General features: G+C 40.1%; 1 long non-coding RNA gene across 1 annotated transcript; it reads right to left on the bottom strand.

Moving 5' to 3' along the window:
* Positions 1-23,641: 23,641 nt before the first annotated feature.
* Positions 23,642-59,497, bottom strand: LOC135972469 (uncharacterized). Its single transcript, XR_010588927.1, has 3 exons — positions 59,325-59,497; positions 58,817-58,892; positions 23,642-23,993 (listed from the first exon to the last, which is right to left on the bottom strand). It is a non-coding gene; the product is annotated as an uncharacterized LOC135972469 (long non-coding RNA).
* Between the last annotated feature and the right edge of the window lie 12,592 nt (positions 59,498-72,089).

The following is a 72,089-nucleotide window of genomic DNA, read 5'->3' as shown; positions in this document are numbered from 1 at the left end:
AAGAAAAAGCTGTGTGGAGCATTCTTCTATGCTTGGTTGGTCGGGAGCTTGTGCATGGTTGAATGTATGTGTGTCCATGACTGGATCCCTCCTGTCACACAATTCCTCTGAGAATTAATAAAACCACCACTTGCATTAACTATATCTATAGCCACTATGCAACCTCAGCAGAACCCAGGACAGTTATGCCTCAGGAAATAATAGAGATCCACTGACCTTCCTCAACATTATTCTTCTCAAGATGATGCAAGAGCAGCATAAGTGACAAAACAACGTGACTGACATAGTAATTGATATATTTTTAATGCATACACTGATGCTTACACACACACACACACACACACACACAGGAAACAGAACTCTTTGTAAGCGAATGTCCATGTGGCTGTCCAGGAAAGGTTTGCAGTAGAAGCCATTGAGCAGAAACTTACTAATGAGCAAAACTTTGAACCTTTTCTACATGCATAAGAAACCAAGACTGAATAATGCAGTGTCTTCTCTGCAGGCCTGACACACTTCTTGGCTATACACAGATGTATTTTGTATTATCCTGTTTTTGTACCTTCTTTCTTTATTGTACATGTAATTTTGTGTAACTTCATAATTTAGAAAAGAGGTAAAATATCTTTCAACTACTTCATGAACGTCAAGAATCTCTAGAGATTTGATCCCCCAATCCTTACTCAGGCAAGGCTTCCATTTAAGTCAAAGGGAAATTTGCCTGACTAAGGAGGTAGGTTGCACTTTGTGAAGTTCACTGCAGACAGCATTTTGAGTTCTTTCACTTTTAATGACCATACTTCAATGTAGCTCTTCATTATTCATTACTTATTTCTATTATGACCATATTGTATTAGTATGTGTTACTTATGGTTTTATTTATTGTAGTTATGTGTGTGTGCGCCTAGCTATATTAATAAAAAAAATACCACAGAGCCATTGAGACTTTTATTGAACCAATTTTTGCCACATGGTTACCATGATTCAACTTCCCTTCCCCACAACTGTAGGGCTTTCAGGACCCAAGTCAGATTTGTAATTTTTTTTGTAAATAACAAAGGGACCAATCCTTGGCAAGTCTGAGCGGGACCACCTCTTCCATAGACAGCCAGAGGATTTGAGAGTGTTCCACACCTCACATGATTGAGTACATCACAATCACAACAGAGTGTAAGTATTAGAAAGGACAGATAATATTAGAAACTAAACTCCTGTTTGTCCATAAAACCTTAACTAGGAGTCTATTTGATTTTTAAAAACCTGGGACATTGGAATATAAAGTGAACAAAGTACTAGAAAATACTTGACTGGGGACAATCTTGCAGCGGCATGAACTAGGCCAGTGGTAACCATTAAAAACTTGCCACTTTTGCTTTAAAAAAAAATAAAAACAGCTCTCTCTGTATTTGCAGTATTCCCTATAAATTACTGTAAGGCAAACTGGCAAGCTTTTAATTGTAACCACTATAACAGAGATTTTTAGTCTCCTCTTCTAAGATTATATACTGCATGGCCTGTAATATTATATGTGAGAGTTCTTGAACAGAACTAAAACCAGTTTTGAATACCTGTGTTTGGAGGAAACATAGCTGTCCTTTTGGAAATGTGCCATCCATTGTAGAGTTTGATAATCATACTGTACATCACAGAAAACAAAGTGAACATTCAGCACTTTTAATAGTTTTCTTTCTTTACGTAATTTTATGTGTATGAAGAGTTATTGCAGAGGAAAACATCTTTGCTTTTATTGCAATTGAGGCATACCATCCATTAGCAAACAAGTTTTTCACTATACTATTGTATATTTCTATTTTACCACATCCTGCTTCCAAATTACACAATTACCATGCTAAACAGCTTAGCTTTATTTTTCAAAGAACATGATAATTTGTAAATGTGTCACACAGTAATCATCTTACATTTAACATGAGTCAAACAGCCATTCTCCTTCAGTTGAACTTTCTGATGACAACCTTTGAAATTGACAGATTAAAAGTGATTTGGGGCTGTCAAGATTCCGTATAGCTAGCTGCACAAGATATGCATAAAAACTTTACAGCTGGCGGACTGTTGGTTTATATGGCGGTTGTTTTACTATACCCACTACCAGTTAAATTAATGACATCACAATCTGTCTTCTATGTCAGGTGTAAATGACTTTAACACATCAATAACTACTTTACAATGATGTCCCTCCAATATTTAAGACTGCTATTGATTTCACAGTTTGTGCTGAATAGCACATATACAATCCTCATATTTTGTTGTAGGATGGGATTTCAAATAAGCTAAATATTACAGCCTTGGGAAGAAGCCATGATCAACCCATGTCTGTTTTTATTTGTGTCAAGGCCCACCTGTAGCCTTTACACAACAGGAAGTCCTCATGACAGAGTGTACAGGTAATGACTTTTTGCATCAGTCCATCTACAACAGCCATCAATGAAAAGTTAATGTTTACCAATAGTGAAAGAAACAAATAGAGATGGTTGGGAATTTTCCTCAAGATTTTTGGTAGAAATGCAGTTTCCACAAAATAAAAATTTTCCATGGATAAATTTAGATTTTGCCAATTTTTTTATTTTATGTTGAGAAAAATCAAAACAAAATGAGTCATTTCAACATTAATCTGTGTCTGCTTCAGCTGACACAGTGCCTCATGGGATATGTAGTTCAGGTGCCTGAGGGCCCCCCACCCCTTCTCCTCTACAGGCCAGCATCCCTGGTTGAACTACATTGAAGACAGACAGATTCAGACTGGAAATAAAGCAAAAATTCATAACAGTGAAAGCAATTAATCATTAGAACAGTTTACCAAAGGTCACGGTTGATTTTCCACCACTGACAATTTTCAGATCAAGATCGGTTGTTTTTCTAAGAGATATTCGCTAATTCAAACAGGAATTATTTTCAAGAAGTTCTATGGCTGTGTTATGCAGAAGGTCAGACCAGATGATCACAGTGGTCCCTTCTGGCCTTGGAATCTATGAATCCTGAATCTCCCTCATAGCTAAGTAATCTATGCCAGAGCTGGTACATATTCCTGCATATCTCCCACTCCCAGAGCAGGGAGGAAACTGGAAACCAGACTGTGACTCTGAGTTACAATCGGTTTCCTTGTCTACTCTTGGGGTCATACAAGAACACACTGCAGATTACAGGCATCCTTCAGTAAAGCCACAATTGATCCCATAGTAAGGAATCATGAAGTTCAGAAATACCTGTAAAGCTCCAGAACACTTTGGTCCACCTTTGTTAGTGTTTCTGTTCAGGATGTGTTATTAAAAAAAAAAAATTCATATCCCTGAATACAACTTTCAAAGTAGAAAATAATATAAATGTATATAGTTTTAGCTGTTTGAACAATCTATCCCCTAGCTTGAGCATTTCTTCAATATACATTGAGCAACCCTTTAATTTCTAGGAGGACATCATAAGCCAAACTGATAGCAAAGCCTTAGAAGAAAATAAATTTAGAAAAAAGTGGTTGTTTTTACTGAGTTAATTTCAAACAAAATTAATATGACTGTCACCATAAAACAAGCTAACTCAACAAAATGTCTATCTTAGGAACCCCACTGTTTTAGCTACTGTACATCAACAAGCTAGCAAATGCTTGTGATTAGAAAATCAAATTATTTTGTACCCTACTTTGAATTTTCATGTATTTTTTGAAATCATTTTGTATGTGTTCAATGTCTCATTGAAATCCCATTTCCCCAGCCCACTTCCCTCACTTACTAGTTTGTGGTGGTTGTCTGTACCTGTGTTGTGATTTATAGATTTATAGTAAGAACATTCTTAGCAGTCTTTCAATTGCTCTAAGATAGATAGCTTTAGCTGAAAAGAGATGATGCAAGATGTTTTACTATACTTAAGAAGCAACTGGATCTTAAGTTTCATATTATTTCTGTATGTATAATCTGTTGGGTACTGAAGGTGAAGCATCAATTATCATGCTAAAATATACTTCAAACAAAAGATAGTGTGGACTGTTTGAAAAGTTCCTATATTCCAGAGACAGCTATTCTGAATTTCTTAAAAGTTTACATAAAACTATTTTTTCAAAATCTACAATTTATTACACAGGTACAAAATTTCTGTTTGCTAGTACAGATTCTTTACTATATAAGTAGTTAGAACATAATAATGGCCATACTGGATCAGATCAAAGATCCATCTAGCCCAGTATCCTGTCTTCCGACAGTGGCCAATGCCAGCTGCTTCAGAGGGGATTAACAGAACAGGTGATCCAATCAAGTGATCCAATTGAGGGAGGAATCTGTGGTCAGTCCCATTCCACCTGGCTGTCCAATACTTACGATGTTCCCTTTTGACTCTGAGCATGTTGTTATAGTTAGCAGTTACATTCTGCCCTAAGACAAGCCACAAACATTCGTACTCTGGACTAGAGATGGTTGGAAAATTTTAGTTGAAACAAGTTTCCATCAAAAAATAGTTTTGACCAAAACAATTTTTCCACAAAAATGTATTGATTTCAAATTTCTTGTGAAATATTTTTTCCAAAATGAGAAATTTTTTGTTTCAGAAAATTTCATTTCAAAAGAATTTTTTTTTGCTTTGGAATTTTATTTTCCTTTTAATATGACTGACTTTTATTGTTTTTATATTATTTCGGACATGTCAGTTGTAGAGTTGTGGTTTTTTTAGTTTCCTGGCCAACCAAAAACAAAAAGTTGTGCATTAAAAAAAAAATAATTCAGAAAACTAAGAAAAAAGTCCATTTAGGTTGAACATGTTTTTCACCACTTTTTAAATAAAATTGTTTTGAATAAAACATCACATTTCCTTTTAAAAGTGTCAAAATAGAGCACGTTTTTTTTCAGAATGCTGTTGTGTTTTTAATTGAAACACTTTGGTTAATTGAATACAAATTTGCAAAATTTTGCAGTCAACCCAAATCTATATTTTTCATCTGAAGGAAAAAAAAAAGTTTTGCCCTGCTCTAGTCAGTAGTAGTATTGCATGTCCTGTCATTTTACATACTACCATCACTGATGTGTCATGTGATGTTAAAACTAGTATAAAAATTAAAAACCAAAATCAAAATTTAAAAACACAAAAATTCCAATACACAATTTTGGGGAATTTTTGCTTCATGGGAAATTTCAGAAATATTGTTTCATTAGGATTCAGAACAAAAACAAATCTTGAATTGTTGAACTTTCTCACAAAAAGTCAAAATTCCAAGTTCCGAACTGCTCTATCCCAAAACAACAATTTACAAACCAGCTTTTACAAATGTGTCAATTAAATTGAGCTAATTGGTAGCAAATTAATTTCAGCTTATACATCTCCCCTGTAGACAAGGTCTGAAAGTGGCAATGAAAATCAGGAAATGGGTTATTCTTAGGGCACTGGTATGTGACAGAGAAAGATGCTAATGTTTTGTCATTGATGTATAAACCCCTACGATGCAACTCTCTATAGGAAGCTTGTCTTCACTTCACTTTGCTAACAGGAGATAACGGATTGCCACTTAACCTGAGGTACTCAAAATATTTGTAAAAGTTTATGTGGCCACTCCCCACATTTGTTCCTGGCAAGCATTTGTTCTTTAACCTATTGGTCAGCCTAGGCCAGCATAGACCTTTCCAGAGGGTGCATCCTTACTAGAAAAAAAAGTATGTTCTCACCTCATGTTAGCGAACACCTGGTAAATAATACAAAAACCTCGGTGAAGTAGTTTCCATACATCTTAGTATGTCAATATAAACACTAAGAGAGCCTACGGTTTACCTGGACCTGCAAACACATGGAAACTACAAACTGTCTGGTCTTCACTAGAGTTTTGCCTCATGCTATTACCTGTTATTTGTTAACAGATTATAAAAATCACATCTTTTTGCGTAGTGAACACAAGGCCAGAAGAGAGTACAAGATGGCATTCAGTAACCCCAATAAGAGAGTCGTTAAGGCTATTGTGTGGGTTAAAGGAATTTTCTTTGTTCTGGCCCTTTCAACTTCCTGAACTCACTTTGTTCTGTAGAGCAGCTACACTAAAGGAAAGTTAAAATTCAGGCCACCGCTCCAGGCATCTAGTGTAAGGAGAACGATGGACTAAAATGTGAAGTACAAGTGCTGAGGGACAAAGAATAGAATGAGTTTAAAATCACTGGATTTGCCTTAGATTATGTGAATCCCGGAAAGAGAGAAAGGCACAAATCAGCTACTTCTTGGGATAGGGAAGGGATGCCTTACCTGAGGTTTCTGTAGAAGAGAGCAACCTATGCACCATTAATAACCATTAATATTCAAGGAAACGGGACTAGTGTACATTCTGTACGTAAACAGATAATAGTAAGAAAATCCCTGACTCGAACAGATTTCTCTTCCAAATAGGCAACTGACCTACAGGCACCTATATGTTCCACCAGTTTGCAGAGGGGCAACAATACATCTCATAAAGTGCACTCTGATGAAAACGTATCCATTTGCATGGTTTGCAAAGAAAGCAAATGCTGACATTTTCCTGAAGACCCTTTGACTACAGTTTGTTAAGAAGCACCAGAAAAAGAGAGAAAACTATTTCCTGTATTCAGAAGTTGGCAATTAAACATCACGGAAGACAACCTAACTCAAAGTATCTTTCTACATGACTGAACAGCTTCTGTGATGCTCTTGCCCATTTTTTGTGGGTGTGGTCACATTTGATTACACGTTCTTTGGATTCATCAGCTTTTTTGCATACATTTAAGATTTGTAAGTGGAGTGGGACCTTATTTAGTAATTTATTTATAATCCTGGATTTGTTTTTATGTAATTATCAAAAATAGCATTAGTTTGCCATCAGCAACTATACGTTATGCTTTTGTGATGCATTTCATTTACTGTGAAACAGGGAAAAGGAGGAGAAGAATGCTGGCAGTGTTCTGTAATTTAACATATGGATCTCAGTTCATCATATACTCTGTCTTGGGTAATTGGCAAAATAGTCCATACATTAAAGAACAGTGACTATATATACTTGTTAGAGCTGTTATGTTTGAACCAAGGTACTTGCCAATTAAGACACAGACAGAGCTAAGTAACCTGCTTGTTTATCAGCTTCTAAATTGCTTCTTACTTTGCCATACTCTACTGCTCTACTACTAGGAATTTTGATACATACAGATTTAGTGATTAGGCATGGAATATGCACAATCACATAATATACATTACAGTCCTTCCCCCTTATTGAGTTATCCTCCTACCCCAACATATCTAACCTAACATTATACTTTGCAACTATAGCTAAGGAGGTCAGAATAGATTTAGCACTAGACAGAATGAGATGATTATTCTGCCTCTGCACCATTCATTAGCCTTAACTATTTCAACTGCAGATTTAAGTCATTCAGGTGGTTTCCTTTGGTATTCTCAGGGTTTGGAGTAGACACTTGAACAGATGGCTCAGATGACAATTCATGTTCCGATTCCTCTGTGCCAGAAGTCAATAGAATTACAGTATCCTGAACTTCAGAATTTGGGTCAGCCAAACCAGGTAAGATGGTGTTGCAACAATTGGTTTTGGGGGCAAATCCCAAATCTGCTTGATATGGCAATGCCATATCACAGCAGGTGTCACTGCAACAAAAGATTAAGGTCCCTTCTGAGCTTGGATAGTGGCAAGAACCCACTTGTGGTCACCTCTAATCTCAAACAAGATCACGTTGTCCCATCCATAACTCTAACTGCAGAGCATCCATGGTCCTTTGCTGGTTTGGTCTGCTTGTCATTTTTTATTTCCCTTCACAGATCATGTATTAACAAATTCAGGCAAGACTGGAGGTTGCAGCCTAGGAACAAACTTGAGGGCAGATGGCTTGTTGTTGTATGTGCAGCGTTCTGATACAACGGCAAGAAAACTGCAAGTTTGGCCTGTAATTAACCTGGTTGTTCTATTGCAGCTCACAAAGCTTGTTTCATGGTTGGAATAAAGTATTCTGCTAAGCCATTTATTACAGGATGGGATGGTTCATGATGTAACCTGTTTGGTGTTATGAGCTTGTCAATGGTCCACAATTTGTTTCAGAAGATTTCCATTTACAACTTGTCTTTGAAGTCCCATGTGAGCAAAAAAGGCTTCATAGAACTTATGTCTTAGTTGCAAAAGTTGTGGATGACATACAGATAACTCTTTGGAATATCAGTCCACTACTATTAAAAAGTTGGTACTCAAGAATGGACACCCAACATATCCTTTAGCCAATGTCTTCATCTTCACTGCACCAACATGCCTGTATGCAACTCCTCCAGTACCCTTGCATGTAGTTTCAGAGGAATGATAGCATGAATTCCCCACAACAGATGACCTTCAGCAACTGTGATTTCTTTCCTCTGCTGGAAGAATGACTTTAAGCTCTCCATTGGTTCGGTCTTCCAGCCTTCATACACTTCCTCTAAGGTAATGTCTTTCTTTGTTTCAATATCATCCGAGTAATAGGAAGTATACCAATTTGTGCTACATTGAACATTTCAACAATTGTACGTTCATCTTGTCACATGGAGCTTGTATTCAACACCGGAAGTCATGATAACCCATCAGCATTACAATGTTGAGCTGTTCCCTTAAATTTGACATCATGGTTATGGGCCACCAAGAATAAAGCCAACCTCTGAACCCAAAGTAGCAGCCATTTCCAGAATGCCCCTTTTGAAGACAAAAATAGACAACAAGGATTTAGGATTTGTCATAAGTATAAGCTTTATGACAGTAATGTCCACATTTCTTAATTCCCTATACCAGACTCAAATCTTCAGGGCATAGTTGCTTTCTACTGGATTTAGGGATCTGGAAGCAAAAGCAATAGCTCAGTTCAGACCATCAGGCATCACATAGGAGAGAGCTGCTCCAGTTCCATAGACTGATAAGTCACAGGCCAAAGAGATGTCTAGCTTTGGGTTGTAGTGAGTTTTCACTTGCTCGGATGTAACTAGTTGCTTTTCCTTCTGGAAATCCTCTTCACATTGCTTAGTTCATTTCCAGCATTTCCCTTTCTGAAGCAACTGATTCAGTGTGTACAACACCGTTGCCAGATTTGACAAGAATTTATAATAGTTAACAAACCTTAGGAATGCATGAATGAATGAACGAACGAACGAACCTGTGACATTTTCGGGGTGAGATGCCTTCATAATGGCTTCCACTTTTTCTAGAGACTTATGCAGTCCTTTAGCATCCATGATGTGTCCACAGTATGTAACTACTTCATTGAAGAACTCACATTTATCACAGTTCACGTGTAATCCATGTTCTTCCAACTTTCTAAAAAAAAACTTGCTCCAGATTCTTCAAGTGATCCTCATCACTGGACCTGGTGAGAATGATGTAATCTAACACCTCCAGCTTGGTATTCCTTTGAGTATCTGGTCTATCAGTCCCTGAGTGTCCTTCAGAAACACTAGCACAGCTCTAGATAGAATCTCTTCCAACTGCTGTTGTGAACTAGCACTCTGATGGACTTAAAGAGCCTCGATGGATAACCAATCCAAGCAAACGATCTTCAATCAACTTCATCCAAACAATGCTGGTCTGCTCATTTTTATGACAGAGGTCCAAGTCATGGCCCTGACCATTGTATTGTACATTTACTGCGTGTACTCCTAATGAGGCGATTTTCTCTCCTGTGTCCTCAGCATAATGCTGGTCTTTTCCAATTAGCTGTTTCTGAAGGTTTCCAGGAATTCTTTTGTGTGGAATCACAGACACAGATGAACACCTCCAGCTCCATGTTAAGGGATTTTTCATTATAATAGGTGTCACTCAAATGGCTTCTTTGTCCTGCATACAAGCCACTTCCTTAACTTGGCTAAGTCACCCTCACTGCTATCAGCTTCTGTTTACAAAATACACACCTTTGGGTGTGTTTCTGGTCTTTTCTTCTTGTGACTTGCCATTTTGTTCTTTGTGGTAGACCTGCAGACCTCTTGAATGTGCCCCTTTTTGCCACAGCAACAGCAGTGCTCATGCCAGAAATGGTAATCAGTTGCACTGTGTCCACCCTTGCCCAGTGATATCAATTTTCCCTATGACTGTCTTGTCTCTTCACGTTGGACTGCAATGTAATTTGTGTGTAGTGAGTTCACTTGTACCCTTGGATTGAAACTCACGTAACTCTCAATAGATGGAGCTATCTCCATAGCCCTCAAGTGCAACAGTGGTCATTGTCAGGAGATATTTCTAGGTCGCTTCATCTCCAATACCACATATCAGTTTATGTCTGAGGGCATTTCCAAAATTGAAGTGTTCTGGTAATCTTGGTAGTGCAGCTCCATATGTCATGATTGTAGGGCTGGCTTAGCTAACACAGGCAGGCACAAGTTAAAACTAGACATGCCTGAACAAGTCCAAACGAATAACTGCTGAAACATCTAACTATTGTGAATATGTTTATAGTAAATAAGGGAGGCAGAAACTAAAGTAAATTAACTATTGTGGGTATGTTTATAGTAAACAAAGTAGGCAGAAACACCTTGAACTGATAAGTTTGCCTTACACAATTTGCAAAGTGATTGGTCTTTACATGCTAAGTATAGATGTTAGTAGCTAGGAAAGATGCATTTAAACTGTGGTGTGTGATGTGATTGGAACTGCAGTATCACCCTGTATTTAACTTCCCAGTATCTTGGCTTGGCCAATGTGGGCAAAGAGCTGTTACATGCCTAATAAGGTCCCAGAGAATTGGATGAAGTGTTCTCCCAGAACTGTCTGAGGTGTTCTGGATAAACCGAGTGGAAAAGTCTCAGAGGGAATCCCAAAAATGATGGTTTCACCTTCCTGTGGATTGTGTTTATGGAATCAAAAGTGCTCATCTACAACCAAGGCTTTTGGTGCAAAATGTTCCTGTAACATACTCACTAACTTGTCAAAAGTCTTGGCGCACAGATTGTCTGGAGATTGCAGTCCATGAAGTAGGCATCACATCTTGCCACCCATGTAATTCAGCAACACAGGCACTTCTCATCTGGCATATCACAGAGCACAAAAATCTTATTCCAGCCACTTAATGTACATAAGCCAGTCTTCCACTGTGCTGCTAACATGTCCTTTTTGGGACCCCATTACATCTCAACCTGCAAAACTGTATTTTCCACTATCTGCTGCTAAACCAATTCTGCCTTTTTAAATCTTTTTGAGGCTGCTGAGTCTACCTCACATGCCTTGTCTAGGTATAGGGATAATGTTTTCACCCTTCAGCTCATAGAGAGCCAAGAAGCAATGCATGTTGCCTTCCTTCCTTCAGTAAGGCTTGCTTCTCCACTGCTAAGAATTGTAATACATACAGATGCCTTCTAGTGGGTATGCACAGATGATGTGGTTTGAGCATTGGCCTACTAAATCCAGGGTTGTGAGTTCAATCCTTGAGGGGGCCACTTAAGGATCTGGGGCAAAATCAGTACTTAATCCTGCTAGTGAAGGCAGGGGGCTGGACTTGATGACCTTTCGGGGTCCCTTCCAGTTCTATGATTTATTATATATATATATATGATGCACAATTACATTGCATACATTACAATACCTATTAATATGGAGTGAGTGGGTGAAGCTCCCATCACAATCAATAAGCATAGCATTTTTTTGTTCAAAGGTTGAATTGGGCTCCATGTCTTAATTCTCTCCTTGGTTTCTAGTACAACTAACAAAACAGTGTTTTCTGTGAACATCAAGAGACTAGTGTAACTCCCCTTTCCCTCCCAGATTACTTAGGAGCAGGCAGTACTCATCTGTGTGCCAGGGTGCCTGATTTTGACAACAGCAAAGGAGATCCGGGGCATCCCAGTGGTGATGCTAAATAGATAGGAATCCTCTATCCACCCCTCTGCCACAGTTTTTACTTAAGAAAATTAATCTTGGCAGTGCCTCCACCTGGATGGGCCCCGTACACCCCCCCCCTTCCCTTGGGAACTTCTAGGAACAAACCTGAGCTAATCTATACAATGGGTTTAATCCAAAAGTACCAATTATAAACTCTATACAAACAATATAGTCTTAGATTAGAGTAAACATACCTTTACTTAACAACTCAGAAAAACATGATATAAGATTGAGATTAATTAAAATGTTGCCACCTACTGATTGAAGTGGTTGTACTTCAATAACTCAACAAATGCAATTTACAATAGTAAATAAAACTTAAATCAACTTACATCTACACTGCCTCCAGCTACCCCATCTCTGTATGCACATCTCTTAATTTTAGAGTTCTAGACCCTCGCTTGCATGGGCATGCTTGAAGATCCTGAAGTTGGGGACAGCCCTCAGTTGCTCCAGTAAAGCAGTCCAGCCATGTCAACACTTCTAACTTGGGATCATTCCAAGCTGCATAATGCCTCTGAAGAGCCTTTATAACTCGAGGTAAGTAACTCTGCATTCTGGTTAAACAATAAGACCTCTTCTCAGGGACAAGGAAACCCCTTAAAGTCCCCTCACTATTCCCATTCCCCTGAAAGCATTTTCCCAAACAAAAGCAGTTTTGGTTACTCACACTGCTTTCCAACCTCAGTCAAATCTGATCACAGCAACAATCTTAGCGCTGGCTCTGATGAAGCCCAGCAATTGCCTCCTTGGCTCCCTGCCTGCTTGAAGCCCCAGCAGTTTCTCAGCAGCAGCTATTGGCTGTCTAGCAGCAGCTTGTGGCTTGGACAGAACTCCACAAAGTGCTCTCCCATTACCTGATCAGAGCACCAGTAACACAGCCTCAGCTGCTGAGTCAAAGCAGAGGACTGTGGCAGCAGGCTTGTGTCCCGCTTGGGCAGAGCTCAGACAAGACTCCCTGCCACATAGCAGCTACTCTCTCTTTCAGATTTTTTTCAACTCCCTCCCCCAAAATGGAGCACATCAAATGTTGCCTCTGCATCCAAAACAAGGCTCTCCTCTGCCCTCCCCCCCCAGACCCCTCTCTTCCCCAAGGCATCATGGGAGCTTTAGTCTCTAAGGCTGGATCAGAGCACTCAGCATTACCAGAACACCCCCAGTTAAGTTCAGAAGCCTTCTAATAAGGGATACTTATGATAGTAAAAAAACATAATTCACAAAGATGTTATCAATTGCATTAGATTTCCTGACAGCATGGATGGACTACTTAAACACAGGATTGGCTTATAATGTACAAAATCAAACACTTTGAAATGTGAATTGGAGAGGTTCTGATTGAGTTCCAGATCATGCCACTCGTTAGAGTTAGACTGGGCTGGGAGGATGACCAATTAGAAAGTTCTTGATGCAATAATGAGGATATTTTCCCCCTCTCTATTCTCAAATCAACACTTTTGTGTTTTCATCCCTTCATTCAGAAGCCATACTGCTAAATATAGATTAAACCAAACTTGATAATTTGGGCCATTTTGGGCCTTTAACATCTAACCCACTTGGTACTTTTTCAGATGAGGCTGCCTGAGCTACCCACTATATGTTTTTCTTATGAATATAAAAATAACCCCCCAAAAGTTCCTGTTCAGATAGCCATGAAGGTAAATTATCAAACATTTAATGAGTTTTATGAGAAAATACTAAACTAATATCTCAAATTTGACACTGCCCTCTAGAGGCATTTATTATTTTATTTAATAAGCCCTTGGGAGGGGAGATTTAATCCACTAATGTATGAAAAATTTAAACTTCCCTAACTTTTCTGTATTGAAAAAAAAAACCTATTCTGAAAATGAAATTAAAAACAATAAAGCAATAATCCAAATTCCCTTTTTGTGATTTACATTAATAATGATAAAAAAAGGTTTCTGAAAACAAAATGTATAGAAATGCTGCCTGGATTAATTGTTTTTGGAAGCAAGATTTTCTTTAAAGAGAAACAAAACACCTCAAAGAATAAATAATTTGTGGCTGAATATATTTATTTCTCCTACTGCACAGGAACATTTCTATACCTTTCTGAGATTTCTACTTTTATATAAAATCTTTATTTTCAAGACACAAGAGCATTAATAGTGTCCAGACTGAAGTGGAAAATGGTGTCCTGCAGCATAGTGACCTGACATTATGTAGAAAAGAAAAAATAAATAAAAATCAGTCACAGTTTGATTTCCTTAGAAAAATTGCATGTTTCCTTCCCACACTTGAAAGAAGAGCAATTACTTAGTGTGATATTCAGTGTTGAAAATGTAGTTTAATTCCTGTCCCCTTTCTTGTTAAGGACAAAAGGAGCTATTATTTAGAAATAAAATGCAATGTCTGTTGCCTACAATAGGAAAGGAATTCAAAAGTGTTTGTATTGAAAGTGTTGATTGCTATCGATACAAAGTCATAAATTACTAAATCTAAGGAATTATACAACCATTCTAAAGAAAAGAAACAGCTTGTTGAAATAAATTACTGCACAATTATCTGTAAAATAAATTACTTCCACTCATTTCTCCATCTTGTGTTTTTAACCCATGCTTTTTCCACTATAGCTAGGGACCCTGTATTTTTTGTGTCAGTAAATGTTTTGCAAAGCCTGAAAAATAACAACAAAACCAATTGTTTGGAGACGTTTTATCAAACTTTACACTTTAACTACAAGTACATTACACAAAAAGGTGTGTACACATCTGAAATATACCCCCTCCTGCATAAAAAATTTTTTTTGAGGGGGGGGGGAGGCAGAGGAGGAGATAGCTATCTGCACTTGAAATAAACATTTAAATATGTAAAACTAGGGCTACATGAGCCTTTTGCATCAAAACATGCCTGGTTTCAAGTTACAATGAAACACCAAATCTTGAAGTTGACCCTGATTACCCCAAGACCTACCTTCCTCTGATCCCCAACCTTGCTGTCAGTGTTTGTATTTTGCTCTTTTCACAGCAAGAAACCACAAAGGGCAGATTTTTACAAGTAACTATGTTTACTAAATACACACAAGCAAACAAGGCCTAGCTATAAACATACTGCTGCTCTAGTTGGTTTCTACCACACAGAACACAGTGAGTACCAGTGAAAGGTTTCAAAACTATTTAAAAGGATACTACCCCATCCTATTCACCACACAGGCCTGGTCTACACTGGGGGTGGGGGGGGTGTCGATGTAAAATACGCAACTTCAGCTACGGGAATACCGTATCTGAAGTCGACGTATCTTATTCTGACTTACCTCCCGTCCTCACGGCGCGGGATCGACGGCCGCGGCTCCCCCGTTGACTCCGCTACCGCAGCTCGCTCTGGTGAAGTTCCGGAATCGACGGGGAGCGCGTTCGGGGATCGATATCACCTCTCGATGAGACGCGATATATCAATCCCCGATAAATCGATTGCTACCCGCCGATACGGCAGGTAGTCTGGACATACCCTCAGACTCCCTTCCTATAGCTACAGAGGGTGGCTACCCAACTCATCTCTGGACTTCCTGGTTCTTGAGGGGGCAACCAACTTACACCTTCAGGAGTGCTAGGATAGGCTGGCCAAGTAGACAATTGCCCTCCCCGCCCCCAAATCCCTGTTACTTTCTGGATGCAGGAAGCCCATTCATCTTCTCTCTTCTGAAGCAGTAGAGCCACCAAAACTCCTGCTCCCAGTGGTGGTACCACTTCTAGCCATTTCTTGACTATAGGGCTAAGAGAAAGATATCACACAGCTCCTAATGCTAATTCACAGCCTAAAGTGCAAGTGAGCCACTCCGAGTAGTTTAGGTTTGCAAAACCTGTGTGAACTTAAACTAGTATTATCCAGCTCGCATTAAAAATATAAAATAAAAAAAATGTGATTGAAAAGTAGAACTAGGCTGTTTTAACCTATAGTAGGGCCAGGGCTGGTCATGTGCAGGGTGAAGAACTTGACAGCAATTCTCTGATGACTTATCCCCCTTTTATTACAGTGAGCAGGCCTGAGTCCAGGAGATTCTGATCTTTAGTATTTTTCATGTTTTCAGTAAGTCAGTTGACCCAATCTTTAGCAATAGTTGTGGAATGAAACAAAAATATAGGGTCAAATGATGGCTAGGTATTGTGGTGGCTATCTGCATCAGGAGTAGCAGCCTGGGAGGGGTTATAGGCTCCATAGAGTCACTACACCTCCTTCCACAAGGATAGGGAGGAACAGAAGGGGAGTGGGCTCTGCTCCCAGAATTCACTAGCCAGCATAGCTACACTAATATACCAGGGAACATATGCTGGACTGGGTACAGACTCGGGCCAATTTATTCACTTCCTCACTGCAGCTGGGGTACCAGAAGAGAGATTGTGGCTCTGAGTCTGCCCCTTGCTCCAAACATGTGACAAACCCATTATGCAGAGGGTAACTTAACTTGCAGTGATTTAAAACTAGAATGAAAATGTGACCAGACAAGGAAATTCAAAAATTTGTGCAAATTTTAAAAACCACATAAAAAACTAAGAAAAAAATCCATATGCCCAGAAGCTCCCAGTAATGGGTACTAACAATGGCCTACCATATATTTAAACAATAAAGTTTCAACTTCCTAGAACCTTAATAAAAAGCCATCTTTGTCCTCAATATTTATATAGAATATACTACAAAGGCCTGATCCTCAGAAATGCTGAACACCCAAAGATCTCGGACTCGGGACCTAAGTGTTTTATTTTGTTACAATGCCAGTAAAAAGGAGCCTTATATTAAAATAGGAGGTGCAAGAAGAAATGCAATCCTGCTTTTTTTTCCCCCTTCTATGTGGTGCAGTTTTTATGAGCTCTCCAAGTTCAGTGTTCTGATATCTTTATATCGGAAAACCTTAAACACTCTGCTATGTATTTGAGAGAAATGTAATAAGCAAAAAGTTCAGCCTTATACTATTAACAGTACATTGTGGGGGCCCATTGAGACTGTAACATGCTAGACCTAGCTCTGCCACAGAATCGGTCAGTCCAGGATTGCAGCATCTTAAAAACCTAGTTGCAAAACTAGGCCTTAAATTATATAAATTAGATGATCGATCGATCTCCAGGGGCCTTGTGAATACATTGGTGTTTATCTGGTCCAAAACATATTCCATGTAAAATCAAAAAAGACTAAATGAAAAAAAAATAGTTAAGCCACCACAAAAGCTGTGAATCTATCTAGAAAGTATCTGAGAACTGTAATAAAACAAGTCATCTGTAGAGCTGGGTCGTTTTTCTTAGGAATAGTTTTATTAGCTGAAAAATGTAGTTTCATTCAACCTGAAACTATTCATGAATTTGACACAAATGCACCAAATGGTTTCAGCCAAAAAAAATTTCAGGCTAAATTAATTGTGCATGTGAGAAAATGACTCAATAACCTGCTAGATATAGCACTCACCTGGACAAAGGAAAATCAAGGTTTCAGTCATCTTGCTCCAAAGTATAACTGTTTCAACAGGAGAGAGACATCCACCCCAAAGTAACCTAGGGCACTCACCTGGGAGTGGGGAGAGACCACTTCCAGACCAAGGATTTGAACCTGGTTCTCCCATGTCTCAGGAAAGTGACCTAATGACTGGACTAAAAGCTATAAGAGGAGTGGGGGACAGCACCACCACCTCCACTCATCTTGTGAATCTAGACCTTTTAAAACAATCCGAAACAAAAACCAGGTAGCACAAAAAACATTTAGTTTCCAGAGGGACTTTTTCAATTCCCCATTTTTTGTGAAGCCGGGCCTTAAAAACCTCTAAGGATGGAGATTCCACCACCTCCCTAGGTGACTCAATTCCAGTGCTTCACCATGCTCCTAGTGAAATAGTTTGTTTCCTAATAGCCAACCTAGACCTTCCCCACTGCAACTTGAGACCATTGCTCCTTGTTCTATCATCTGCCACCACTGAGAACAGCCTCAGGTAGTTGAAGGCTGCTATCAAATCCGCCCTCACTCTTCTCTTCTGCAGACTAAATAACCCCAGTTCCCTCAGCCTCTCCTCGTAAGTCATGTGGCCCAGCCCCCAATCATTTTCCTTGCCCTCCGCTGGTCTCTCTACAGTTTGTCCACATCCTTTCTGTAGTGGGGACTCCAGAACTGGACATAATACTCCAGATATGGCCTCACCAGTGCCGAATAGAGGGGAATAATCACTTCCCTCCATCTGCTGGCAATGCTCAAACTAATGCAGCCCAATATGCCATTAGCCTTCTTGGCAACAAGGGCACACTGTTGACTCATATACAGCTTCTGTAATCCCCAGGTCCTTTTCTGCAGAACTGCCACTTAGCCAATCAGTCCCTGTAGCAGTGCATGGGATTCTTCCGTCCTAAGTGCAGGACTCTGCAATTGCCCTTGTGGAACCTCATCAGATTTCTTTTGGCCCAATCTTCCAATTTGTCTATGGTCATTCTGGACCCTATCCGTGCCTTCCAGGATATCTACCTCTCCCACCAGTTTAGTGTCATCCGTGAACCTGCTGAGGGTGCAATCTATCCTATCATCCAGATCATTAATGAAGGTGTTGAACAAAACTGGCCCTAGGACTGATCCCGGAGCACTCTGCTTGATACTGGCTGCCAACTAGACATCGAGCCGTTTATCACAGCTGGCTAGATCGTTGAGCCCAACGATCTAGCCAGCTTTCTATCCACCTTATAGTCCATTAATCCAACCCATACTACTTTAACTTGCTGGCAAGAAAACTGTGGGAAACTGTATCAAAAACTTTGTTAAAATCAAGGTATATCATGTCCACTGCATTTCCCATATCCACAGAGCCAGTTATCTTATCATAGAAGGCAATGAGATTGGTCAGGCATGACTTGCCCTTGGTGAATCCATGTTAACTGTTCCTGATCACCTTCCTCTCCTCCAAGTGTTTCAAAATGGACCTGCTCTATGATTTTTCCGGGGACTGAGGTGAGGCTGACCAGTCTGTAATTCTCCAGATTCTCCTTCTCTTTTTTAAATATGGGCACTATATTTGCCATTTTCCAATCATCCAGTACCTCCCCCACTCGCCATGAGTTTTCAGAGATAAGGGCCAATGGCTTTGCAATCACATCAGCCAAGTCCCTCGGCATCCTCGGATGCATTGCCTCCGGCCCCATGGACTTGTACATGTCCAGCTTTTCTGAATAGTCCTTAACCTTTTCGTTCACCACTGGGTGCTGCTCACCTCCTCCCCATACTGTGCTGCCCAGTGCAGCAGTCTGGGAGCTGACCTTTTCTGTGAAGACCAAGGCAAAAAAAGCCTTGAGTACTTCAGGTTTTTCCACATCATCTGTCACTAGCTTGCCTCTCCCATTCAGTAAGGGTCCCACACTTTCCCTGACCACCTTCTTGTTCCTAACATATCTGTAGAATCCCTTTTTGTTACCTGTCACATCCCTTGCTAGCTGCAACTCCACTTGTGCTTTGGCCTTCCTGATTACACCCTTGCATGCTCGAGCAACATTTCTATACTCCTCCTTAGTCATCTGTCCAAGTTTCCACTTCTTGTGAGCTTTCTTTTTGTGTTTAAGCTCACCGAAGGTTTCTCTGTTAAGCCAAGCTGGTCGCCTGCCGTATTTGCTATTCTTTCTGCACATAGGGATGGTTTGTTCCTGCACCCTCAATAAAACGTCTTTAAAATACAGCCAGCTCTCCTGAATTCCTTGCCCCCTCATATTAGCCTCCCATGGGATTCTGCCAATCAGTTCCCTGAGGGAGTCAAAGTCTGCTAGTCTGAAATCCAGGGTCCATATTCTGCTGCTTTCCTTTCTTCCTTTTGTCAGGATCCTGATCTCGACCATCTCATGGTCACTATTGCCCAAGTTGCCACCCACTTCTGCTTCCCCTACCAATTCTTCCCTGTTTGTGAGCAGCAGGTCAAGAGGATCATGGCTCCTAGTTGGTTCCTCCAGCACTTGCACAAGGAAGTTGTCCCCAACACTCTCCAAAAACTTCCTGGATTGTCTGTGCATGACTGTATTGCTCTCCCAGCAGATGTCAGGGTGATTGAAGTTCCCCATGAGAACCAGGGTCGGTGATCTGGAAACTTCTGTTAGTTGTCCGAAGAAAGCCTCGTCCACCTCATCCCCCTGGTCTGGTGGTCTGTAGCAGATGTCCACCATGACATCCCCCTTGTTTCTCTCGCCTCTAAACTTAACCCAAAGACTCTCAACAGGCTTTTCTCCAGTTTCAAACTGGAGCTCTGAGAAATCATACTGTTCTCTTACATACAGTGCAACTCCTCCACCTTGTCTCCCCTGCCTGTCCTTCCTGAATAGTTTATACCCATTCATGACAGTGCTCCAGTCACGTGAGTTATCCCACCACATCTCTGTTATTGTGCCAGGACTTCCAATTCTTTCTGCTTGGTACTTGCATTCATGTACAGGCACATAAGCTAACTAGCTGATTGCCCTACTTTCTCAGTAGGGATCAGGAGTCCTCTCCTCTTGCAATTTGACTCCTCCACCTTTCCTCCCATACCTGTCCTTCCTGAACAGTTTATACCCATCCATGACAGTGCTCCAGTCATGTGAACTGCCCCACCAAATTTCTGTTATTTCTATCACATCATAGTTTCTTGATTATGCCAGGACTTTCAATTCTTCCTGTTTGTTTCGCAGGCTTCCTGCGTTCATGTACACGCACCTAAGATAACTAGCTGATTGCCCTACTTTCTCAGTATGAATCAGGAGGCTTCCTGTCATGTACCCTGCTCCTTGTGTTTCCTCCCGGTATCTCACTTCCCCCAGGGATTAGGTCTCCATCCCCCAGTGAACATAGTTTAAAGCCTTCCTCACTAGGTTAGCAAGCCTGCCTGCGAAGATGCTCTTCCCTCTCTTCATTCGGTGGATCCCATCTCTTCCTAGCAATCCTTCTTCCTGGAACATCCCCTGGTCAAAGAATCCTAAGCCTTCTCTCTGACCCCACCTGCATAACCACGCATTTACTTCCAGAATTCAATGGTCCCTACCTGGGCCTTTTCCTTCAAGGGAGAGGATGGACGAGAACACGACTTGCGCCTCGAACTCCTTTATCCTTCTTCCCAGAGCTACATAGTCTGCAGTGACCTGCTCAAGGTCATTCTTGGCAATATCATTGGTGCCCACGTAGAGAAGCAGGAAGGGTAGTGGTCTGAGGGCTTGATCAGTCTTGGCAGACACTCTGTTACAGTCTGAATTCTAGCTTCAGGATAGCAGCACATTTCGAGTTTCCTGGTTTGGACAACAGATGTATGACTCCGCCTCCCTTATGAGGAAGATCCTGGCCACTATCACCCGTCTCCTCCTCTTGGTAGTGGTGGTCGTGGAACCCCCATCCCTAGGACAATGCATCTCATGCCTTCCGATTGACGGGATCTGCCCTAATACTGAGTGCTGAGAGCCTGAAAACCGTTTCTTACCTCTATCTGCATTGGGGGTACATGAGCTCTCCTCTCTCTTCTTCTGGAAGTCACATGCTGCCAATTTTCTTCCCCATTCTGCACTGCCCTCTCTGATTCTTCAGCATGCTGTGCCTGCAGTACCAAACACTGACTTCTATCCTGAAAGGCTTCATTTTCTCTGATGCAATGCAGGGTTGATACTTGGGTCTCTAGTCCTTTAACCTTCTCTTCCAATATCGAGACCAGCTTGCACTTTATACAGACAAAGTCGCTTCTACCCTCTTAACTTATTTTTATCTGTGTTAAACAGCATATATTAGTGTGATTCTGAGAAGGACGGGTCCATTCTTATCAACATTCCAGCTCCATCTCTCCCTCAGATGATCTACCCATCACTAGGGGTTTTTTATTATTATTTTTATTATGCTGCATAGGTCGGCATGGTCCTTTGGAACTTTTCATTCTATTAAATGTGAGAATATTTGTGCAGTCACATTTCTATAACAAAATTAAAACAACAAACAAAAAACACTAATTACAGATGTTAAGATATAGCATGTGAAGAGAGAGAATTTGGGGATATACAAAAAAGATGAGTGAGCCTTGGATGTATCTAATTTGGTCTATTTGACCTATAGCATCAAATTTTCAAAACTAGTCTTAAAATCATAGGACTAGAAGGGACCTTAAAGTTCATCTAGTCCACGCCTCTGCACTCACAGCAGGACTAAGTATTCTCTAGACCATCCCTGACAGGTGTTTGTCTAACCTGGTCTTAAATATACCCAATTATGGAGATTCCATAACCTTCCTAGGCAATTTATTCCAATGCTTAACTACCCTGACAGTTAGGAAGTTTTTCCTAATGTCCAACCTAAACCTCCCTTGCTGCAATTTAAGCCCATTGTTTCTTGTCCTACCCTCAGAGGTTAAGGAGAACAATTTTTCTCCTTCCTCCTTGTAACCACCTTTTATGTATTTGAAAACTATTATGTCCCCTCTCAGTCTTCTCTTTTCCAGACTAACCAAACCCAATTTTTCATTCTTCCCTCATAGGTCATGTTTTCTAGACCTTTAATGATTTTTGTTGCTCTTCTCTGGACTTTCTCCTATTTGTCCACATCTTTCCTGAAATGTGGTGCCCAGAACTGGACACATTACTCCAGTTGCAGTCTAATCAGTGCAAAGTAGAGGGGAAGAATTACTTCTCATGTCTTGCTTACAACACTCCTGCTAATACATCCCAGAATCATGACTGCTTTTTTGGGCAACAATTTCACACTGTTGACTCATATTAAGCTTGTGATCTACTATGACCTCCACATCCCTTGCTGCAATACTCCTTCCTAGGCAGTCATTTCCCATTTTGCATGTGTGCAACTGATTACTCCTGCCTAATTGAAGCACTTTGCATTTGACCTTATTGAATTTCATCCTATTTACTTCAAACCATTTCTCCAGTTTGTCCAGATCATTTTGAATTTTAATCCTATTCTCCAAAGCACTTGCAACCCCTCCCACCTTGGTACCATCTGCAAACTTTATAAGTGTACTCTGTATGCCATTATCTAAATCACTGATGAAGATATTGAACAGAACCAGACCCAGAACTGATCCCTGCAGGATCCCACTTGATATGCCCTTCCAGCTTGATTGTGATCCACCGATAAGTACTCTTGGGAATGGTTTTCCAACCAATTATGCACCCACTTTATAGTAGCTCCATCTAGGTTGACACATGCAAGCGAGATATGAAGGAATTTGGAATTGATCCTGATCGATGGGAAACCTTGGCAAGTGATCATAACAAGTGGTGCCGTTGTCTCCATCGGGGCATCAATGTCCACGACAGGAGTTGGCTCCTACAGCTTGAAGAGGAAAGAGCCTGTAGGAAGCAAGCAGCTCCCAACCAAGACACATTTGCAATAACTGCCAGAGATCATGCAAATCTCAGATTGGAGTATTCAGTCTTGAGACATTGCAAACCATCCATATCATAGGCTGCAATTCCCATAATCTCTCACAGACTAAAGGATTCCAACATGCATCTAGGTTGTATTTCCCTAGTTTATGAGAGGGTCATGCGAGACCAGATCAAAAGCCTTACTAAAGTCAAGATATAACACATCTACCACTTCCCCCCTATCCACAAGGCTTGTCACCTTGTCACAGAAAGTTATTAGGCTGGTTTGATACAATTTGTTCTTGACAAATCCATACTGTTACTTACCATCTTATTAACTTCTAGGTGTTTGCAAATTGATTGCTTAATTATTTGCTCCAATATCTTTCTGGGTACTGAAATTAAGCTTATTCTTACCTGTCCCCTGCTGTTATAATAAATAAGCAATCTTCTCAGACAGCATAACATAAGATGGTGTTATTCCTCGTGTGGGTATAGGGGCCCCCAGGAAACCCATCCTTCTCCTCTTCCCAAAAGCAAACAATTTCATTTTTTTAATTATACCTCTCTTAGGCAGATGCTAACCCTGACTTTTAGTTAAAAAGCGAGAGGCAGTAATATAGCAACACTAATTACATGGGCTGTTAGTTGTTAAGCACTGTGATGCCTTTCTCCCAGTAGGTGTTCAGTGTGATATGAATTGATAGTATTACTAGTCCTTCCTGACCTGGGGTACAGGATACCAGGAAATCACACGCTAGTGTAGAGGGCACAATGGAAGCTGTCCCAAATAGATAAATTTGTTGATCTTCCTGCACACCAGTGCCTCCATCTCTTAGCCCTTCAGTCTCTCTTTCAATAGAACTGCCTGTTAAGATCTCCTTTAAAACAAAAAAAAACCAGTAAAATCACTCATTATTTTCAAGCTGTTATCACTGGAAAATACAAGTATGTCTTCAGAATATACTTTCAGCAGTAGGTGGACAGCTGAGATAATAAAAGGCCATCCTAGCTAAAGTACGCACATCTTGGATTTCTCTCTCTAGTTAAAGGTCATTATTAATACCCACCTTGGAGACCACCATCTCATACAGTGTTTACAAAGGTCTCATGACAGGTTACATTACTGCAAATGAACATAGTGGGAACCTGCTAATCTTTGGGGAGAAGTTTGCAGGCCTTAACGGAAAAGGGTACATCTGTCCAAGACTCAAGAGGAGCAAAAGGCAGAGAAGCATCAGTGTTGAAATACCTTATATACCTTGACATAAATGTCTTTACTTTATTAAAATGTCACTACGAAATAAAACTAAGAAACAGCAAAGCAATGTAAGGATCTAAAAAGGAGATCAATATAAACTATAATGATTGCTGCATGTATTGACTTGCTTCTTCTATCAACATTTCTTACATAGCTACCTTGAAGAGACTAGAAGAATGGGACATAGTTTGCATAAATGGCTTTTTAAACAACTAAAAGGAATGACAAGGCTTCAGCAGATGTTATCTGAAGTCATTATGGGCAGATGTCTTGGAGAGACAGTTTAAAGTAAACATGTTTCATGAGTCTTTGTAATGTGAGTCCTTATAATGATTATAGACAAAACCTAACAGAAATATATCAGAAGAATGAAACCTGCCAAACAATCAGTGGGACCAGTGGACAATCAAGGTGATAAAAGAGTACGCAAGGATGACAAGACCATTGTGGAGAAGTGAAATGAATTCTTTGCATTGGTCTTCAATGAAGAGGGAGATTCCCATACCAGAGCCTATTTTTGGTGACAAATCTGAGCAATTATCCCAGATTGAGGTGTCACTAGAGGCAGCTTTTGTACAAATTGATAAATTAAACAGTAATAAATCATCAGGACCAAATAGCATTCACCCATAGTTCAAATATGAAACTGAAGAATTACCAGTTGTGATATGAGTACTTGTGCCACAAGTACTCCTGTTCTTTTTGCGGATACAGACTAACACGGCTGCTACTCTGAAACCTGCAATTGTGATATGTAACTTTTTGTTTAAATCAACCTCTGTATCAGATGACTGGAGGATAGTGTAACGCTGATTTTTAAAAAAGGCTCCCGAGGCAATCCTGCCAATTACAGGCCAGTAAGTCTAACTTTAGTACCAGGCAAATTGGTTGACTCTGTAGCAAAGAACAGAATAATCAGACACACAGATAAATATGATGTGCTGCGGAACAGTCAACATGGCTTTTCTAAAAGGAAATCATGCCTCACCAATCTATTAGAATTCTTTGAGGGGGTCAACAAGTATGTGGACAAGGGTGATCTAGTGGACATAGTGTACTTGGACTTTCAGAAAGCACAGTCCCTCACCAAAGGCTCTGAAGCAGAAGAAGAGTCATGGGATAATAGGGACCAGCTCTGCTCAATATATTCATAAATAGTTTAGAAAAAGGGATAAACAGTGAGATGGGAAAGTATGCAGATGATACAAAATTAATCAAGACAAAAGTCCAAACTTGACTGCAACGAGTTAGAAAGGGATATCACAAACCTGGGTGACTGGACAACGAAATAGCAGATGAAATTCAGTGCTGAATATGTTTTCCAAACTATACATACAAAATGATGGGGATCTAAATTAGCTGCTACCACTCAAGAAAGATCTTGTAGTCATGGATAGTTCTCTGAAAAAAACTGCTCAGTGTACAGCAGCAGCCAAAAAAGCTAACAATGGAAAGGGATAAAAAAAATATATTATACTATATAAATCCACAGTACACTGTGCACCCACCCTTTGAATACTTCATGCAGTTCTGATCATCCCATCTCAAAAAAGATATATTAGAATTGGAAAAAGTACTGAGAAGAGCAACAAAAATGATTAGGGATATGGAACATATTCCATATGAGGTGAGATTAAAAAGAGTAGGACTGTTCAGCTATGAAGAGAGCCTACTAAGGGGGCATATGGCAGAGGTCTATGCAATCATGAATGGTGGGGAGAAAGTGAATAAGGAGATATTATTTCCCCCTTCACATAACACAAGATCCAGGGTTCAACCCAATTAAAATATGCAGCAGGTTTAAAAAACAAACATAAGGAAGTACTTCTTCACACAACACACAGTCAACCTGTGTAACTTGATGCCAGGAGATGTTGTAAAGGTTGAAAGTATAACTGTGTTAAAAAAGGAATTAGCTAAGTTCATGGAGGATAGAGTCCATCAATGGCAATTAGCCAAGATGGTCAGGAACTCATCCCCGTGCTCTGGGTTTCCTCAAACCTCTGACTGCCAGAGGGTGGGACTGGATAACAGAAGATGGATCACTCACTAGTTGCCCTGTTTTGTTCATTCCCTTTGAACCATTTGCCACAGGCCACTATCAGAAGACAGGATACTGGGCTACATGGACCATTGGTTTGACTCACTATGGCCATTCTTATGTATGATGACCCAAAAAATAAATAAGTATATGTACACACACACACACCCTGTGACGGGTTGGATCACAGAAACCCCCTTGGGAGCTGCCACCCGATGTGCAAAGACTACCCCTGCTTCTGTTTTCCCTGCCAGCTCAGGACTCCAGCACCCTGTCTTGCTGAGCCAGACACTCCTGTTTGGCTCCAACACAGACCCAGGGTCTGAATCACTTGTCCCAAAGCTGCAAGTTTACCTGAAAACAGCTCACAATAGTGTGCTTGTTTTTAACACTCAGATGCCCAACTCCCAATGGGGTCTAAACCCAGATAAATCTGTTTTACCCTGTATAAAGCTTATGCAGGGCAAACTCAAATTGTTCGCCCTCTATAACACTGATAGAGAGATATTCACAGTTGTTTGCTCCCCCAGGTATTAATACATACTCTGAGTGAATTACTAAATAGAAAGTGATTTTATTAAATACAGACAGTAGGATTTAAGTGGTTCAAAGTAGTAACAGACAGAACAAAGTAAGTCACAAGCAAAATAAAATAAAATGCGCAAATCTATGCCTAATCAAACTGATTACAGATAATCTCACCCTCAGAGATGCTTCAGTAAGTTTTTCTCAGACTGGACACCTTCCAGGCCTGGGCACAATTCTTTCCCCTGGTGCAGCTCTTGTTGCAGCTCAGGTGATAGCTAGGGGATTCTTCATGATGGCTTCTCCCTCTCTCTGTTCTCTTCCCCCCTTTATATATCTTTTGCATAAGGCGGGAACTCTTTGTCTCTCTGGGTTTCCACCCCCACCTCACTGGAAAAGCCCCAGGTTAAAGATGGATTCCAGTTCAGGTGACATGATCACATGTCACTGCAAGACTTCATTACTCACTTGCCAGCACACACATATACAGGAAGACTCACAAGTAAATACAGCCATCTGCAGACAATGGGAGTCATCAAGATTCCAAACCATCATTAATGGTCCACACTTTACACAATTACAATAGGCCCTCAGAGTTACATTTTATATTTCTAGTTTTGGATACAAGAGTGGTACATTTATACAAATCAGATGATCATACTCAGTAGATTATAAGCTTTGTAATGATACCTCACAAGAGACCTTTTGCATGAAGCATATCCCAGTTACGTTACATTCACTTATTACCGTATTTTCTCTAAAACCATCTCAGTTACATTATATTGACTTATTATCAAGTTTTTATAAAACCATATAGACTGCACAACGTCACACACCCATCCCAATCCAAATTTATTTTGCACTGCTTTCGTCACATCGGATGCTCAGCACAAAAAAAAAATGGATTTTCCAAGTATTTGCCACACCTGGTATGCCAGGTTGGGTTTTTAGAGAAAAATGCAAGAATATGATGAATTTTGATTGATTAGCTAAAATTAGCAACAATTTCCTTGGAAGTGCCTGTACACCCTAGTTTAAAATAGCATGGGAGAACTTAAACCATGAGTCAAATGCAGTAGTAGCTCATGCTAATTTTATATTCATCAGGAGATCCAGCATTCACAACCTGTAGATATAGCCATGTACATGTGAGTTCAGAGTTATTACAGAAAATTGTCAGAAGTCTGATTTTTATTAAAGCTCAATCTTGGCTGACAAAATGCTGACATTTCTACAGAATGTGCCTATCATCTGATAGAGCGAGAAAATGTTAACCAGCAGGCAATAAGTACCATGATAAATGTATTTAGAAACTAAAGTAATTCTCATTCTAGTGGTAAAAAGTAGAAGTGTGTTTAATATGCTTAATAAAAGGCAAAAGTACCTAGATGGAACCCTGCCTCAAGGTTCACACTATCTTTTTGCAAAGTGTGCATCCCCAAAATAATGGATTCTGAGGCCTCCAGGAATAACCTCTATACCAATAATTATAACAAAATTGTAATGTATTTTGCATAATGTTGTCCATTTGATTTTCATGAAAAAATTATCTTAGTTCTGCACATTTTTCTAAGCAAAAAATAGACCAATTTCTTCTTAAATTTTCCTTAGGTGTTTTGCTGGAAGAAGCTGGCAGTTAGTTTTCATTAGTCTCTTTTCTAGTTTTACTTCTATCTAGGCAGAGGGAGAGAAATGAAGGTTCACTGCTAGTAACTGAAATAGATGTTTTTTTTTTTTTTTAAATAAAAATACAAAGACCTTTTGGAGGTAAAATTTTAGAAGATCACCCAACACAACCCAGACCAATATTCTTTCAGCATGGGTCTCATCCATCCTCAATATCCAATAGTCATTTGTGAAGTATCTTGACTTCACTACTGAACACATTTGGCCAGAGTCTCTTCTGCACCAAAGCACACTTGGCACAAGTTCAACAAGGACATGATTACGGTCCCAGCACTAACAGTAAATTAAAGAACCTTAACTTATAACAGTTGGAGTATTTCCTTCTGAAGCCATATGCCAGATGTTAAGTACTATAGGGAGTGCTAGCCCACCTCTACCTTCCTGACATACCCCCTACCCTCAGATTTGGAAGAGACTGGCACAGGAGCTAGTTCTCTCAGCTTTACTCTACTGAGTGAATTCTCAACTGGATTGCTGCAGCTCAGGTTGTAAAGTCCTCTTTACACCACTCAGGTGGTATCACAGTTCATGCAAATGGAACAACCATGGTCGAGAATCTGGCCCAGTTTGTGGATTTGTATTATACATGTGACATGGGAGCACAGTGCCACTTACATCTGACACTATTCAGGCTTTGCTCACATCTCATTTTCACAAGGGAAACATTTCTTTATTTAAAAAAAAAGTGCAACATGCCCAAAGCCAAATCCCAGCTCAGTACATTTACCAGTTTGTTGGGTATTTGACGTCCAAACTTGCCAGACGTTCCCTATCTTTATAATAGCCATTGCCAAACCACAGACCTGAGCACATCCATACGTTGAGGTTGCTCACATTCACATTTTGCCATTTAGTCTTATTTTCAATCTTATTAGCTGTGAGGTCCTGAAGTAGACTAGAAGGAAAATTGTGTCATTAGGTCCTGCAAGGTATATAAAAGTAAGAAGAGTAGTGCCAAAAGAATGGCTGTATTTTATTTAATGGTACTGTAGTTTCAGTTTAGAACATGTATACAAACTCGTACTCCCTCAAACCTCCTCCCCTCCTCAACCATTCCACTATCCCAACATGTGATCTCACACTGTTTGTTGATTTTTCTATTTAAGTGTGTGTTTTTTGTTTTTTAACTAAAACCAAGCAAGTGAAAACAAACCACTACCACACTAATTTTATTTGGAAAAACGAAGGTGATTTAGAGTTAATGCTGACAATTGCCACAATTGGTATTGTGGCCTTGATATCAAAGAGTTCTCAGAACAGCGCATGGGATTTTATGCCATATATATTTATGCCATTTATATGCAATAATACACAATGGTACGCACAGGATACATTAAGGATGCTTCAGATTAAATCAAAATCTTACCATTAATAGACTTTTCTGTGCGCTAATTTAATCTCTTTTCTTCTGTGCATATTTAGTTCCATATTATTAATGTTTCTATAATGGATTATAATATTTTAATAGATTTCATTTACTTATTTTCCTTTTTTAAAGAATCTCTTTTGGGAACCTTAAATGTTTATATTAATAATGCAATAGCAGTGTGATCACCCTTATATTCAGCATGGCTTTCCCCCTGTGAACTCTGAAACGTGACTGATATTCTATACCAGAATACACTGTACAAAATCTTCAATGGTATATGCCAGTGATGTCAATAGGTGTTGCACATTCACAGGTCAAGGGCTCTGTAAGGCCCTATGTGTGTGACATAGTCCCTTAAAATTTATTGGATTTAGCATGCTGTTTAGGTTACATGTGTTGTCATCCATGAACCTATAGGTTAAACATCTGTCATTCATTAACCCATTGTATAGCCTGCATGGAAATACAAGATGTACTTTTAAAAAGAAGGGCTAGTTCACAAACCCTAACCTATGTTCTTTGAAATTTCAGGAGAATATGTATTTTTCACTTCAAAACCTGCAAAAAGCTGTTCCTCAAAATTCTGTCAATATTCAATTTTGACTGGAGGTGAAATGATATTTTAAGGGAATTTCAGCAATGTTAAGTGTGATGGAAATATTTCCCAGAGTTAAGAAAAGAGCATAAAAAGTACAGAGAAATGATCAGCCTTAAGTGGTGGGGACTTTGTGACAGGGTTTGATTTTGGAAAGTGGTAAGTACCTTGGCAGGGTCAACCTCTTATAGCTTTGCAGCAGGGTCATGCCTATCATCATGCAGCACACTGGTTCATTATTCTATGCTTGAATCAAAGCAAGAGAGGGTAAATCACAGTTCTGTAGCCTCCCTCACCTTGTGTAACAGATTTTATGCCGTCTGGTTTCTGAAAACTGCACACGTCATCCATCATGGTGCGTTTGCCATACTGTCCTCTTTCCTCTAAGTTTCTGTCTACATTTCTTCCAACAAAAGTTGTGAGGGTTCACACTAAATCAGTGGTCGGATAACAGGCCCACATGTTAGTTGTGATGAATTGTCTTCCCCAGACAACTCCCCCAGCCAAAAAATGAGAGCGTCTGGGATTGCACACGAGACCTTTTGTCAGTTTGGCATTAAGCAAAAAAAGCCAGGGAGCAAGTACTATGGAATTTAGTCCAAGTCAGCAGGCAGGACACTAATCAGCCTGTCAGTTGGAGGAAGATAAGAAGGGCAGGCAATTTAAATGAGAAAGTGAATGCACAATTTCACACAGTAGCATATTTAGATGCTTGACTTTCTCCCTAAATAGGTCCCACGGTTAATGTAAGCATAACAATCTGACCTGTACAGCACACACAGACAATCCCAATCTGGAAACCAGGCATTGCTGCCCTTTCCATGCTGCTGCTATCAACAGATATCACATCAGCAGTTATTATGACAAGACAGTGAGAGCAAATTAAGGCCCTCATCCAGAAAATCACTTAAGCATGTGCATAATTTTAAGCACGGTAGCAGACTCTGAAGTTAGATTGCTCATGTGCTTAAAGTTAGACATGTATAAGTGTGTTGTTGGACCAAGGCCTACAAGAACATCTGCCACTAAAGCAGTATGGTGAGGTTCATGCTGTTACAACTGTTCTTCTGCTTTCTGACCACTGACCACTAATAATTTGTTACTACTTAACCATTTTCCTCTGCTCCCCCACTCCCTATCGGCATCAGTCATGGCGATATTACTCAACTCTTTACTGATACATTAATATGCCTGAAGAATCCTGTACTTGAAACTCACTAGCAGTACCCAGATTACCCATGCCCCAAACTGAGGCTTTGTCTCCACTTGTGGCAGCATATAGAGTACGTGAAGCAACATGCCGCAGTGAGAAGCAGGCTGCATTCACACAGTGGTGTGTAGGCACATGAGGCAACAAAAATCTTTGGTTGGGGGAGGCATCAGGGAAAGACTCCAACAGGGTGGTGTCACTGGAGCCTTTGCCTACTGCCTCTTCATCTCTGTAATGGGGTTGGCACTCACCCCCGGCGCCTCCTACTGGTTGTCTCCAGAATTAGCTCTGTCTTGTGGAGCGCTCCCTCCTGGTGGTGTCCTGTCCATTGTCTCGCCCTTGGTTGGCGTGTGGACCCGCATCGCTCTCTGGCTTGCGGCGTCCTCTTACGGACCACTGCCCTCCAGCAGTGTCCCTTAGTCCACCCACACCCCCTTCTGGGGGGGGGGGATTGGGGGGGAGTTAACAGGAGTCTTTGCACTGGCCTCAGCAACCTACCACAACCCCCAAGTCTAACCCCTCTTACGTCAGGGGGCAGGTTGCAGCCTGACTTGGCCACTGCTCCATGGCCCGGTGTAGCATAAGGGGGAAGGGGGGGGGGGATCCAAGCCCACCCGCTACTCTGGGTTCTGACCCAGGGACCCTCTAACGGCAGCCTCTCAGCCCTCCTTCTCTCCCCTTGCCTTCAGCCTTCCCTGGGTCACTTCCCCTCTGACCCCCTAACGGCAGCCTCTCAGCCCTCCTTCTCTCCCCTTGCCTTCAGCCTTCCCTGGGTCACTTCCCCTCTGACCCCATTGTAGCCTCTAGGCCCTTCAGTCTGGCAGGTATCAGGCTGAAGCTCCATTCTGCTTCCCTGAGCCTACCCAGCACTGCGCTATCCTGGGTGCTGGTCTCCTGCTCAGAAGACAGACCTTCCTCCCTGAGGATCTGGGACAGACTGACTCTCTTCTCTCAGAGCAGCCTTTTTATAGGGCTGATCCGGGCCCTGATTGGCTCCCTCCAATCCGGGCCCTGATTGGCTCCCTCCAATCCGGGCCCTGATTGGCTCCCAATAAGCCCTTTTCTTATTGGTTGCCGGGCTGCACAGGCACACTGGCCTGCTGCACCCCCTCTAATATGAGGGTGGGGCAGACACCCCACCACAACTTCCAACAGATCCATTTCCAGCTGCCAGAGCCTTTTATTGCAGTGGGGTGGCAGCTAGGTTTGCCAGGTTCCTAATTGCACAAAACTGAACATCCTTTCTCCACCCTTCCCTGAGGCCCTGCCCCCACTCACTCCAGCCACCCTTCCTCTGTCACTCGCTCTCCCCCACCCTCACTCACTTTCACTGGGCTGGGGCACAGGGTTAGCGTGCGGGAGGGAGAGGAGGGGAGGACTCCGGCTGGGGGTGCGGGCTCTGGGTTGGGGCTGGGGATGAGGTGCTTAGAGTGCAGGAGGGAGCTCCAGGCTGGGAAAGGGGTTGGAGTGTGGGGTCTGTGAAGGAGTTAGGGTGCAGGAGGGGGTTGCGACCTGGGGCAGGAGATGTGAGCTCCAGGAGGGGGCTCAGGGCTAGGGTAAGGGGTTGGGCTGTGGGAAGGGGGGGCTGGCTTTGGGAGGGAGTTTGGGTATGGGAGGGGATTCTGACCTGTGGCAAGGAGTTCAAGGTGCAGGGTCCAGCTGGGCAGCGCTTACCTAGGGTGGCTCCCGGTCGTTGGCGCAGTGGGGCTAAGGCAGGCTCCCTGCCTGCCCTGGCTCCGTGCTGCTTCTGGAAGCGACTGGCATGTCCAGCCCCTAAGCGGAGGTGCAGCCAGGCGGTTCTGCACGATGCGTGCTCCCTGCGCCCGCAGGTGCCACCCCACAGCTCCCATTGGCCGCAGTTCCCAGACAATGGGAGCTGCAAAGCCAGCACTGGGAGCAAGGACAGCATGCGGCGCTTCCCTGATCGCCTCTGCGCCTAGGGGCCAGACATGCTGGCTGCTTTCGGGGAGCTGCACAGAACCACGGTAGGCAGGGAGCCTGCTTTAGCGCTGCTGCACCAACTGCATTTTAACAACTTGGTCAGCAATGCTGACCGAAGCCGCCAGGGTCCCTTTTCGACTGGGCATTCCAGTCAAAACCTGGACACCTGGCAACCCTAGAGGCAGCAGGACACTACGCTGCTAAAGTTAGCATTGTAGACATGTCAGGCACTATTTTGGCATATATAGAGCTATGTAGGAAAGGTAACTTAAGGTCCTGGCATGTCTTTACTTGCCTATGCTGTGCCTCACCATCTACACTGCTATTTGTACCCAAGCTGGGGTGTGTGTGCATGTACTATCTGTAGTCTACACACCGCCGTAAGTGTAGGCACAAAGTGAGATATCCTGGTAAAATTTAATAATTTAGACCTCTGCTGCAATGTTCTGGAGATAGAATTGCATTATTATTGTTACCCTTTCTTGACATGAACAACTAATCAAAGTTTGGGCCCTGAGGATGTTCCAGCTGAGAGCAGGTTTGATGATGGACTCTGGTATTTTTTTGATGTACTCTTGCTTGACAAGGAATGTACCTGCTTCTCCAAAGTCTCTCCAAGGTTCCTCAGGTGCTAAATCAGGCCTCCTAAGATTCCACAAAGAACACTTACTAGTATGCCATTCTACCAGGTAATAGGATACTATTGCATACCTTCAGTATAACAAGTTACTGAGCCTGTATAAGTCAGAGCTGTATGAATCTGCTGATCAAAAAGCTTAGGGGAGTGCAGGCCTCGGTCCACAAGGAAAGACCCACAAAGCCTATAGGCACAAGACAGGCAGGACACATTCAGGGGCTGTGTTCCCCTTAGAAAATGTTACAGTAGACTATTATAATTTCAAATATAGGAAAATGCAACGGTATCCAGGCACATAGTTAATACCATAAGCAGAGTCTAGTGCTTTGGACAGTTGGTTGGTTTGTATTCCCATGACTAACTCAGACAAAAACTGAAGCCTCTCCTGAGAGCCTGAGTCAAAAAGACTTCTGCTGATTTTCTATAGCACATGGCTTAGTCAGTCCAAAAACCATAATATCATGCAATTTCAAGCAATTGGTCAATCACAATGAATCCAGCTCAAAAGTTTAAACGTGCACTCCAAAAATCAGTGGTAACATTTTTGCTGATATCCTGATGTCTATCTAAGCATTTATTCCTCAATGATTACTTAGACAATTTGCTGAGCTAACTTTGACATTCACAGAAATGACAAATTTAAATTTGGACAATATGTTTTTGTAGGAGCTGCACAAACCCCCCAAAAGAAATTGAGAGTTTTCATTTTTCTACAAACAATGTACATTCAAAGGATGATACAAATAGCTTTTTGCAGGATATAGTTTGTTTGTCCAAAGTCAGTGGAGGGTTTAATAAAACACATTCTAGAGCTCTGCTTGATTTCACATTTATATAATTCTGTTGCAGAATTTAACAGATAGCTTTAAAGGTATTGATATTTAAAGGACACATTATATAAATTAAAATTATGCTTGTAATGTACCATAAAGGATTTTTTTAAAAAGTAACCAGATATTTTAATTTTCCAGTGTTAAAATAGACTATGTTCACTTATGTCTTAGTGGCACTAGCACTATTATAAGTGTATAATATTTCTGTTCCTTAACAATTAAATAAACTTTCCCCAACATTACTGTTATAATTTCCAAGGACCAATGAAAAAAAATCTTTCATACACACTTTGGGTCCTTTCTTTATATGAAATTTTTTTCCCAGATTTATGCAAAGATGCATTTAAAAGTGAACTGGTCTTTAACAAATTTAGTTCTATAATGTTCCACCAGTCAACAGCATGCTATCATTTTTGTTTGCTACCTGCTACAATAAAAAAAGATTTCTAAAATATAAAAAGAAAGTGGCGATTGATTTCTCTGTGGGGCTTGTCATTCTGCTTTGTTAACATAGCTACTATAGTACATCAGACAGCTGAGGTTATTCATTTGCTTCATCAATAAAAAAAAGGGGGGTAACCAAAATAATTTTCCTTCCAAATTCCTGGCTGCCCCCATGCTAAAAGCCAATGATGTGTAGAAAAAAAACCCTCATAACTCCTTGCCTGATAAATGAGTAGGAAAAGTTTGACAGATCAGAATGATACAAAGCAGCCTAAAACATTTGGCACAATGTGTGTCTGGCATACAGAGACTGCCTGTCAAATGCCTATGACTCCATACAGCAGCTAGGGACCCTATGGAGCAGCAGATGGACCATTAAGGTAGTATTAATGTAGATGCCATCAGTTTTCAGTTCTGACTGGGACATACTCTTTAGAACTATGAGCAGCTGCTGCCATTTATTGTGACAGCTTCCTGCTAACTTTTGCCAACTGGCACAATCTGACTCTTTGTACCTGAGCTATTAAATGTGTGACTTCCACCATTTTATTCCTCCAGAGAACTCTTAATAATCCTCTAAAGAAGGAATGAGGCATTTATCAGCAAAGTGAATATACATATGGTACAGTTCTATTGTCCTTTTACAGTGCTGTGTACAGTATTTTACAGATGCTAAATAAATAAGCATACTGTATAGAATTTGTATTTTTATACAGTCAAGTCTGAAATTCTTGAGCTGTATTTAAATGAGAAAAGTTATATTACGTTTTAACTATTGATTTACAAGCTATTGACATACCGTGAGATCTTTAATACCAATAAGCAAAACAGTTAAACATTGATGGAGTGCATAGCATAGCAGTTAGTAGGGAGTCTTCATTTTGACTTCTGCTTTCTGATTCAATGCGTGTAGGTCAATATTACAATTTTAAAAGAGAAATTTTGCACACCTGCTGGTCTATTTAATGTCTCAAAAGAAACATTTAGATAACAAAGCTGCCCATTCTTGTAATGTCTCTACTGCACATCAAGAACAATGCATTATACATGATAAGTGATCATGCATCTGTTATCACCTGCACAATAATTTCAGCAAAATATGCTACAATACTACTGGTAGAAAAAACTCTTGCATATTTCTTTGATCCAGCTAGACTTCTACGGATGCATGACATCATTTCTGATTGTGCCAAACAAGAAAGCTAACCGTACAGCACAGCATAAGGTTTGACATACAATAAAACTGCAGCTAGTCATTATAAAAATGGCTGGCAGACATATTCATTATGCTGAGCTAATGTCTTTTCTGTTTCAAATCTCTCTGTAATCTGACTAATAATGTATATTTCTACAGCAGATCTCAGCCACTTGATAGGTGTGTATGAGAAGTACACGGTTTTCCTTTTTGGGGGGAACAAAAAAAATTAAGATATTGTTGTTCTGATTTAGGGAATCAGCAGTGCACACACTACTGAATCCATTCAAGATGAAAGGGTTGAGCCTACATATAATGGGAAAATTATAAATTAAACATAGCTAACATTAATAAATCCTGTACCATTAGCATGAGAAGAAAACATCTGAAATAATAGTTTAAATAAAAAGAAACTTATTAGAGAAAGGAAAATTTGGATATCATAAAGAAATGTTTTTAACTTCACATACCTATTTTTATGTAACATATTATATGCATTTCATGTATTCCTATTTTTCTAATTAAAAGCAGGTGTCTATTTTTCCTTTTTGTTTTGTTTATATTTTTATAAACCCATATCAACTCTATGAAATGAAGGTTTCTATAAAACTAACTATTCAGTCCATTGATAGTCAGCTATCAGTGTATAACAAATTATTTTAAAGGTGTAAATAGCATTCACAACAAGACACTAAACAGGCCAATCCAGAAAAGCCAAAGGGATTTAAGGATGCTCAGCACCTTGCAGCATTAGGCCCCAATACCATTCTTAGCAAGACGTCATTATTCAGCACACTTTAGCATATGTTTAAGTCCTATTAACTTTTAAGGCATGTAAAGGCCTCATTCAGGAAAGCATCTCAACTTAGGAAAGTACTTTAAGCACATGCTTAGCTTTGCATACCTGCTCAAGTCCCATTGAAATCAATGGGATTCAAGCATGTGCTTAAGTGCTGTACTCAGTCAGAACCTTAGAAACACCAATAAAATTATTGTTTGAAGTTAGAGGGCCCACGCACATCAGACACATTCACCTTACTCGTGCCCAGTTAAGTACAAGCTAAATGAAACCACACAACATGCTATTTAATTTTATTAAAGGTCTATTCCAAGCATCAGGCACTTAACAGATAGCTAAACAAGTTGTGCTAAACATGTTGTGAGTTAACTACCTATGCAGTCCTATTACTACACCTGGTAAATATTACTGTAATAGACCCTTATAAAATAACATTACACTTAATCCACTCACTTCCCAATGATTGCTTTCCCAGAATGAACAGCAAGTTAACAAATCTAGACTATGCCAAACCAAGATGGGGGAGGGAGTTCTGTTGTCAAGGTTGTAATATTAATATTTGCTTCCTTAAGAGAATTTGCATAAATATTTTATGTAAGGTTCTACTAGAAAAGACAATATGTGTTGGAGCTGTTCGAAATAGTATGGAAGAAAGGGACTAAATGTAACTAACCAAGCCCCAATTTTTTTCAGTATGTCCCTTTTTGTCTGTCACCATTTTGAAATTCTACATTTAATTATCTTCCCAAGATGAACTATTTCACAAAGTTATGAAAACATCAGGGTAGAGGTCTCACACAAATAAATGGAGATGTCCTATCGCCTAGAACTGGAAGGGACCTTGAAAGGTCATTGAGTCTAGCCCCTGCCTTCACTAGCAGGACCAAGAATTGATTTTGCCCCAGATCCCTAAGCGGACCCCACAAGGATTGAACTTTCAACCCTGGGTTTAGTAGGCCAATGCTCAAACCACTGAGCTATCCCTCCCCCCTAAATGTAGAAACATGTTCACAGCACAGAATTCCCATCACAAACCACATGAACTGAATCCTATACTTGCAACTCCAAGCACAGAAGGCAAGGACTGAATAGTCATTCAAAGAAAACTAACTTCTTGCCCCTGCAGGTCAAGCGTTGAAAAATATTGGCAAAGCAATGTGAAAAAGATTGCATAGTAGTTGTCTGTCTTCTGCCTGTTCTGTGAATAAAAATGGGTCTTCAGTTTCCAGAGCACACAATCCAGCTCCTTCCATGAACACTAAATCCACTTAAAAAAAAAAATCAAAGTTCATAGGGACAGCATATGGCTTAGGTTCATGATAGGAACTGTGGTTGGAGCATTAAGACATGGTAAACTGCTGCTGCTCCATACCAGAGCAAGTCACTGCCTGGATTGAAACAGAAGAATAAAAACAAGGATCATTCTTAAGTTGCAATGGGTTTTGTTGTGTGAACTTTTGGGGGAGAGTTTTTTTTCCCCTGGGAAGGGGAGGATGAAGTAGGGTCTGATTCTGAAAGGTGCTAAACACTCTTGGCTCCCATTGGGAACTGAGAGGACTCAGCAACTTGTAGGTTCAACCCCTTATAGCTTCACACTGGTGACTGGAATATGAATTCCCTAATGTAGATACTATGGAACACATTCCGCTCCTCTCCCATCTCCTAGGAACGAAAGAATGTTGCTTCCTTTTTTCAAATAGAGTTCAAAGGCTTACAGTTTCCTTTAAGAAATACCTGCTTCTCTTCATCAATGTGCATATATTACCCATTTCAAAAGCATATTAATATCCTTTGTGACTTCAGTTAAAGTAAACAGAAATAATTGGAAGGGTGACAGCTAAATTATTAGAAGACAGTACTTAGGACTCGCAGTACAAACTAAGAACAAAAGAGGGTAGCATCAGTAGGTATTCCTCAGAGATAGATAATTAAGAAGAATGTAGCACTTTTACCTCAGTAGAGACAGTTTATTTAGAAGAGTGTTTTAAAAAAAATACTGAACAAAGTGTTAGAAAATCCCATCCATTCATTTTGTCCTAAACTGCAGGTAATAAACTTTTTATTATATTCCTTGCTTTCACCAGAAATACCACCACAAAGGGTAAGAGGTCAAATGTAGAAACAGTTAACATTACTCATTTTTTAAAAACATGGTTCTATTTCTGTGTTCTCCACTAATTACACAGAGTCTGGTTCTACTGTCACATACTTCCATGTAAATCAAAAATAACTCAACTGAGCTGAATGTAAAAGTGTTGTAAGTGATGCCCAGATCAGACCCATAGTGCATAGGGAGGTTGTGGAATCTCCATCTCTGGAGATATTTAAGAGTAGGTTAGATAAATGTCTATCAGGGATGGTCTAGACAGTATTTGATCCTGACATGAGGGCAGGGGACTGGACTCGATGACCTCTCGAGGTCCCTTCCAGTCCTAGAATCTATGAATCTATGCATACCAAAACCTTGTACTATATAACTTTTATCAAATTCTGTCATATCAGAAAAGTAGACATGGCTAAGGGCAGGCTGTAGAGGTAATCTGCAGATTCACATGGTAGGAGTCCACAAATAGCAAGCATTCTACCCAAGGCTACACAGCAACATTTGTTTTCATAAAAATATTTAAAGCTAGTTTACAAAACAAGCTTCCTAGTCATTTCATTACCTGAAATTATGTTAATTTCCCTAACTTAGAACAGTATTTTCTGATGGACATTTCTTTGGATAGATACTGTGGGGATGGGTGCCATAGAAACACCTGTAGTGAATAAATGAAATATATGTTTCTGCCAGAAACATCCTAACCGATAATGTAAAAGATCATTCCTGATAGTGGACATCATCTTCCAGTAATGTCGCATATCACAAATAGTTAGACTGCTGTTCCTGCCCATCAAGTTTTACTTGTTGTCACTTGCAGTTTCAGCTATAGGATGCCACCACGCTGTGGCATGTCACTGCTAGCTTGTGGTGCACCACAGTTCAAAGATGGTGTGTGACATGCCTGCCTTTCACTTCAAAGACACATATGCCATGAGGCAAAAACAAACAAACAAACAAACAAACCAACAAACAAAAAACGCCCACCACCTACAAGCCCCTTTTCACATTTTGGGTTGGGTCAGCATTTTATATTTAGATTTTTATTCCCAGTTTCTCACACAATGCTAATAAATGGAGGGAAAATGTTTCCATTGTACTCATCCCCAAAAGGAATCATTTTTTGAAACTGGATACAAAATTATAATCTTCCATGTATGTGTGTGGCTATTCATACTGAACTGTGATTTTCTCTTGAGATTTCACAGTGCTGATCTGGTCCATTAGCGAACTTTCTCCTTTTAAGTTGCATATAACATATGAGTGCAAGGTTATGTCTCACAAGTAGACAAACTTTTACTTTGTAGAAGCACTCCTACAAGGATTAACCAAAATCCAGAAGACAATGGGCCAGATCCACAACTGGTATAAATCGATGTAGCTGCATTGAAGTCAGGGGAGCAATGTTGATTTATGGAAGTTGAGCATCCCACCAAATACATTAAATATACTTGCACAAATACATGTCAACTAAGTGCTTCCAACTGTTAGTTAGTGTAAGTGTTTGTAACCTTTGGCATAGATAAATGGCCTACCGGTTACTCCTTTTGACATTGGGGAACTGAATGGGGAACCGAACAAAGAACTGAATGTGGTTACCATAAGTCTGGAACAGAATGGTAACCACAGGCTACACCGCAGAACATGGAAGTAATGGTTTAGGCCAAAGGTAATATCTATTATCTCACCCTCAAAACCATTAATGTATGTCCTAATATGTTAGCCTATAGAGTAAGTGTACCCGAAGATTTCTCTGAGGAAATAAGATTTGGGTATGGTAGGTTGGGCCTTGATTAAGGCAGTGGCAGGACCCTGTAAGAGGGCAAACAACCATGCAAGTGGTCGCTCTTTCCTATTTTCTATCAAGTTATCATCTCAGCTTTGCAATATGGCTTAGCTACTCAACACTCGAACCTGATCCTTACCAATTTGGGGAGCCTGGACAATTGAATTCATCAGACATGCCAGAGATGAGGCTGGTCCTCTGTCTCCCACTACCAGGTCTTCAGGGAAGGGTGTGAGTATGCTAGTTTAAATGGTCTTTTAGAATAAAGATGTTACCACCGGGGACCATAGAATTGTATTACTTCTTTGTGACTCTATGTTTTATATCTTTGATTATTCTTTCATTCCGTTTAATAAAGATCTTAACATTTTGGTCTTGTCCTTAGCATAAGCGTCCTTGCCACACAACCCAAGGGTTCACTCATGACATTGAACTCACTGAGTTTTCTAACCCTGTAGCCTGAACTGGGACAAGAACCTAAATATCTTCTGGTCAGATCATTGGCGAGCCGTAATAAACTAGCCAATAATTTCAGGTCAACACAACCAAACTGTACAATACAAGAGGATGTGAACTTACAGGAGTTCATTTCTGACAGCAAAAGCTGCTTGTGTGGTGTACTGTTTGGAAAAGATTACCTTTTTTGCCTTCGCCATCTGAAATAGGAATGACAGTGGGATCTGTATTTGAACAAAATTTTGCAGTATGGAAACATTTCAAAGAACATAAGTTAAATATTTTACCAAAGAAACATAGCACAGCACTTTTCAGAGATGAACATATCTGAACTCAAACAGCAGGATTTTACTCCAAATGAGATCTCATATGTTTAAATATTAAAGTTTTTATTGTCACTTTTAGCAGCCCAATAAGCCTTTTTATATGAATGGTATAATGAATTACTGTGACAAACATAGGAGTGCTGTTTAATAGTTTCTCAGACTGTATCTTGACCTACCACTGGCAATGGTGTTTTCTGTAGGACTACATTTTGATTAAATGCTTCCAAATAGAGGACTGTCTGGGACAATCTAGCAGGAGTGAAAAGATGTCTCAAGATTGTCACCTAAGAGCTTCCACTTAAAATTCATTAAAGGGACAATGAGAGAACTATTAATGCGGATTACTCCATAGCCCTTCCAACAGCCTGCAGAAGAGGTTTGATCAGGAGAGGCCAAAGCCAGAATCATTCTGTGAACAAATAAACTTTGCTGCATTTAAAAGGACACTTTTTGGGTGGGGGTAGGAGGACCAGACTGGGACACGCACTTGGACACAGGAACCTGGGGGAGTGTCTGGAGAAGTTGAGTCTGCCTACATTACCATTATGGGGTGGTGGTAGTTTATGCAAGATAGACCTCCATACAGATTATTTTCAAATGTATTGCCTCTGATGCTTTGTTCCATTTGCTAAATGAAAATTCGTTGTTTTAAGGCAGGCTGTTGGTTGCCATGGTCATGGTCACAGGTTTTCAAGGGGTGGGAGCACAGTAGCATGAAATCCAGTTGAACCTGCAAGGTGTTAAACAAATGGCATACATGAGGTCCCAGTCTCAGAGTGAGAGTCCACCCTGAGGTAGAGCAGGGCAAGAGTCCTTACACTGGAGTGGGGGCACTCAGAGACCAAAAAGGAGGGAGGGGGAAATGAAGAAAGGATTGACCTAAAACCAAGGCAACTACATATTGTTTTATTAGGCCATTTCAGTTACTCTGAATGTACTCATAGTTTTGTTGTTGTTGGGTTTTGGTCTTCTGGATTTTTTATTTATTTTTATAGTGGATATTCTGGATGGGGATGAAGCTAAATATTTTATATGTACACTACTGTTACTGCTTCTACAATTTTGTATCACAGTCATGTGTAATTGTTTTGTACCTATTGTTTTACAATACAGACGCTCCCCGGGTTATGCAAGACCCGACTTACGCAAATTCGACCTTACGCAAAAAGTTCCATAAGGCATAAATACAATTTTTGAGTTGCAGAAAATATTGCGTAGCATACAGAAACGCAAAGTACTGTACTGTAGTGCAGTGTGAGGAGGAATACAGCAGTAGCATCTCCTACAAGGGAAGGCTTTGCGCTCTCACAGCCTCGTGCTATTTCAGTGATATTGTATTTCTGTTATTTCACACTATTATTTCATTCAAATCATGCCTGGAAAGCGACCAAGTGATAGCAAGAGTGCAGGACCAGTTTGCAAGCGAAATAAGATTGATTTAGAGCAGAAAATATTGTAATTGTTTGTTTTTTTATGCTTTCACAATATACATCTCCTGCTTACGTAAAATTCAGGTTACGCGAGGCTTTCTGGGATGGAATGATTGCGTAAGTCGGGGAGCGTCTGTACAAAAATTTAAAATAATTTTAAAACTCACATACACATTCTTTACATTAGCCTTCACTGCAGAGGATATGAGGGAGATCCCCACACCTGAGCCATTTTTTAGGTAACAAATCTGAGGAACTGTCCCAGATTGAGGTGTCAATAGAGGTGGTTTTGGAAAAAAAATTGATTAAACAAACAGTAATAAGTCACCAGACAGTATTTACCCAAGAGTTCTGAAGGAACTCAAATATGAAATTGCAGAACTACTAACTGTGGTATATAAACTATTGCTTAAATCAGCCTCTATACCAAATGACTGGACGATAACTAATGTAATGCTGATTTCAAAAAAAAAAAAAAAAAAAAAAGGAATTTTAGAGACAAACCTGGCCAGTAAGCCTAAGTTTAGTACCAGGAAAACTGGTTGAAACTATAGTAAAGAGACGAATTACCAGACACATAGATTTACATTATAAGTTGGGGAAGAGTCAACATGGCTTTTGTAAAGGGAAATCATGTCTCATCAATCTATGAGAATTCTATGAAGGTGCCAGCAAGCAAGTGGACAAGGGTGATCCAGTGTACTTGGACTTTCAGAAAGCCTTTCACAAGATCCCACACCAAAGGCTCTTAAGCAAAGTAAGCAATAATCGGATAAAAGGGAAGGTCTTCTCATGGATCAGTAACTAGTCAAAAGATAGGAAACAAAGGGTAGGAATAAATGGCCAGTTTTCACTGTGGAGAGAGTAAATAGCAGTGTCCCCCAAGGATCTGTACTGGGACATATTCAGCAATAATTTAGTAAAGGAGGTAAACTGTGAGGTAGAAAAGTTTTCAGAGGATACAAACTTACTGAACATAGTTAAAGTCCAAAGCAGACTGTGAAGAGTTGCAAAGGGATCTCACTAAAGTGTGTGACTGGGCAACAAAATGGTAGAGGAAATTCAGTATTGATAAATGCAAAGTAATGCACATTGGAAAAAGTAATCTCGACTATTCATACAAAATGATGGGGTATAAATTAACTGTTACCACTCAAGATCTTGGAGTCATCATGGATAGATCTCTGAAAACATCTGCTCATGTGCAGCAGTATTCAAAAAAAGCTAACAGGACATAAGGAAACATTAGAAAAGAGATAGATAAGACAGAAAATATCATAATGCCACTAAATAAATCCATGGTTCACTCGTACCTTGAATACTGCATGCAGTTCTAGGCATCTCATTGCAAAAAAGATATTGGAATTGGAAAAGGTGCAGAGAAGGGCAACAAAAATGATTAGTGGTATGGAACAGTTTCCAAATGAAGAGAGATTAAAAAGACTGGGACTGTTCAGCTTGGAAAACAGATGACTAAGGGGGGGGAGCATATGTTAGAGGTATATAAAATCACAAATGGTGTGGAAAAAGTGAATAAGGAAGTTTTATATACCCCTTCCTATAACACCTGAACTAGGTGAAATGAAATTAATAGGCAGCAGCTCTAAAACAAACTAAGGAAGCAGTTAAAAACAACACGCAATCAACCTGTGTAACTCATTGCCAGGGAATGTTGTGAAGGCCAGAAACATAACGGAGTTCAAAAAGGAATTAGCTAAGTTCATGGAGGATAGGTCCATCCATCATTCAGAAAGAGCCTATGCATCATTTAATATCTACACGAGAAAGCTAAAACCTAGTAAGTTAGTGTTACATTCAAATGGAAGGCCTTTTATTTTATACTCAAAAGTCTTTACACCAAATTAAAAAATAACTATTAATATTTGTGTTTTTTCAAGCTGTCTATAAATGGATTAATTATCTTGACCAAGGTGACTGTCTCAAGCAAAAGTCATCTACTTTCCACAGGAACCTGCTACAGGAATTCAACATTGTATACTAACAAACAGTCATCGGATTCACTCAAAACCTGGCTCTCCAGGAAGAGAATGGGTATCCTCAACTTCTGAGTCCAACATAAGTCTATGGCTCTGTTTTTGTGAATAGGTAGTATCCACAGGGACTGTTTCTATCTCCAAAAGCTTTTGCAGGTGTTCACACAAAGTACTGACAGACCCAAGCAGCATAAACAAATCAAATTCCATTCATGTGCTGAATGACACACTTAAGTTTAATTGTTATCAGGACAGAAAAGATTAGTTCAGCAGTAGAGAACATTTTTTTCTCTGAGTATAGCCCAGGGGTAGGCAACCTATGGCACATGTGCCGAAGGCGGCACGTGAGCTGATTTTCAGTGGCACTCACACTGCCCGGGTCCAGGCCACCGGTCCGGGAGGCTCTGCATTTAAATTTAATTTTAAATGAAGCTTCTTAAACATTTTAAAAACCTTTTTTACTTTAACTAAACTATTGTTGTATGTATATATTAAAGACTTATAGAAAGAGACCTTCTAAAAACGTTAAAATGTATTACTGGCACGTGAAACCTTAAATTAGCGTGAATAAATGAAGACTCGGCACACCACTTCTGAAAGGTTGCCGACCCCTGGTATAGCCTGTGCATTTTGCTTTAATAAATTCCTAAACACTTTGACTGAAATGATTAGGCGCTACAGTTAATTAGTCTAACTTTTTTCTTCCAGGCTTACTTTTACTGATACAGCTGAAACAATTAGATTCACCAAGAGAAATGGGCAACATCTTTTCATACCATATTTCCCATAACACTTAGCTTCCTGCTGCAAATCATTAAACAGCCAACAGATGCATTTTGTTTTCTTCTTGCACACACATGCAAGCAATTCTTCTTCAAGGGCAAAAGTAACATTAATTTTTGCTCCTATTATAGTTCATCATAGTCTGTCACCACTTAAAATTCTACGACACTGAATTAAATGGTTTGGGGGTTTTTTTTGTTTTGTTTTGTTACTGAGAATCTTCCACATCACTTGCAACTACCCAAAACACAAACAGCATACATCACATAAGTTTTTGTATAGGAAAGGAAGTTTGAAGTTTACACCATGAACAAGGCAATGACAGACTGTTAATAAAAGGTAATAGTGTAAACCCTGCAGATAAGGTGAGGACCTTGCAATTATCATCTTCCTGGCCACTGCATAAGCCAGTCCTTATTCTGGATTTAAGGCTGTTAGAAAGTTTAGTGTGGGGTTTTTGTTGTTGTTGTTGTTGTTTAATTTCCCCCTTTTTTTTCCACCAGTAAAATGCAAAGCAAATAGACTTTATTGTCATGGTTTTTTGCTGGCTTGTTTCCACAGCCAATTCCATTCATGCAGAAAAGGTATGAAATTCCATCATTCGAGCATGACATCTCAAAATTCAAACTTAATGAGAGCTTTGGCAGCTTCTGTCGAAGGCAGACAGTGATTAACAAAACACTTCAGAGTACAAGGCACAGCAGTGCTCAAAGAAAACAGTGATGATCTCCACTTAATTGTAGAAAAGCCCAAAGCATCTGCCAGAAGAGGAGAGCTGGAGCCATAAGGAGCTATTGCTCAGATAGGCTGTCATCTCCAGAGATCAACAACCATATGCTCAGCTCAAGCGCAAACTCCAAAGAAGTTAATTTTCTGACAAAATACAGGGATAAATATGACATTCAAACAAGTGTGCTCACTCATCCTGAACACACGTTCATCTGTACATATCAGATTTATGCATCGTTTAAACACAAGCAAATATAATTTGTTTGGAACACAAACACTGCTGTATGAGCACAGGTATAATTAATCTTTGTCCGCTCCACAGGTTCTTGTGTTCTCCTGGTTAACCATGCTTACAGTAAACTTTTGATGAATGGAATTGGTTACTTGTTGCATTCCACCTACTGTATACTATATAAAATATAATACTTTCCTTCCTAGCTACCTGGAACAAATGTATTTATTTCAACCTCAGCTGAAACAATAGATTTTAGCCAGTGTTTTATGGCAGTATGAAGTTCATTTCCAACTGTCTGGGCAAGCTGAGGGACCTTGAGCAAACTCACCTGGCAAGCAAGCAAGATTAGTTTTGAAGAAAAAAGGTAATCAAAGCTTACAAGTACAGGGAAGCTCAATTAAAGTCTATGAGGATATTAACTCTTTCATGCTCATTGTCAGCAATTGGACATATCTTATTAAAAATCAGATGGAAGGGAATGGGCATTACAAAAGGTGATTTAATAGGAAAACCCATTATTGAATATAAAGTGAAAAATACTTGCCGTCTAACACGATGTCTACCTAGGCAAAAAGTGTTTTAACAAACAATTGGCTGGAATGCCTTCACCTGGCAATATCTTGCTTTTCCCAAAATATCTGCCCTGGTATTTTAGAAACACTGGTTGTACCAGCTGGGTTTCAACACCTGGGATGAAGTCTTTAGTTCAGGTCCAGTTAAACCAATTTAAACTAAAACAGCTTCTCCTCTGCATGCATGGTAAATCACAAACATTCTGGCTGCAGTGGTTCAGCCTGGTCCATTCTTAGCACTTGTATTCGGGAGTTGTCCCCCAAACTCCTGGCTCCCAGTGCTTGGTACTTCAGGAACCCACAATGCACTGGGCAAGCCATGTTTGCAAGTCACACTTGCTTGTTAACCCTTTGCAATGATGAGTGTGACAAGCAACCATTTAATACAGTCAGCATCCCTGAAACCTTCCTTTACTACACAAAGTTTAGTAAACTGATGTGCAGCAAGCTTTTACATGGATTTGCAGTTGGACCCAAACTGCGCCTTTCTGCAAAACAGTTGTTAGCTTTTGTATATGCAAGTAAGCCAGTAGCTGTTAGTTTTTTGAGACAATCCATAACTGCAAGAAAGCAAGCAAGAAAATAAATGCTCTGGCACCCACTGGCCTTCACAACAGGCCTGTTTCTTGTTCAAGAATGCCTGTTCTCATTATTGCAACTAGTAGGTGTTTTCAGATATTAAAAACGTTTAGGTATCAAATAATCTTGGCTGGAATTAAACTGCCACAGGTAATACAGTACAAAAATATTCAGCGCTAGTGAGTTATATGTAGAAAAGTTACTTCGCTCTTATCAAATCTTACAACAGTTCTTGCTATTCCAATGGTTTGATCAGGAAGAGATTGTGGGCATTTACTGATAGATATATTCATTAGTAGGAGAAGCATTCTCTGGCTGGCAATAAGACTGAAGCTGCATTCTTTGTTAGAAAGTCCTTCAGTGATACTCTACACAACAATAGGACCAAATATCATTATCAGCATGTCTCTATCTGGGCAGTGTTTGTTATCTCAGAACTTGCCATGCCTACAGGAGGAAGACTCATTGATGTGGCTGTTGTCATTAACTTGCTCTTTTTTTATTCAAGGAAACAGCCTAGGAAAATGAGAGCGAGCGAGAGGAACACAAAGAAAAGGAAAATCACTCAGAATTCCATTGCTTGGGCTGCATTGGTGGTAGAAATATGCACTAACATGTATAATGAATTTCAAGTTGTACAATATTGCAAGAGCTGTGTTTATTTGTAACCCTAGGAACATAGAAACAGAGCATAGAACTGCCTTGAGAGAGACAATCTTAGCAACTTCCTTGATCCATGTCCTCAAGAGCTTCCTGACTGGTGCTTCATCTTTTCTTACTATTTAGGAAATTGTAAGCTTATTTTTCATTTCAACCGAAAACAGCATTTAAATGTGAGATGTGAAGACTTCCGTTGTATTTTCAGTTACAATACACTCACTGTTGACTTTGTACTGGAGCAGACTACTTTCTTGAAGAGTGTGGAAGAACACCAGCAGAGGAAATAGTACTTAGTACAGTCACAATATATAAATAGCTCTGCTGAGAACAAAACAAAGGCTCTGTTATGCTATCACACAGCAGAGCCAATAACATACAAAATAAAAATCTCTGCCAACTGCATAGAAAATATAGACAATGTTGTGCCATTGCTCTCAATGGGCTGTTTTTTATGTGCTGCACAGTTTGCAAGAGATGAAGCCAAAGTAAGTCCACCACACCCCAAAACAACAAATCCTCAATAAAAAAAAATTCCCATTTAAACAAAAATCTGGCAATATAACAATACTAGCATTCCTTCTCCAGCAAATTCTTTCAATGCACTTGTAAGACAACATGAATTCAGTTTATAAGCTTTTAAAATCATATTGCATGGGTACTTTTATTTAACTAAATGCATGGAATGTGAGGTTGCCTCTCTTATTACCATGTCAAAACTGATCTGGTATAATAGCTATAAGGATATCAAAGAAATCAGGTGAAAATGCTGTGGTGTGCAAAGAAGGAAGGACACATTTCTTAAGGCCCTGATTCAGGAAAGCATTTAAATACGTGCTTCACTACATATATTGATGAGTTTAATTAAAGTCAGTATGACCACATGTGCTTAATGTGAAGTACCTGCTTAAGGACTTTAGGTAAGATTCTGTCACACTTGGTAGTTGATTTCAGTTGAACTACAGTACTTAAAGAGTGAGGTACTAATCAAGATGAGTAAGAGTGACAGAATGTTGACCTTGGGTAGCAAGTTTCCCACTTGGATTAACATGGCCAAATTTCTAAACAGAAAGAACCGGCATACTCATAAAAATGAATGCACACTTCTAGCACCTGTAAAAAACAAACAAACAAAAAAAAGCCACTTTACATTCAATGAGCAGGTAACCACAAGTCTGCATGTGCACATGCATAAAAGTAAGCTCTACCTGGTAGAATGGGGCAAAAGATTGTGTATGTGTGAATTACAAATAGGGCTTGTAATAGCATTCAACTGCAAACTTAGAACCCATCCTGTTCTACATGTAAGCATATGGAGTAGCCCCTTTAACATCAATAGACTTACTCCCCCAAATTATTCATGTGTTTAAGTATTTCTAGGACTGGGGCCTTAAATATAGAGCTGTAAATTTGTTCAATAAGGAATATAAAGCCTTGTCTCAGTAGTGTTCATTACATAACCTAATGGGCAAGGTAGCTTTTCAATAAATTTTGCAGCGCCCCAATTCTGAGATTAGCTAGGGGCTGATTTGACCACAACATAAATTAGAACAGTATGTAGGCTGTTCTAACTTATGTCTGGCTACCTGCAGCACCAGTTCCAGGAGCAGGGAACAGCTCAAGTGAAGAGGCACTGTAATCGTGCCCTTTTCCAGAGCCACATCATCTACACCAAGGGCTGAGATGAGGTGGCATCTCCATATTCCTTGGAAGATGGATGAAAAAGATGATCAAACGTGGGTGGGGGGAAATGACCCTATTAAAGACTATGGCAAAGCTCCCATGAAGACTGGTCAGCCTCACTTTGGTCCCCGGCAAAATCATGGAGCAGGTCCTCAAGGAATCCATTTTGAAGCTTGGAGGAGAGGAAGATGATCAGGAACAGTCAACATGGATTCACCAAGGGCAAGTCATGCCTGACCAACCTGATTGCCTTCTATGATGAGATAACTGGCACTGTGGATATGGGGAAAGTGGTGGATGTGATATATCTTGACTTTAGCAAAGCTTTTGATACGGTCTCCAACAGTATCTTTGCCAGCAAGTTAAAAAAGTATAGATTGGATGAATGGACTATAAGGTGGATAGAAAGCTGGCTAGATTGTCAGGCTCAATGGGTAGTGATCAAGGGGTCATGTCTAGCTGGCAAGCAGAGTGCCCCTGGGGCAGGTTTTGTTCAACATCTTTATTAATGATCTGGATGATGGGATTAATTGCACACTCAGCAAGTTTGCAGATGACACTAAGCTGGGGGGAGAGCTAGATACGCTGGAGGGTAGGTCCAGAGTGACACAGACAAATTGGAGGACTGGGCCAAAAGAAATCCGATGAGATTCAACAAGGACTAGTGCAGAGTCCTGCACTTAGGAAGGAAGAATCCCATGCACCACTACAGGCTGGGGACCAACTGGCTAAGCAGAAGTTCTGCAGAAAAGGTCCTGGGGATTACAGTGGACAAGAAGCTGGATATGAGTCAGCAGTGTGCCCTTGCTGCCAAGACAGTCAATGGCATATTGGGTTGCATTAGTAGGAGCATTGCCAGCAGATCGAGGGAAGTTATTATACCCCTCTATCCGGCACTGGTGAGGCCACACCTGGAGTGTTGCATCCAGTTTTGGGGCCCCCCACTACAGAAGGGATGTGGACAAATTGGAGACCATCCAGCAGAGGGCAAGGAAAATGATTGGGGCCTGGGCCACATGACTTATGAGGAGAGGCTGAGGGAACAGAGTTTATTTAGGCTGCAGAAGAGAAGAGTGAGGGGGGATTTGATAGCAGTCTTCAACTACCTGAAGTGGGGTTCCAAAAAGGATGGAGCTAGGCTGTTCTCAATGGTGACAGATGACAGAACAAGAAGCAATGGTCTCAAGTTGCAGTGGGGGAGGTCTAGGTTGGATATTAGGCAACACTATTTCACTAGGAGGGTGGTGAAGCACTAGAATGGGTTACCTAGGGAGGTGGTGGAATCTCCATCCTAGAGGTTTTTAAGGCCTGGCTTGACAAAGCCCTGGCTGGGATGATTTAGTGGGTGTTGGTCCTGCTTTGAGCAGGGGATTGGACTCAATGACCTCCTGAGGTCTCTTCCAACCCTAATATTCTATGATTCTAAGCCAAGATTTCACCCTAGCTCTCTTATTTTAAGATCTGTAATTTTTATGATTTTATGGGGGGAAAATCTCATACCTCTTTTCCCACCAACCTTCTAACTAAGTGACATGCAGACCAAGGACTAATAGTAATCATACCGTGTCATTTTACCAGTTTTGTGGTCTCCTGTGCTTTAAGATATGTTTTTTCTTAAATGAGTAAGGGGAAATATGCTGTGATGCTCCCCAGGGGTACACCGTGTTGTGAGGCAACTCACCACCATCTCCCCTTAGCATGACAAAGTCTTGTCTGTGCCAGCTGTGGGTCAACTCCCTGAAACCACCAGACTCTGGCAACACAAGAACTGTCTGCTCACTCTCCCGGTATAGGTTAGCAGTAGGTACACACTCTGAATTCCCCAAGCATTCCCTGCAGTGCCCAGCCCCTTATCCACTCAACACTCTCAGAATTACCAGGCCTGCTGTTCCCAAGGGAATAGTACACACCAGTTTGTAAGATTCAACCCCCCAGGATCACCACTTTGCTTAAAACCACCGCACTTAAACTTATCCTTGTTTTCACTATAATTATATTTATCATCAAAGAACAGAGATTTCTAGTGACAGTAAGTACAACTATTGAAAACAAAGTCATAACATGCTCTCTAGAGACTAAACTAACAAGTTAAGCTTCTTCAGACAGGTAGTTCACACCCAAAGTTCTCTCCAACGTTTGCAGCCAGGCCTGCCTGAGATCCCACTTCCATGAAGCAAACTCACTGTCTATTTACTTCCTAGGTGAAGGATGCCAGCGTGTCTTCATTGGCCCCCAAGTATGCTACAGAAAACCTTTATCATGCACCTCAAGATAGGGCTCCTACTCCCACCACTTTCTCTCTCTCAAGTTTTCACAATCCTTCGTCAGCATTCATTTCAGACTGGCGAGAGAGGCTCATTGTGAACTATACAATACTTAACTTATATGTGAACAGACAGGTAGATAAATATTTTTTGTCTGTTTTTCACCTTTGCTGGTGAGCTTAGACACAGATCTTAACATATTTTTCAATGTAGATACATAATTCCTTACACAACATCCATACATATGGATACTGATAATGATAATGATGACCAGGGTGATGCTGGCTTTTATTTGACATGCTTTGGTGAATAGAATGTGTATCCCAGAGCCAGAAGATAACCATAAACTTTATGTATCCCCGTCTGTGCTCCTTGCCAATTGGCTCTAAGAGGTTCCTGAGTCATATTTGCTTTTAGCCAACTATTTTTTTCTTAGGTTAGCCTCTTAACCAGACAAACAAGTGAAGAGACCTTAGAGAGTATTATTCACCAGAGTTAGAAACAGTAGCAAGCTCCAGTGGAGTACTGAATTGTGAACATTATAGATAAAAAGTAAAGTATTTATATTACCATTGGGGTGCTCCACCTATTGTAGTAAATTGCAGGTCTATTAATTTATTTGAATGTTAAACATATCTTTAGGCACAGGGCTCCTAAAATTACTTAACTCAGAGAGCCTGACTTTAGCATACATTTAATTATGAAGCAAACCAGAAAACTGTACTCTTAAGTGTGCTGTAGTATTGCTCTGTGTATGTAATTAACTTGATCAATAAAATATTAGATTTTATATTTACAGTTAAATGAGATTTTAAACTCAGTAGGCTTCTCAACTGAAATTAACTATTCACTAGTAACAAAATAAGAAATTCTTTACAGTGTCACACAATAGCACAGAAGAGCTAATTGAATTTCTCCTTTTAGAATTACATCTTTTACCAAATGTTCAATTTGTTGATGGGAAGTTGTGTAAATGCTTAAAACCAATTGGGCAAAGTCTAACATGTACCCCTCTAAAAACTTTCATTCTGCCATGGAATTCTTTCATGAAAAGTAGTGTTTTCCCCTCAGGTTTCCCCCCTTATTTTTAAAAGCGTTACTGTAACTAAGCAGATTCTGCTAGTTTGTGTCATTTTAACATATTTAAATAAATTCATTTCTTGTGAAAAATGTGGGATAGAAAGCCTTTATGTATACCACGGACATAACATGTGTAATGAAAGTGCAAGCTTACAGACTTTATTCCAACGTGCATCTATCCTGATCACCACTGTGCTAGCGGTAGTGGTGGCTTTTGTGGCACAGACAGAGAGCACAAATCTATTTCACACAAGACATTAGGCAGCCAATCAGAAGTGTTTAGCTTATTTCATATTTTAAAAAACAATTTTTTTACCAAGATAGAATTACTTATCAACCTGGATGTTTATTTAATGATCTCATTTCACACAGGAAAAAACCTCTTTTCTCAACCCTAGCTATGGTATACCCTATTGTCTACTATAATGTGGTTTAGTAAAGAAAGACTAATCAATAATGCATATGTACAAAGATCAAGAGAGAGTGTTGCTACAAGCACCTTTACATCTCAATTAATATTTCATTAATATTTTTTGCCATATTGAATGTATTATTGTCCATTCACTGTTCTTCTGAACCATAGTAAACAATTAAAAGCAAGATAAATATTGGGTTGTAATATCTCCACTAAAGCCATCACCAGTGTTCCTACTTTATCGAACAGGTTTACTGCCAACTGAAACTTGGTATTTTCAATTAACATGCTCATACAAAATATGTATCCCTTGGCGTTTCACCCCTAAATTTCTTTTTCAAATGAACTCAGAACTCTAACCAGAATGCATCTGAAGCCACTTGGTTGTTTTTAATTTTAGAATAACCGGCCTGCACCTTTAAGGGGGACAAAGGTATTTGGCTGGCTGGCCAAATGAAGGGAACAGTGCTTTCTGGGTGCAGGGAGGGAATGAAAACTGTTGCAAAAGGGTCAGCGTCGTTGCTGACTCGTCCCCTAAGAATGCAGGGTTTAAAAAGGGCAGTTCTGCGCCCGAAGCCTCCCTTTTTCATGGAGCAGGCTGAAGCAGGACCCACCCTTCCTCCCCTTTAGGTGGTGAAATACCAAGTTTTGTCATTATGCTAGCCACCCCTTTTTAGGGGGGCTAGGAAGGAATTTTTCCCTTACCACCATATTGGCTTGGGTGCAGTTGGAGTTTTTTCACCTTCCCCACAGCGGGTTCAGGAACAGCTCTGTTCATGCATGGCATGATAGGTGGTAGTATATATGTCACAACTCATTATTTAAGTGTGGGGCAGATGTCCAGTGGAAATACTCCATAGGGAAGGTATACAGTGACCGGATAAATGACATAGAAAAGGAGTTAAAAAGGGGTGTTCATTAAAGGAATGAATGGGGGGTGGTTGGGGAGTCCTATGATTGGTGTGGCGGGGAGCCAACCCTCATTCTTATAGCCCACCTTAACCCTCCTATTAGGGTGGAGGGGTGGGATGGTAAGGTCCCAGCAATGGATTTGCTGGAGGGACCTGGAGGGAAAAAGGGGGAGCTGGTGGAAGCTCCCATGGGTAGTTACAGAATAAACATGGGGTTACCTGCACTTACACTTATATGCCAGGTAATCCCAGACATCTAATAATAATAAAGTTGCGGCTTGATTAAACCCAGATCAAATGTCTCCTGTCCTTCTCTCGATATAGACAGACAATGAAACCATTGTGTTTTGTATGGTTTCCAGTGAACTATAGATGGACTGAATTTGGAGAAAACTTGGTTCAACCTTTGGAGTTAAAATAAAATCCTTAATCAGTTGAGGTGCATCAATAAAGTTTGTTAAGTGTCCCTTACTATGGCACTGATTCTACAGAGACTCATGTACATTTTCATAATGCTTGGGATAAATGAAGGGGGGAGGGTAGCTCCCTTTTATGGACACCCAGCCAGCCAGTTAGCTATAAAATCCCTCTTAGTGGCTGTTCTCTGCTTGCTTTACCTGTAAAGGGTTAAAAAATTCCCCAGGTAAAGGAAAGGGAGTGGGCACCTGACCAAAAGAGCCAATGGGAAGCTAGAATTTTTTTAAATGAGGGAAAAAAACTTCCCGTGTGTCTGCTGTGTTCTTCAGGAAAGAGGGAGCAGTTATGCTATGAGAAGCTTTAACCCAGGTATGATCATAAATCATCAGATCATACCTAGAACTACTTATTTGGAACTCCCAAATGTGTAAGTAGATCAGGAATGTTTAGAAAGACGTGATTAGGTTTATTTCTTGGTTTGTGGACTCCTCTGTGCTAACCCCAAATGCTTTTTGTTTTGCTTGTAACCTTTAAGCTGGACCTCAAGAAGGTTATTCTTGATGTTTAAATTTTGTAAATGGGTTTTTTAAATCTAGCAAAAGCCTAAGTTCCAGATGTATTTTCTTTCTTTTTGTTTTTAATAAAATTTACCTTTTTTAAGAACAGGATTGGATTTTTGGTGTCCTAAGAGGTTTGTGTATATGTTGTTTAATTAGCTGGTGGCAACAGCTGATTTCCTTTGTTTTTCTTTCTCAGCACTTTCCGAGAGGAGGGTGAAAGGGCTTGAGGGTACCCCACAGGAGGGCATTCCCAAGTGTGCCTTTCTGGTTTCAAAGGGTTGGGTTTTTTGTTGTTGTTGGGGGTTTTTTGGCATTTGGGTGGTGACAGCATCTACCCATCCAAGGTCAGAGAGAAACTGTAACCTTGGGAGTTTAATACAAGCCTGGAGTGGCCAGTATTAATTTTTAGAATCCTTGCAGGCCCCCCACCTTCTGCACTCAAAGGGCCAGAGTAGGAATCAGCCTTGACAGTGCTTGTCAAAAGTTTCCTTCAAAAAGCTTTTTGTTTTAATTGAAAATTGGGGTTTTGAGTAAGTGAATATGTTTTGCAAAGAAAATAGCTGATTTCCACAGGAAAAAAATGATTGTTAGCTCAAAGCCCACAAAACTGATTTGTTAATCCAAAATATTTCAATTCAGATAGACACCCTACAATGGGAGTGGGAGCTATAGTTTGATTGCCTCATCACTCCTTTCTCTTCTATGGGCCAAGCTGCCCAACTGGACTTCATCTCCCCTGATATACCATTGGAAATGCAGTCCAACCAGGAAGCCCAGCCCATTGATGAAAGTGGGTACATGAGACATTAAAACTACAATTTCTATGAAGAAAAGTGGCAGCATTTCCAAACTGAAGTGTTTCATTTCAATTTTTTTTTTCTGAGAAGGCAATTTTCTGAAGAAAGAAACCCCATGTGTCTTCACTCTAATTCCTAACTTTAAGCCTATGAGTAGGCCTGTTGAATTCAATGGGACTGATCACATACTTAACTATAGCATGTGCTTAAGTCTCTGCAGGATCAAAGCCTATGATTTTAACCCTTTCATGTGCCACACAAACTTTCATGATTACCTTTTTCTGTGTTTGTGTACAGTGGTTGCAGTCCCTGAGGGCTACTGTAATGCAAAATAAAAATAGATTTAATTGCAGACTGCCCCTACAAGGGCAATGGAGCAGGATTGCAGAAACACCTGACACAATAGTTTACTTTCTCCCCTATGATCTGAAGTCAAATAGTTCCATTTGCTCACAAACTAAAGACTCAAATTGGGAAGGGAGATAGAAAGAGATGTTTGATTTAGTTGGGGATTGGTCCTGCTTTGAGCAGGGGGTTGGACTAGATGACCTCCTCAGGTCCCTTCCAACCCTGATATTCTATGATTCAATGCCTAAAAAGGAAAAATGGACATTAAGAAAAATCAAGATATAATTTGGGGAGAATTTCCAGCTTCTGAGTCAACTTGTAGTTTGCTTATACAAGGTCAAATCATTTTCTCAGGTACACACGTGTAAATCCAAAGTAAATCAGTTGAAGTAAGAGCTGCATATGCTTATTCAAGTCTGAATTTGTCCTTCCACTAAATTGGAGAGTTTCATTAAAAATAATCAGAGTCCACGTGATGTAGTGGATCAGACATTCAGGAGACCTAGGTTCTATTCCCATTCTGCCACTGACCTGCTGTATGACTTTGAGTAAGTAACTTCACCTCTCTGCATCTGTTTCATCTCCCATGTTTTGTCTATTTAAAATGTAAGCGCTTCATAGCAGGGGCTACCTCTCTTTTGTGTTTGTACAATGCCTATCATAACAGGGTCTTGATCTCAATTGGGGCCTAAGCACTACTGTAGTACAATAAAAATGAATTTTGGATTTAATTTGTAATTTGATAGTCCCTGCTTTTCTTGCTTGAAAGCAGGAGTGTGAACTTTGCTGTGATGGCAGCAAAAAGAGACAAGTGGACAGAAAGTATCATACGTTTCCCTAATAAAAATGCATCCATAGTGCCTCTAAAAAGCCCTTTTAATGACACTGTTAAATATAAAAACTTGCCCTATCTAGTTCTACAGATATAACAGAACCAATGGATGTTTGAGCACAAGACCCATTCACTAAACCCAAGAGGATCTGCCCATTCAAAAAAGGAACTATAAGCATTCTACAAAGAAAGAAATATAGAAGAATAACTTACAAGTAGGTCCTCATGGTGGTGACTACATAGAATGCTTTGGAGTATCTCTGTAAGCCATGTCTTCTACTCTCTCTTTCTGAAAAGAGAAGAACATTTTTTTTTAAATGCCAAGAAGCTTGATGTGTAACAGGTATAGGGCCAACTTCATGGCTATTGTAAGCAGGTGTAATTCCCATTGAAATGTAGCCTTTTAAATCAGGACTAAGTTTATTTACACTTAACTCAAAATGGACAATTTTATCTGTTATTTTTATTTACCATTCATACCATGTATGATCCTAAACACTTACTGACAGAGACTGCTAACATAATATGGATTTTTCTCTCAAGAAACAAGTTACACGGGGTAGAAACAAAATTAGAAAACTAGAAGCAAATGCCCAGATCAGAACACTCACAAGTATTATGCTAAAAGTTTGTTTAGAATCCAAATCTAGATCCAGATCATTTTGTAACTCAGAACTATCTTTATGTTGGTAGACTAAACCAAACCTCTGAGTCTTAATACCTTCAAAACTGAGCAGCTGGAGAATTCATAATCTGAAGTTTGTAGCTCAGGCTTATTTCAAAAGGAAGCAAGAAAACCCTACTTAGCCAGAATCCTGTAAATTGATTTAGCAATACCCCACATCTTTCACTGCTCATCTCCACTCTTTTGCCATCTTCCCACCAATGAGCCATTTTGGTAGTTATCCCTAGTGTAAATCTTTAGCTTTCAGATAGGAGTCTGGCCTTATTACCTAAAGCCTTTTCAGCTGGGTAGGTGTGGGCCCCAGATACTTCAGCAAGCATTTGACTGACTGATTAAACCAGGGTAGAGCCTTTGTATTCTGTCACGTGGCAAATTAGGCATATAGTTAACAATATTTACTTATAATTCAGCTGCACCAAGAGAACTATATGATTTTTCATAGAATAGGTTCAGAGCACCCACTAAAGATTAGCTATAATAATAAAAACATAGCACCACAGGACACAGTGCCAAGGGATGACATTCAGGTTCTACATACTAATTAAACCACAACAGGACGTATATTAGTAGGCTCTTCATGAATTTATTAAAGTGGTTGATGAGAGAAAGCTGCTAGAAGAGGCAGCTGGGATCTCTACCTGGTATGGGGCACAAATAGCTAAAGTAGGGATTGCTGCACTGGGGGAGAAATAGGGGGGAAAGGGGCCCAGAGGGGGGTATCTCCTCCTGCTCCCACCACCCTGCTGGAGCTAGAACTGTGCAGGGGAGACCCCACATACACACATGTTCCTGGGGGGCACTAGGACCCAGAAAGTGTCTCCCCTCCCCATCCCACTATGTGGGCATGGAAGTAAGCAGCAAAGAAGAGCTAGCCACAATCTTTAGCCAGCTGGAGCAGAAACACTCAAAACAGGAACCCTTGGTCTTAGGAGAATTTTCTGTAGTTTTGACTTTCTCTTCCCTGTGCTGATGGGCTGTTTGCTCAACCATCCCTCTCCCTTTCACAGTCTCTTCACCTCAACTTCACTCTCACACCTGCTCCTCTTAATCTCTCCCTGACCTGCCTTTCCTGCACTTTTCTTTCCATTTAGCTGATCCCCTCCTAAGTAAAAATATCCCCTCCCCCGTTTTAAAAAATAAATGGAACTAATATGATATTTGTCACTATCACTATCACTCTGTCTGTGTGTTATATCCCTTACTCCCACACCCTGTCTCTATCTTGTCTATTTAGACGGTAAGCTCTTTGGGACAGGGACTGTCTTCTTATTCTATTTGTTACAACACTTAGCACAATAAACACAGATGAACCCAGTATGTTGGGGATGAGTCAACATGGCTTTTGTAAAGGGAAATCATGCCTTACCAATCTATTAGAATTCTTTTAGGGGTGTGATGCTAAGTGCTAGCTCTGGCCAAGGCCTAGGTATTAGCTGAGAACTGACAGACTCACAGCTGAAAGCCAGACTAGCTCACTTGTATGTTAGTATAATTCAAAGTATATTTTAAATGTATAAGCATGTGTTTAAACTTCATGAAAAACTGGTGGGATGTTGCATGCATTGTTTTCACTTATCTGTACCCTGTTATAATGTAACAGCAAGCATTTGCACAGTGCTGGTGTTAGACTGGCAGGGGCCCAGGGCAGAAATTAAGGAGTGGGCCCCCACAGAAGGCATGTGTGATAGTTTTTGGGGGCAGAGCCACCACTGCGTGTGGAGCCATTGACTCTGACCCACAGGCTGGGCAGCCCAGTGAGTCCGGGGTGGAGGCGGCAATTGTCCTGCTTGCCATCCTGTAACCCTGGCCCTGCTTTTGCATTGTATATACCCCTGTAATTAAGTAACTCATCAAAATGTGTAATAGAAATGAAGAACTTTAACAGGAAAGTGTTAATGCTGGTACATTGAAAACAAGTGGTTATTGTGTATGAGATCAAAGATCAAAGTCTCTAAGTGCATTCCTTTTTTCTGTCCATGAAGAAAGAACCCATATTCTGTCAGCTTAGTTTCTGTGAGACGAATCTATAAATATGGACATAAGGAAAAACTCTTCATCTCTGGACTATTTGGATTCTAACAGGGCAGAATAACTGAACAAGAAGACAGAGATCCCCGAGTTACTGTAACCCTAAAAGACTTTTGAGAAACAGGCAGATTACTACATCTCTGCTATCTTTTGAAAGTATAGGCTTTGACTCACCTGTACGTATATTTTACCTTTAACCTATCAATAACTGCTTTAACCTATCAATAACTCTCATTCCTTTTTCTTAGCTAATAAACATTTTGTTTGTTTAATAGAGAATTGGCTACAACCATTGTCTGAGGTCTGAGATTCAAATCAACCTGGGTGAACAACTGGTCTCTTGGGACTGGGCATAACCTGAATATTTTGTGATTTTAGTGGAAATGACCATTTAACACACAGTGCAGCTTGGCTGAGTGCCAAGATAGACTGCAGTGTCTACGAGGCCTGTATGTGACTCTATTATAAGACTATTGTAGTATTTTGGGAGTTCACATTTGGTACTGGATTGGTAAAATCTATATTATAATCTAAATTATAGAACACTCCATCAGTTGGAGTGTCTGCCCTGCTTTCTGACAGTCTGTCCTGAATTTGGCACTCAGGGTTGGGAGCCACTTCAGATAGCATGACAAGGGGTCAATGAACACATGGACAAAGTTGATCCTGTGGATATAATGCACTTTGGACTTTAGGAAACCTTTTGACAAGGTCCCCACAAAACGCTTTTAAGAAAAGTATGTTATGGAATAAGAGGCAAGGTCCTCTCATGGATCAATAACTTGTTAAAAGATAGGAAACAAAGGGTAGAAATAAAAAGTCACTTTTTGCAGTGGAAAGGCAAATAGTGGGGTCCCTCAAGGATCAGTACTAGGGCGAGAGCTGTTCAAAATATTCATAAGTGATCTGGACAAAGGGGTGAACAGTGAGGTGGCAAAGTTTGCAGACAAGAGTAAATTATGCAGAATAGTTAAGTCCAAAGATGTCTGCAACAAGTTACAAAGGAATCTCAGAAAACTGGGTGACCAGGCAACAAAATGGCAGATGTAATTCAATGTTGATAAATGCAAAGTAATGCACATTGGAAAAAATAATCCCAACTAGTTATATAAAATGATGAGGTGTAGATTAGTTGTTACCACTCAAGAAAGAGATCTTGGAGTCATCGTGGATAGTATTCTGAAAACATCTGTTCAATGTGCAGTCAAAAAGCTAACAGAATGTTAGGAACCATTAGGAAAAGGATAGATAGTAAGACAGAAAATATAGTAATGCCAATATATAAATCCATTGTCTACTCACACCTTGAATACTGCATGTAATTCTGGTCACCCCGTCTCAAAAAAGATATATTAGAATTGGAGAAAAGTACAGGGAAGGGCAACAAAAATGACTATGGGTGGAGAAAAGCTTCCATATGAGGAGAGATTAAAAAGATTAGGACTGTTCAGTTTAGAAAAGAGATGACTGAGGGTAGAAATGATAGAGGCCAAGAAAATCATGAATGATGTGGAGAAAGTGAATAAAGAAGTGTTATCTACCCCTTCACATAACATATGAACCAGGGGTCACCCAATGAAATCAATATACAGCATGTTTAAAACAAACATAAAGAAGTACTTCTTCACACAACTCACAGTTGAACTGTGGAACTCATTCCCAGGGGATGTTGTAAAAACCAAAAGTATAATTTTGTTCAAAAAAAGAATTAGATAAGTTCATGGTGGATTGGTTCATCAATGGCTATTAGCCAAAATGGTCAGGGATGCAACTCCATGATTTGGGTGTTCTGAAACCTCCAACTGCTAGAAGCTAGGACTGGACAACCGCATGGATCACTTGATAAATTGCACTGTTCTGTTCACTCTGAAGCATCTGGCACCAGCCACTGTTGGCAGGCAGGATACTGGGCTAGACAGATCATTGGTCTGACCCAGTATGGTCATACTTATGTAATGGGGTCCTGGACCATGCTTAGGGCTCCTAGGCACTGTTGTAATACTAATTAATAATCATTACAATGGCTTCCACTAAACTATCAGGGAAGATAATGGAGCAAGTAATTAAGGAAATCATCTGCAAACACTTGGAAGGTGGTAAGGTGATAGGGAATAGCCAGCATGGATTTGTAAAGACCAAATCGTGTCAAACCAATCTGATAGCTTTCTTTGATAGGATAACGAGTCTTGTGGATAAGGGAGAAGCTGTGGATGTGGTATACCTAGGCTTTAGTAAGGCATTTGATACGGTCTCACATGATATTCTTATCAATAAGCTAGGCAAATACAATTTAGATGGGGCTACTATAAGGTGGGTGCATAACTGGCTGGATAACCATACTCAGAGAGTTGTTATTAATGGTTCCCAATCCTGCTGGAAAGGCATAACAAGTGGGGTTCTGCAGGGGTCTGTTTTGGGACTGGCTCTGTTCAATATCTTCATTAACGACTTAGATATTGGCATAGAAAGTACGCTTATTAAGTTTGCAGATGATACCAAACTGAGAGGGATTGCAACTGCTTTGGAGGACAGGGTCATAATTCAAAATGATCTGGACAAATTGGAGAAATGGTCTGAGGTAAACAGGATGAAGTTTAACAAAGACAAATGCAAAGTGCTCCACTTAGGAAGGAAAAATCGTTTCACACATACAGAATGGGAAGAAACTGTCTAGGAAGGAGTACGGCAGAAAGGGATCTAGGGGTTATAGTGGACCACAAGCTAAATCTGAGTCAACAGTGTAATGCTGTTGCAAAAGAAAGCAAACATGATTCTGGGATGTATTAACAGGAGTGTTGTGAGCAAGACACGAGAAGTCATTCTTCCGCTCTACTCTGCGCTGGTTAGGCCTCAACTGGAGTATTGTGTCCAGTTCTGGCCACCGAATTTCAAGAAAGATGTGGAGAAATTGGAGAGGGTCCAGAGAAGAGCAACAAGAATGATTTAAGGTCTTGAGAACATGACCTATGAAGGAAGGCTGAAAGAATTGGGTTTGTTTAGTTTGGAAAAGAGAAGACTGAGAGGGGACATGATAGCAGTTTTCAGGTATCTAAAAGGGTGTCATAAGGAGGAAGGAGAAAACTTGTTCACCTTAGCCTCTAAGGATAGAACAAGAAGCAATGGGCTTAAACTGCAGCAAGGGAGGTTTAGGTTGGACATTAGGAAAAAGTTTCTAACTGTCAGGGTCGTTAAACACTGGAATAAATTGCCTAGGGAGGTTGTGGAATCTCCATCTCTGGAGATATTTAAGAGTAGGTTAGATAAATGCCTATCAGGGATGGTCTACACAGTATTTGGCCCTGCCATGAGAGCAGGGGACTGGACTCGATTACCTCTCCAGGTCCCTTCCAGTCCTAGAATCTATGAATCTATTCTTTATGCCCCTTTGCCTACATGAGCTTTCAGAAATCTTGTTAAAAACTGAACATTTTTATTTCACTGGGCCATTGGAAAAGCATGCTGCCAATTGAACTTTACTTGACATAGAAATGTGCCAGGTGTTTAGCACATCAAAATAGTATGGCACGTGCATGCCAAAAAAAACCCTTGTATATTTAAAAAAACCTCTCAATCTGAGTAATATTTTAGGGCTAAAGGACAGTCAGAATAATTCAGTCCCCCCCATTCTTCCCTCAGACCCACATGAACTTCATACATCCTGACCCCACATACATAATGGTAACACTTGTTCCACTGATTATCAGCCCTTAGACACCCACAGAAGAAGGGACGAGATCTGCCTCTTAGAAATATTGTTTACTAAAAAGATTTTGGTTGCAGTGATTATACAAATAATATATTAATAATGAAAACTTAAAACTAATATTTGCATTGCTACCATATAAGTGGGAATTTACAAGGTCTATTTTCACTGTTTATTTTTTTTAAGAAAGAATTACTTTATCCATTTTCTAGTAGCCTGGAAACCTCTTACACAGAAGACAAATATTTGCCTAGCATCTCTTCATCTTGTGTTTGTGATTATGTCATGGAAGATTAAGCTGTATCTGACATAAAAGTCTCTGGCTTGACTAGAGCTCATTGAAAAATTTCTAAACTAAAAAGGGACACCTTTTCTTTGCAATAAAATGTCCAATTTTCCAACCACCTCTATTCCTGACCTACGGAAGCTGTTTCAGCCTCCTAGGTTATGCAGACACAAAAGACATTTCCCATTCTGAGAGGATATTCCCCCTCAACAGCAGCCACATCTTACAAATTCCTAGATTCCAACTTTGCAGTTCTAAGTCACCTTCCTTATCCTACAGATGCTCACCATGACACCCATCAGTCATTAGAGCAGATTATACATACCACTTGACTTGATTTCCAGCAAGGGTTAAATTAATTCTATATACATTTATTTAAATTACTATAAAGTCACATTAACTAGTTCTTGCAACTGAAAGCATAATCTCTGTGACAAGGCAGGAGCTGCTTTAATCCACATTAGGAAACAGCTATGGGGAGTTGAAAGAGCGTAACACCTAGACTGGTTAATTTCTAAATGTTCCCTCTTATACTTTTTCATACTGTGGCCTGAACCATTACTGATCTCTGCTTCATTTATCTGCCATGGGGTCTTGAGGGATGGAGCTATAACTTACTTCTGCAAGCTATTCCCTTGCAGAAGTAAAGATCTACAGAGTTTTGGATACCCTTTGACCCTCTTGAGAAGGTCTGATTCCTGAAGAACATAGCACAGAACCAGTGAGCCCTCTGTTGGACAAATAAATGAAATTGCTTTAACTAGTTTTAAGAACACTGTTAAATGTTGTGTATCGTCCTTGACTGGTTTGTGCCATTACCATGACAGTTACTCTAACATATATTAGGTAAATATTGAATTAACTTCAGGGTAAGGACTAAGGAGGGAAGAAACCCACCAATGAGAGGAAATTCCATGTCTGTTCTGAAATAACTCATTTGATTTTATTAAGTCAGAAATTTGAGAGATTGGACCAGAATTCAACCAAACTTGGATATTTCAAGGTTTATCTGTCCCAAGGTGAGGATTAATTGAGACATAGACCAATATCCAACACAATTATCCAACCACAAAATCTGCATTGTGGTTAGCAGTGGTATTATAAAGACAAATGTACTTTATATGACAGCTTAACAAAGGTCAAAACTCAACCAATAGGGAATTGAAATATGACTTTTTAACTTGAATCAGTACTAATGGTATGTTTTGCAAAGATCTCATTTTGCCAACTAGATTTAGGCTTCTGAGCCCTAACTTCAGTAGGGCTTGTTCGTCTCTGGCGAAAGAAAGGAACATAATTAAACCTTTGAAGTTCTGAAAAATAACATTTCATGGGAAATTAAACACTGAACAGACCTACCTTATCCAAGCAGATTATTTCAGTTTGATTCCAAAAAATGTTGTGAAAAAATTACACTTGTATGATTTACGATTACTTACAAAGACACTGTCAGCTCACATTTGGCCCCCAATTAAGATTCTCTTAACAGAACAATCTTTTACAAAACCTAATGCCACTAAAAATGTTTCCATGGACTTTTTATTTAAAGTTAAGTAGAAACAGTTTTCTTAAGCAACCATTGTCCAGCAGTGCTTGCAACCCAAACATTAGGTCAGTAAGAACCTGAAAGTGATACTGTTATAAATATATGAAAGTAGAAAAAAAGTCTAACATTAAGTGAAATAAAACTAATTAGATTTTGTTAATCTGTGATAGAGAATTTCCTGAATCAGTTAACAATGACAACAAAGCTCTGGGAATCAAGCATTATTTATCACATCAGTTTTTTGATTCATAACATGTTGGACTTTGCTTCAGGATAATTTAGTATGAAAATATATAGCTAGTAGATCTGCCCCAAATTCTCATATTTTACCCACATGAAGTTTTAGATGAAGCACATCTCCAATCGTATCCAATCTCCAATGGGATGTATATGGGAAGAAGTAGATTTTCCTAAGGCGTACTTACTGGGGGAAATGAAAAACGCAACTCTGCTATATAGGAGCTAAGTACATGCCTCTCATGAAAATAATGGGAACATAAGAACAGCCATATTGAGTCAGATCAATGTCCATCTAGCCTAGTATCTTGTCTTCCAACAGTGGCCAATGCCAGGTGCCCCAGAGGGAATTAACAGAACAGGTTATCATCAAGGGGGGGAGGGGTAGCTCAGTGGTTTGAGCATTGACCTCCTCAGGGTTGTGAGTTCAATCCTTGAGGGGGCCATTTAGGGGTCTGGGGCAAAAATCTGTCTGGGGATTGGTCCTGCTTTGAGCAGGGGGTTGGACTAGATGACCTCCTGAGGTCCCTTCCAACCCTGATATTCTATGATTCTAAGTGATCCATCCTTTGTTGCCCATTCCCAGCTTCTGGCAAACAGAGGCTAGGGACACCATCCCTGCCCATCCTGGCTAATAGCCATTGATGGACCTATCCTCCATGAACTTATCTAGTTCTTTTTTGAACCCTGTTATACTCTTGGCCTTCACAACATTCTCTGGCAAAGAGTTCCACAGGTTGTGTGTTGTGTGAAGAAATACTTCCTTTTCTTTGTTTTAAACCTGCTGCCTATTATTTTAATTTGGTGTCCTCTAGTTCTTGTGTTATGAGGAGTAAATAACACTCCCCTAATTATTTTTCCACACCAGGCATGATTTTATAGACCTCCATCATACCCCCCCTTAGCCATCTCTTTTCCAAGCTGAAAAGTCTCAGTCTTACTAATCTCTCCTCATATGGAAGCATTCCATACCTGTAATCATTTTTGTTGCCCTTTTCTGAATCTTTTCCAATTCCAATATATCTTTTTTGAGATGGGGCGACAACATCTGTATGCAGCATTCAAGATGTAGGCATACCATGGATTTATATAGAGGCAATATGATATTTTCTGCCTTATTATCTAACCCTTTCTTAATGATGCCCAACATGCTGTTCACTTTTTTGACTGCTTCTGCACATTGAGTTGATGTTTTCAGAACACTATCCACAATGACTCCAAGATCTCTTTCTTGAGTGGTAACAGCTAATTTAGACCCCATCATTTTATATGTATAGTTGGGATTATGTTTTCCTTGAGCAATAGTCTGAGATGGAAAACTGACTTCGATGTATTCAGAATACTCCTTTCTCTTCTCTATTGTGAGTGTCGGAGAAAAACTGAGTTAACAGGGTTACAGTTAGCCTGACTCTTGCTAACAAACGTCATGCATTGCAGTTTCCTTCTGTCAGTTCTTTTCTCTGCTTCCACATGAGTGAAGTGAATTAATGGTTTCACTCTTCTGAAAGCTGGGCAAGACACTTTTTCATAAAGCCTCATTCACATCAGCAGTTAAACCATGTTAGTGTATTCATTATTAAAGGTGTTTTGAAGAACACTCCTGTTATTTTAACATATGCAATTGTTCCATCTGCTAGCAGAATAATATCCTCCAGAGCAGACTTCTATATGGTGAAAGTGCCTAATTAGTATGTTCTATCTACAGAGAGTCTTAAACCATATTAGCAGAAACATTCTTATGTAATTGCATTTGTTTGGCTAGTGTAGACTGGGCAAAATCACTTTGAAAACCATATTCTAGACTTAGGTCATTGTAAGAACATAAGGACTTAAGACTGGAAGATACTCCTGGGTCATCGAACCCAGTCTCCTGCTATTGCAGGCAACCATGCCATATAATTGTGTTCATAAATGTATCAAGCTTCATCTTAAAACCAGTTAGGTTTCTTGCCCCCACAACTCCTATTGGAAGGTTGTTCCAAAACCTCACGTCTGATGGTTACAAACTTTCTAATTTCCAGCCTAAATTTACTGATGGCCAGTTCAGACACATTTATTATTGTGCCAACTTGTCTTCTCTCTCCCTGTTGTTAGCACCCATGACTCTCTGCAAAATAAATACCTGTATTTATGCTTTATGAAAGTGCAGCTTTATGAATGACTCAAATTCACTAAAATGTAGTAGAGCCATATCTCAGAGAGGACTTCCAGTGCATTTCACCAAGATTAAATAACATTTGCACTTGCAATGTTAAAGACAAACCACTCCTCCCAAGCTCGTTTGTGCTGATTCTAGTTCCATTAACTCCCATTTAAACCTGATTTAACTCCATGGCTTTATTTGATTTATTCTGGTTTAACCAAGAGCAGATTTTGGTCCAATTGTCTTTGTCTGTGGAGGAGTGGATGGATGCTATATTTAAATACTTCAGTGAAGTTGTGCCCCCTTACACTAGAGTTGAATCTATCTAGCTTTTATATTGTAACAAATAAAACATTCAAGTCTCTCATGAAAAATGCTGATTAAGGATATGCCATATCATGGAAATCAAATGTATGATCTTGTGACTGTCATATAGAACATGACATGTTTAAAATGATAATTTTACACTGTTTTGATAGCAAATTTAAATAATGTGTTTTAGCCCAATATATCTGGACCTTGGGCCTGGTCTACACCAGGAAATGAGCTAGTTCAGATGATACATCTCAATTTTTGTGCTTTAACTTTTTAATGTTTACTCTCTTAGCTGTTGTGGGCCAGGCCTGTGGAGTACATTCAGGCCAAAGCAGTATCTGAGTGTGGGATTGAAACTTTGGGCCTCATTTAGAAGGTGAACTAATTGTGTTTCTCTTTAAGATACAAGGACAAACATGGTGAAGGCATAGGGTAAGCTGTGATCAGGTGCTGATGGGTATATCCTTACACACACACACACACACACACACACACATTTGCCAATAGTTCCCCTCCCCCCCGAGGTATTTTATAGGGCTGTGGAATGGATAGGGATGACAAGTGGTATCCGGAGGCATGGCAAGGTAAGGATTGTGTTTTGTTTTTATTTAATCTGGTGTTGGTTAGAGGGCCGTTGGAAGGATTTAGCTTGGGGTAGCCTAGCATAGTTCATATGTCTGTCTGTGTGTTCGGCAATTTTTAAATCCAAGCCCTGCTGTAGGTAGGGCTTTCATGGAGTATGGACTGCCTACTAGACTCATCTGGGAATATATCACTTAACCAATTCCATGCCATTGCAGAGGTCTCAGAAACTGGAAGCACCTCAGTGTCTCCTGGTCTCTGTGGCACACAGTTTAGTCTCTTGAGGACTGAAATGCTTTAGTTTAACTAAATAATCTCAAAATAAAGGCATTTGGGTGAAATTTAATAACCTGTGATACACAGGAGGTCAGACTAGGTGATCTAATGGTTCCTTCTGGCTTTTAACTCCATGAAAATGTGGAAGTTTTAGAATAACCTGCTTTGAGGGAGTATGGTTGTCTTATGTCCTGAAACATGAAGATTTCTATTCCTTTCAAAGCTCTTGGTTACTGTTTTGAACTCTGGATACCTTTGTTATCCATGGTGTCAAGTATCAGGGGGTAGCCGTGTTAGTCTGTATCTACAAAAACAACAAGGAGTCTGGTGGCACCTTAAAGACTAACAGATTTATTTGGGCATAAGCTTTCGTGAGTAAAAACCTCACTTCTTCGGATGCATCCGAAGAAGTGAGGTTTTTACTCACGAAAGCTTATGCCCAAATAAATCTGTTAGTCTTTAAGGTGCCACCAGACTCCTTGTTGTTTTTGTTATCCATATAACTGTTCAATCCTATTTTGAAGAGAAAATTCAATTAGATAGTGATGCTTCTGCTGTCATACACCCTTAGTTTTTCCTCCAAGGGGAAGAGGTAGTTTTTACATGCCATCAGTAGAGGTTCCAGTGTAGTAACCAATGAGATAAGGCACTGAATATGCTTCTGTCCCAACCAGTGCCATGTCTTTGAGCTGCTCCAGTCTGCTATGGCCACTATCTGGTGGAAGAGTGTTTGCACTGCCACAGCCTCCTCCATTAGGATTTTCCACCTCTGGGAATCTGACCCAGGATTGACACCGGCACATAGGACAGCCAAATGTCAGGCCTCTGGCATGACACTCACCTTTGGCTGTCTTGTGTGCTTTCCTGCAGCCCAGCTAGATCCTCGGGCATTCAGCTGGGCTCTGCACTGGGACTTTAGTTGTGCCAGAGGCCCCTGCAGGCAGCCAGGAGGCTTCTCTGTTTCCTTTCTTGTTGCTCCTTTGTTGGATCCCAGCAAGGAAGGAGCAGCCAGGAGGACAGGTGGGATGAGGAGGTAGTGGCAACAGCAACAGCAAGAGCAGACTGACTGTCTGAGACAGAAGCTGAGGCCTCCCACATGTAAATCATGCAGGGAAATCTCAGCTGCTTGTTATCCCAGAGTAACCCTATCCCCTGCCAGACCTGATATCTACCCCACCACAGAGACCCTTCCCAAGTCCCTAACACTAGGAAGACCCCAACCAACAGTCCTCCAGACAGTCTCCAGACTGTTAACAGCCCCCACTCCCCCCAAGTCTTCTTTTCTCAAGACTTAAACATGCCAATTTTTTTAGCCTTCACTCATAGGTCGGGTTTTCTAATCTTTTGTCATTTTTGTTGCCCTCCTCTAGACTCTCTCCTATTTGTTCGCATCTTTCTTAAGATGTAATGCCCAGAACTGTTACACACATTTCCTTCAACAGACATATACCAACAGTATAATTTAAATCATAACAAAACTATCCCATGTGATGGTAAGAGACAATGAAAACATTTAATATTGACAACATAAAATAAATCTATAGTAGAAATGATGCACTTATCAATTGTAATACATTATGTTTTCTGTCTCATTTCAGAAGGTATTATGGTAATAATTTTGGATTTTAGCCAAGTGCTCAGTAGAGGATTTTTAACATCCTCTGAATAGACACATTTAATAGCTT

Source organism: Chrysemys picta, chromosome 6 (genome assembly GCF_011386835.1).
Source record: "Chrysemys picta bellii isolate R12L10 chromosome 6, ASM1138683v2, whole genome shotgun sequence".
NCBI classification, from domain to species: domain Eukaryota; kingdom Metazoa; phylum Chordata; order Testudines; family Emydidae; genus Chrysemys; species Chrysemys picta.
This window is presented reverse-complemented; position numbering and strand designations above follow the sequence as displayed.